The 67,310-nt window shown below is 43.2% G+C and overlaps 3 protein-coding genes across 3 annotated transcripts; 2 read left to right on the forward strand and 1 right to left on the reverse strand.

The window, feature by feature from the left end:
- Positions 1–14,160: 14,160 nt before the first annotated feature.
- Positions 14,161–17,805, forward strand: LOC101831352 (rhox homeobox family member 1-like). The gene is made up of 3 exons (XM_005083146.2): positions 14,161–14,525; positions 16,221–16,266; positions 17,573–17,805. The coding sequence occupies exons 1-3, from the start codon at positions 14,161–14,163 to the stop codon at positions 17,795–17,797; spliced, it is 636 nt and encodes a 211-aa protein (XP_005083203.1). The 3' UTR covers positions 17,798–17,805.
- An 11,948-nt stretch (positions 17,806–29,753) lies between these two features.
- Positions 29,754–55,182, reverse strand: LOC101831083 (paired mesoderm homeobox protein 2-like). Its single transcript, XM_005083145.2, has 4 exons — positions 55,051–55,182; positions 37,317–37,713; positions 36,741–36,786; positions 29,754–29,975 (listed from the first exon to the last, which is right to left on the reverse strand). The coding sequence occupies exons 2-4, from the start codon at positions 37,703–37,705 to the stop codon at positions 29,886–29,888; spliced, it is 525 nt and encodes a 174-aa protein (XP_005083202.1). The 5' UTR covers positions 37,706–37,713; positions 55,051–55,182; the 3' UTR covers positions 29,754–29,885.
- LOC101830816 (homeobox protein Rhox13-like) lies at positions 55,135–59,290 on the forward strand. The gene is made up of 3 exons (XM_005083144.2): positions 55,135–55,780; positions 56,386–56,431; positions 59,056–59,290. Exons 1-3 carry the CDS (start codon positions 55,338–55,340, stop codon positions 59,173–59,175), a joined length of 609 nt encoding a protein of 202 aa, XP_005083201.1. The 5' UTR covers positions 55,135–55,337; the 3' UTR covers positions 59,176–59,290.
- The last annotated feature ends 8,020 nt before the right edge of the window (positions 59,291–67,310 follow it).

Here is a 67,310-nt window from a genome sequence, read left to right on the forward strand (position 1 = left end):
ATCTTCCTTCTGCTGCAGCTTCCTAGGTGACTTTCACCATCCTGCCTTGTACTTTGAGAATCACTGATGTAGTGTATTTGGGCATAGCATCTCTTCCTCATGAAGAACATATTGGAGAGTAGGAGTATACATGAGGGTGAACTTGGCACAGGTAGCAATTGTAATAACAAGTGGTTTAAGGATAAAGCTTTGGACACAAAACTATACAACTGTTCAGAGTCAGCTGTGAAGAGATGAAAGGGTATATACTCAGAGTGTAGAGGAAATGGGAGAAGCTAGAGGGGGTGCAGGGAAACCTGGTTACTAGTGCCCAGGAAAGAGGATCCCAGAGTAAAAATGGAAATGTAGACATCTGTTTTATTTTCTGTAGCTTGTCAACAACTACCTGTTCTACAATGGGAATAAGAAGTCCATTTATAAGTTTTTAAATAAGACATAATTTAACTTATAAAATTCACTCCAAACATACATAAAATATGCAGGTGGTGTTACAGAATTCAAGATGGCCAGGGAAAGAAAACCAGACAAAACTTCTTTCAATTTTAAAGACTGAAAAAAATGGTCATCTGCGGTGGACTCATGACATAGAAACTCCACATTCCTACATCCTACTCAAAAGTTTCCCCAAATCCAAACAGATAAATAACCTTACCTTGCCTGTCACCAGTTGTTCATGCCCTGGCACTGGGCAAGGAAAAAAGCAAACAGCAACAACAACAAAACCAATTTTGGGCTGGAGAGATGGTTCCGCAGTTAAGCGCACTGGCTGCCCTTCTAGAAGACTAAGGTTCAATTCCCAGCACCTATAAAGCAGCTCACAACTGTCTGTAACTCCAATTCCAGGGAATCTAAGACCCTTACACAGGCATACATGCAAGCAAAACACCAATGCACATAAAATAAAAAATAAAAAGTAATCATCAAAAGAAGACTTAAAAAACGCTTACTTGTAGAAACCTTGCTACAACAGTCACCTTTGCCTGTCTGAGAGCTGCTGAAAAGGGGGCAGGGAGACGGGGATTGAAGTGTTGAGAGACACAAACCACAATTGTCTCAACTCTGGAGATGTTCCTGCTATGTGAAACATTAGCATGTTTTTGTTGTTTTTTGTTTTCTTTTTGTGTGTCTTCTGAGCAATCAGTGGTTAAGCAAGATTACAGAAGCAGAATGCATGTGTGGTTAATATTTTAAGATAACAATTATACAATAATTTCTCGAGTTCATCATATATTTTGGAGATCAGTCCTCTGTCAGACGTGGGGTTGGTGAAGATCTTTCCCCATTCTGTGAGTTGCTATTCTGTCTTATTGACTGTGTCCTTTACCTTACAGGAGCTTCTCAGTTTCAGTAGGTACATTTTATTAATTGTTGCTCTTAGTGTCTATGCTACTGGTGTTATATTGAGGAAGAGGTCTCCTGTGCCCATGCATTCAAGGCTACTTGTTCTTCTATCAGGTTCAGTGTAACTGGGTTTATGTTGAGGTCTGATCCATTTGGACTTGAGTTTTGTGCATGGGGATAGATATAGGTCTATTTGCAGTTTTCTACTTGTCAGCATCCAGTTATGCCAGCACCATTTGTTGAATATGCTTTCTTTTTTCTGTTGTATAATTTTGGCTTCCTTGTCAAAAATCAGGATGCATAATCATACCACAAGGACATTTGCTCAACTATGTTCATAGCAGCATTATTTGTAATAGCCAGAACCTGGAAGCAACCTAGATGTCCCTCAACCAAAGAATGGATAAAAAATGTGGTATAATTACACAATGGAGTATTACTCAGCAGTAAAACCTATGACATCTTTAAATTTACAGGCAAATAGATGGAATTAGGAAAAAAACATCCTGAGTGAGGTAACCCAGACAGAGAAAGACAAACATGGTATGTACTCACTCGAGGGTGGATGTTACACATAAAACAAAGCATAACCAGGCTACAATCCACAACCCCAGAGAAGCTACATAGAAAGGATGACCATAAGAGGAAAATACGAGGAGGGCCCCAGAAAGGAGAAATAGTTAAGATCTCCTGGGTAAACTGGGAGGGGATGGGAGATGGGAACATGAGGCCCAGTTGATCTTGATAGAGGGAACCATTATGGGGTTAGGGAGAAACATGGTGCTAGGAAAATGCCCAGGAATCCACAAGGATGGCCTAAGCAGTAGTGGAGAGTATGACTGAACTGGTCTTCCCCTATAATCAGATTAGTGACTACCCTGATGGTCATCATAGAACCTACATCCAGTAACTAATGGAACAGATGCAGTAATCCACAGCCAAGCACTGGCCTGCGCTCCTGGAGTTCAGTTGAAGAAAGGAAGGATTGATCATATGAGCAAGGGGTGTCAAGCCCATAATGGAGAAAACCACAGAGATGGCTCGGCTTGAGCTAGTGGGAACAGACAGCTGGGGAACCTGCATGGGACTGAGGTAGACCCTCTGAATGTAGGTGACAATTGCGTGGCTTGATCTATTGAGGGGAGCTGGCAGTGGGACCAGGACCTATCCCAGGTGCATGAACTGGCTTTTTGGAGCCCATTCCCTATGATAGGATACCTTGCTCAACCTTGATACAGGAGGGGAGAGGCTTGGTCCTGCCTCAGTTTGGTGTGCCAGACTTTGTTGACTCCCCAAGGGAGGTCTTACCCCCTCTGAGGACTGGATGGTGAAGGGGGCAGGAGAGGGGAAGGTGGGGAACTGGAGTTGGTATATGAAATAGAAAAATTGAAATAAAAAGTGTAAAAAAACCAGTTAAGTTGCAGAACTTAACCGTTTGCACACTGTAGTATACTTAATATACACCATGTCCCTATATACTTTGTATATGTGTAAGAGTCTTTTTTTATTTTTTTTAAAAATTTATTTTTAAATTTAAATTCAAATTAGAAACAAGGTTTCTTCACATGTCAATCTCATGTCCCTCTCCCTTTCCCCCCCTCCTCATACCCCCTCCTTTCCCCAGGGAGGGTGAGTTCTTCCATGGGGGTGTCCATAGTCTTTCATTTCATCCAGGACAGGGCCTAGACCCTCCCCCAAGAGTCCAGGGTGAGAGTGCATCTCTCATTGTTGGATGGAAGCCCAAAGTCCATTTGTATACCCTGGATGAATACTGATCTATTATCCAAGGCTCAATAGATTACCTAGGCCTCCTCACTGACACCCACTTTCAGGGGGTCTTGATCAGCCCCATGCTGGATTGCCAGGCATCAGCATGGGGTTCAAGAGTTAACCCTTGTCAGGTCAGCTGTTTCTGGTGGTTAAACCAGCACAGTCTTAATCCCTTTGGTCATCAGTCCTCCCTCTCTGTTACTGGCTTTCTTGAGTTCAGCTCAGTGCTTAGCTGTGGGAGTCTGCCTCTGCCTCCATCAGCCACTGAATGAAGTTTCTGTTTCCCTGACTCTCCGGCCATGGGATTGTAGGCTGGCACTCCCTAGATCTATGTCTAAAATCCATATATGAGAGAGTACATGCCATGTTTCTCTTTTTGTGACTGGGTTACCTCACTCAGGATGGTTTCTTCTAGTGTCATCCATTTGCCTGCGAATCTCAGGATTCCATTGTTTTTTTCTGCTGAATAGTACTCCATTGTGTAAATGTACCACATTTTGTCTATCCACTTTTCGGTTGAGGGTCATCTAGGTTGCTTCCAAGTTCTGGCTATTACAAATAATGCTGCTATGAACATAGTGGAACAGACATCCTTGTTGTATGAATGGGTCTTGTGGTAGGTTTATTCCCATTTTTCTGAGGAATCTCCACACTGATATCCAAAGTGGCTGAACAAGTTGGCACTCCCACCTTGTTGACACCCATATTCAGGGGATCTGGATCAGTCCCATGCTGGTCTCCCAGCCATCAGACAGGGGTCCAAGAGCTCCCCCTTTCTCAGGTCAGCTTTTTCTGTGGGTTTCACCAGCCTGACCCCTTTGCTCATCACTCCTCCCTCTCTGTCTCTGGGTTCCAGGAGTTCAGTTCAATGTTTAGCTGTGTCTGCCTCTGCTTCCATCAGTCACTGGTTCTAAGATGGCATATAAGGAAGTAATTTTGAGACTACTATGCCCCCTTTCCCTACTATTGATATTACAGGATAGTTTACACCTGTTAGTGTTAGTTTTCAATTATTTTAGGGTTGGGATTGGAAGGAGGTGTTCAGATTTGGGCATCTCTTTCAGATAAGTTTAGGATTTAGATGGGATAGATATGCTTAGTTTAGGATATAAGTAGATTATAACTTGCTTATCACCTTCCATGTATATATGTTACATATGTTTGAGCTTTGTATCAAGTTTAAATCTTTTATTTAGACTAAAAGGGAATTGTAGGGGTGAGCCCACAATACTGTTCAGGAGCGTGGACAGGGGTACGTGGGACAGGTGGGATATAAAAGGAAAGGAAAAGCAAAAGTTCTCTCTTGTAAGCTAGCCATGTTCCCAGAGCTCCTATCTACCTGTAAGTAACTTCTATATTCAATAAATATCTTAGACCTCTTTTTCAGACAAATAACGCTTCTATGAACATAGTTGGACAGATGTCCTTTTTGTATGAATGTGCGTATTTTGGGCATATGCCTGAGGGTGGAATTGCTGGATCTTGAGGTAGACTAATTCCCATTTTCCTAAGAAACAGCCATACTGATTTCCAAAGTGGTAGCACCAGTTTGCACTCCCACCAGTAATGAAGGAGTGTTCCCCTTTCTCCACATCCTCTCCAGGATAGACTGTCATTGGTGTTTTTTATTTTAACCATTCTGGCTGGTGTAAGATGGTATCTCAGACTTGTTTTGAGTTAAACACACAACAACTGTTGCTGCCAGTGCCCAGTGCTCATGCTCATGGCCTCCTGATTCTGCTCGCATCCCCTTCCCCCAAGACCATGTGGGCAATCAGGACTCTGGGACTGATCCATAGGTCCCAGGAGAGCCCCCTAGAATGTGAAGCAAGGGCAGTACTGCCCATGGATGCTGCTGAGCTTTCCCTTGTTCTGCCAGGAAGGGTGTGACCATTATGTGTTCCAGCCTCCCCCCACGTGCTCTGATCTGCCTTCTGCAGAAATTGGAGTAAAACATATCCTTTTCTGTGAAGGAAACACACAAGCAGTAAGTGGAAAACTCTGTATTTTTTGTTAGCGTAAGAGGAGAGAGATAGGGATCTCCTGGCCAGCATAGGTGTCAAAGTTCTGGCGACACCAGAAGAGTCCATCCCCGACTTGCTCCTGGAGAATGATGATGTTCTTGGACTCCACCAAAGCCTTCATGTCAGGGTTCTCTTTGGTAGAAGCGGAGTGCTTGCCTGTCTTTATTACCTTCTGATTCTTCCTCAGTTTAGCTCTCTTATTGTTAAACCAATCCTGAAGTCAGAAAGAGAGAGAGAGAGAGAGAGAGAGAGCTGCTAGACCACTGTTAACAGTTTCTAAAATAATAGTTTCTTAAATTTAGTTCAAATTGTTTTCTCTGGTAGGGGCTTCCTTTATCCTGGAGACACATTTTTTGAGTATATATTTCACTGTTTCAGAATCTCTGGCAAATCAAGGTTATGTCTAAGAATATTTACATATAAATTTTCTTTCTTTAGAGATATGAACATCAGTATTAAGAGAAATAAAGAATTTGTCTCCTACCCAACTGCTGGCTATCTTAGAATCTTTAATATGCAAACCCATTACTGTGAGCTATTGTGATGAAATAGGACTTTAAATATTTAAGGTAAAAAATTAGCCAATGGCACCTCATAGAATTTGAAAGTTCTGTATAGCAAGGGGATGATCAATTGAGTGAAGAGGAAGTCCACAATTGGAAAAGATCCTTCCCAGTTACATATCTGATAGAAAGTTAATATCCTGAATGTACAAATAACTTTCAAAACTAATCAAGAAAATAAACCCAATTAAAATTTGCTATGGATCTAAACATGGAATTATATAACAAAGAAATAAAAATTGCAAAGAAATATTACAAATGCATTCAGCAGCCTTAGGAATCAGAAAAATGCAAATTAATATTTTTTTTATTTCCTTAACATCTTGTTTAAAATATGTAAGCATAATGACCACCATGGCTAGATATCCTTAAAGATATCATAGTGGCACTTCTATCTTTGTGGTAACCAAAAGTTGTCTAATTACACTTAAGATCTGCTTAACAGGACAGAAGTCATATTTGGTGTTATAGATCCAGTCAACTATGTATCATTAGTGAGGTCACATCTCTTAGAGGAGAATGTACTATTGTCACTTTCCTAAACTAATGTAATTTCTAACTTCACTCCAAATACGTATGTTTATACCCACAGATAAGGGTAGATCTCACCCATCAACAAAGAAGCATCTTTTTGCATCAGAAGCTCATTATATAATGCCATAGTTCATCAAATTGCGCACAATAACTTATGTGGTGCCCAACCCCAACTTATACATTTACAACATTTCCTAAGTCACAGGAAACATGGAGGAATAAAGTGCAGACATGTTGTGATATCCAGAAGACCTAGAAGTCTGTTGTGATATTGTGTTTTCTAACTGTGAAAAGGAAACTATACACATGAAGTCTCAACAGCAATGCTCTCTTAACAAAATTTTAACAATTCCAACATCAAGTGACATCCAAACATAAATGGGTGAAATCTTTCCAGACTCCATTCCTAGATGAAGAGCTATAGCAATTATCAATTGCTGATGAATGGAGAAGTAGTCTTCCACAGAATTGAGGCCCTTAAATGGTTATCCAATACCAAATGGCCATCCCTAAATACATATACATACAAACAACAATAAACATACTCAGCAGGGCTATTTATATATTTATTTACATGTATGTAAACAATAATATTTTCAAAAAGGCATTATGAATATGAGAGAGAGTGGAGACATTAGATCGGTGAAAAGAAAGAGAAGGTAGAAACTGTAATAATTTTAATTAAATTTAATTTAAAAACTATGTAAACTACAACATGAAGCTCAAAATCTCTGCTCAAGGAACCATATTCATGCATATAGCTTTATGTGATCTTATGTTTCCCAAATTATCCCACCATCAAAAGCACTTTTACATAGTCCAAAGACTTGTACTAATATGACTAGGGGCATCCAAGAATTTCTTTAAGGCTTTATCTCCCCTGTATGGGTCTCCTGAGATATCAATATAGTTATATATCTGAAAGCAAAGATGGTTGGTGAGAGTAGGGTCCTAAAGGTCCTTGTATTGTTGAACAGCTCCTTTAGGGAATGTCAATGCCATTTCCATTGACTGTGCAAGACTAATTCCCCTTCACCAAAGGAACTAATAGAAGTTATGACCCAATGGGATTAACAGATATCTATAGAACATTCCATCCAAATAAAAAATAATATACCTGCTTCTCGGCGCCACGTTGAACCTTCTCAAAAATTGACCACATACTTGGCAACATATCAAACCTCAACAGGTACAAAAAATTGGAATAACTCCATGCACCTTAACAGATCACCATGCATAAAAATTAGAATTCAACAGCAACACAAATTGCAGAAACCCTACAAACTCATGGACATTGAATGATGCACAACTACACCATTCCTGGGTCAAGGAAGAAATAAAAAAGAAATTAAAGACTTCCTAGAATTCAATGAGAATGAAGACACAACATCCCCAAAGCTATAGGACACTTTGAAAGCAGTGTTACGAGGGAAGGTCATAGCACTAAGTGCCCACATGAAGAAACTGGAGAATAGTTACACTAGAGAATTAACAGCACAACTGAAAGCTCTAGAACACAAAGAAGCAAACTCACCCAGGAGGAGAAGATGCCAGGAAATAATCAAATTGAGGGCTGAAATCAATAAAGTAGAAACTAGGAAAACAATACAAAGAATCAATGTAACGAAGAGTTGGTTCTTTAAAAAAATCAACAAGAGAGACAAACCTTTATCTAAGCTTACGAAATGGCACAGTGTGAACATGCAAATTAACAAGATCAGAAATGAAAAGGGGGACATAACAATGGACACTGAGGAAATCCAGAAAATCATCAGGTCATACTTTGAAAACCTGTACTCCACAAAATTTGAAAATCTAAAGGAAATGGACAATTTTCTGGAAAGATATCACCTGCCTAAATTAAATCAAGAACAGATAAACAATTTAAATAGACCTATAGCCTGTAAGGAAATAGAAGCAGTCATCAAAAGTATCCCAACCAAAAAAAGTCCAGGTCCAGATGGCCTCAGTGCAGAATTCTACCAGAAATTCAAAGAACAGTTTATACCAATTCTTCTCAAAAAATTTCAAGCAATTGAAGCAGAAGGGTCTTTGTCAAACTCTATGAGGCTTCAATAACCTTGATACCCAAGCCACACAAAGACAAAACTAAGAAAGAGAACCTCAGACAAATATCCCTCATGAAAAAATATTCAATAAAATACTGGCAATTTGACTCGAAGAACACATCAAAACAAGTATTCACCACAATCAAGCAGGCTTCATTCCAGGGATGCAGGGATGGTTCAACATACGAAAATCCATCAATGTAATCCACCACATACACAAGCTGAGAAACAAAAATCACATGATCATCTCACTAGATGCTGAAAAAGCCTTCGACAAAATCCAACACCCCTTCATGATAAAGGTCTTGGAGAGATCCTGGATAACAGGAACATACCTCAACATAATAAAAGCTATATACAGCAAACCAACAGCCAACATAAACATAAATGTACAGAAACTCAATGCAATTCCTCTAAAATCAGGAACAAGACAAGGCTGTCCACTCTCTCCATATCTTTTCAATATTGTTCTTGAAGTTCTAGCTAGAGCAATAAGACAACAAAAGGAGATCAGGGGGATACAAATTGGAAAGGAAGAGGTCAAACTGTCACTATTTGCAGATGATATGATAGTTTACATAAATGACCCAAAGAACTCTACCAGAGAACTCTTACAGCTGATAAATACCTTCAACAATGTGGCAGGATACATGATCAACTCAAGAAAATCAGTAGCCCTACTATATACAGACAATAAAAGGGATGAGAAAGAAATCAGAGAAATATCGCTCTTTACAATAGCCACAAACAACATAAAATACCTTGAGGTAACTCTACCGAAACAAGTGAAAGACCTGTATCGCAAGAACTTTTAGTCTTTAAAGAAAGAAATTAAAGAAGACATCAGAAAATGGAAAGATCTCCCATGCACTTGGATAGGTAGGATCAACATAATAAAAATGGCAATCTTACAGAAAGCATTATACCGATTTAATGCAATCGCCATTAAAATCCCAGCACAATTCTTCACAGACCTTGAAAGAACAGTTCTCAACTTTATAAAGAAAAACAAGAGACCCAGGGTAGCCAAAACAATACTATTCAAACAAGGCAACATCCGGAGGTATCAACATCCCTGACTTCAAGCTCTATTACAGAGCTGTAGTCCTGAAAACAGCTTGGTATTGGCACAAAAATAGACAGGTAGACCAATGGAATCGAATTGAACACCCTGATATTAACCCTTACATGTATGAACATCTGATCTTCGACAAAGAAGCTAAAAGTATACAATGGAAAAAAGAAAGCATCTTCAACAAATGGTGCTGGCATAACTGGAGGCTGGCATGTAGAAGACTGCAGATAGATCCATGTCTATCGCCATGCACAAAACTTAAATCCAAATGGATCAAAGACCTCAACATAAATCCAGCCACACTGAAACACTTAGAAGAGAAAGTGGGAGGTACCCTTGAACGAATTGGTACAGGAGAATGCTTCCTGAACATAACACCAGTAGCACAGACAGTGAGGTCAACAATAAATACATGGGACCTCCTGAAACTGAAAAGCTTCTGTAAGGCAAAGGACACAGTCAGCAAGACAAAAAGGCAGCCCACAGAATGGGAAAAGATATTTGCTAACCCCACATATGACAGAGGGCTGATCTCTAAAATTTACAAAGAACTCAAGAAGCAAATGTTCAAAACACCAAAGGATCCAATCAAAAACTGGGGTACAGAACTAAATAGAGAATTCTCAGTAGAGGAGTCTAAAATGGCAGGGAGACACTTGAGAAAGTGCTCAACATCCTTAGCCATCCGGGAAATGCACATCAAAACAACTCTAAGATACCATCTCACTCCTGTCAGAATGGCTAAAATCAAAAACTCCATTGCTGGTGGGAGTGCCAACTGGTTCAGCCACTTTGGAAATCAGTGTGGAGATTCCTCAGAAAAATGGGAATAAACCTACCACAAGACCCAGCAACTCCACTCTTAGGCATATATCCAAAAGATGCCCATTCATACAACAAAGAGGTCTGTTCCACTATGTTCATAGCAGCTTTATTTGTAATTGCCAGAACGTGGAAGCAACCTAGATGTCCCTCACCCGAAGAGTGGATAGAGAAAATGTGGTACATCTACACAATGGAGTACTATTCAGCAGAAAAAAATAATGGAATCCTGAGATTTGCAGGCAAATGGATGACACTAGAAGAAACCATCCTGAGTGAGGTAACCCAGTCACAAAAAGAGAAACATGGCATGTACTCTCTCATATATGGATTTTAGACATAGATCTGGGGAGTGCCAGCCTACAATCCTATGGCCAGAGATACTGGGAAACAGAAACTTTATTTAGTGGCTGATCGAAGAAGAGGCAGACTCCCTTGGTTAAGTACTGAGCTGAACTCAAGAAAGCCAGTAACAGAGAGGGAGGACTGATGATCAAAGGGATTAAGACTGGGCTGGTTTAACCCCCAGAAACAGCTGACCAGACAAAGGTTAACTCTTGAATCCCAGGCATTAGCCTGGGAAGCCAGCATGGGACTGATCAAGACCCCCTGAATCTGGGTGTCAGTGAAGAGGCCTAGGGAATCTATTGAACCTTGGGCAGCAGATCAGTACCCATCCCAAGTATACACACGGACTTTGGACTCCAATAGAACAATGTGAGGTGCACTCTCACCCAGAACTCTTGGGAAAGGGTCTAGGCCCTGCCCTATATGAAATGACACACTATGGACACCCCCATGGAGGGCCTCACCCTCCCTGGAGAAATGAGAGGATAACGGGGGAGGGGAGGGGAGGGCACGGGAGGAAGGGAGGGAATGGGAGAGGGACCTGGAACTGACTTGTGAAGCAACCTTGATTCTTATCTAAATTTAAACTGGAAAATAAAATAAAAAAAAAGAAGTCAATTTGCATTGGGATTGCACTTTGTAAACAAATGGAATAGAGATGTTTTGACAGATCACTGAAAGAGAATTTATGTTTGATTTTTAACTTGCCCTTTCAATTGACCACCCCTGGGACATTTGCACTATGGAACAATATAATATAAATAAGCTGTTGGTGAAAAAATAATGGATTTTCATTGTTGGTTAATTGGGAGGAATTAAGATAAAAGAACATACTGCCTTTGCCACTCATAATAGGATTCTGACAGCAGACCACGTTTTTAAAGTATGGAGAAGTATTGGATCTGAAGATTGATTGCTGCAAAATAATTCTGGTCTCCTCTTTGGAATGTACTTTATGTATTCCCAAGTTTTTGATGACTCATTTTGACTCTCAGTTTCTAAACTATGTGTTTTGTTTTGTTTTGTTTTGTATATTTGAAACAGGGTTTCTCTGTAACTTTGGAGGTTGTCCTGGAACTCACTCTGTAGACCAGGCTGGCCTCAAACTCACAAAGATTGGCCTGCCTCTGCCTCCCCAGTGCAGGGATTAAAGGCGTGTGCCACCAATGCCCAGTTCTAAATTGTTTTTTCCCTCAATATATGTTTTTATTAAAATTAGAAACATGAATGCTTTACATGCCAATCCCAGCTCCCTTTCCCACCTCTCCTCCCTTGTCCCTCCACCTGTCCCCTTACCTCCCACCCCATCCCCATATCACTCTCCATGGAGGGTGAGGCCCTCCTTGGGGGAATCTCCAAAGTCTGTTACTTAATCCAGGGCAGGACCTGGCCCTTCTCCATGTGTCCAGGCTGAGAGAGCATCCCTTTATTTGTAATGGGCTCTCAAAGATCATTCATACACCATGGTAAACACTGATCTAAATTGCTTTTTAAACTGTCCAAGACTCCATCCATCCCCAATCCTCTCTATACTCTAGAAGAAGATTGCTACTGCATATAAATTGTTCTGCTGAACATTTTTGCAAGAACAATCATGCTTAGTTTTGAAGCAACTCTGTAAGGATGACTAGATTCATGCACAGAAAGGGTAATTTGTCTGGATCCTAGAAGTCACAAATGGCCTGGTCAGGTTTTGGACTCCATTGAATTCCTTCTTTTTCTTCATTCTTTTATTAGGCTAGTATCAACTTTGGATAATACAGTTCCCTATAATTCCATGTATTGGTCTTCTATAAATGTTCACAATGGTATTACTCTGCCTTTTTCTAATTCATAAAAACAACAAAGAACTCAATGTAAATAAATCTTCCCAAACCTTCACAGGAAAAAAAACTCCAGTGACAGTTTATGCTGGAGAGAATGTGGAGAAAGGGGAATACATCTCCACTGTTGGTGGGAGTGCCAACTCGTACAGCCACTTTGGAAATCAGTATGGAGATTCCTCGGGAAAATGGGAATCAGTCTACCACAAGACCCAGCAATTCTGCTCTTAGGCATATACCCAAAAGATGCACATTCATACAACAAGGACTTTTGTTTCACTATGTTCATAGCAGAATTATTTGTAATAGCCCGATCCTGGAAGCAACCTAGATGCCCCTCAACTGAAGAGTGGATAGAGAAAATGTGGTATATTTACACAATGGAATACTAGTCAGCAGAAAAAAATGGATTTTTGAAATTTGCAGTCAAATGGATGGCACTAGAACTCTAACTCCCTGTTCCCTTCAAGTCTGAGACTTATTAATATAAAATTGTAATTCATCCAGTCTCACAATAAAGGCTTTTTATATTCTTTGCTTTTTTGACAGTTTTAGGCCTGGTTTCTGGATGGAAGATGTTTGTCAAATTAGACTGCTTATGCAAATTTGGACCTAAAATTTTGTGCCATCGAGGGTAGACAGGCAGGAAACACTTGTATACAAATCTCATATACAAGTCAAATACTAATAATAAATCATAAAGAATTTTACTTTAAATGATTATCTATATAACTACAACAGGGCCCCAGACATTAGTAGGTCCCTAAACCTTAGCACAACTGACTCCATGATGGAAGTCCCATTTGGATGATAAAACTCAGCATGTAGGCAGTACCTCCTGCCAAATGAAAACAAACACCTAATCCATCAAAGTCCAAAGTTCTGCCAAAGTCTCTTACTGTACTAACCTTGCTTTTTTGGCATCTATAGTCCTGCTTCTGGCTAACTCTTCTTGTTAGCTGACATGGTTTTTGTGTTTAAAAGGTCAACCTGAGAAAGGTTTGGGGTTTGGGGTCCCAAACACTTGAACTCCTGACCAAGCAGTTTTTCTGGTGGATACTCCACAGCATGTACCTACATATATATGATTATACTATTTGTTAAAATGAAAAACAAGTCTTCATAGTTACATACATATGCTTATTTTTCTTTTTACCCAGAATTAAATCATGGCCTGATTTTATTTTGCAGGATGTAATGAACCAGCCAATATTTTTCAGAGTTGAGCATTAGTTTGATTTCATAATTTCCAACAATATGAATGGTGCTTCAAGTAATAGGTAGTACAAAAAGATGGTTTATTTAGGACCTTATAAGAAGAAATTGGAAATTATATCCTAATATGATAGTTTATTTTATTATCTTATTTTTATTGATATCTTGCTCCACCTCTAAATTGTCTTAAAATGCATTCTTAGACATCGTCAAGATCCTGTCTTAGACCCAAGGAAACCCCTCAGCTCAGAACCAACTACTGGTCTGTTTCTTGAACAAGTCTGAGAACTAGCATTTTGCTTCAAGCAGTTTTTTTGGGGAGGGGGCTACACTACTTATGGCAACTGTCATCATTCCATGGGGTGGATCAATGCACAAGTTCATGCCCATACTCCACCCCTTGTGTGCTTAAACTAGAGCCTCAACCAGGGTTGTGAGTTGAAAGCCAATAGCAGCGGAGGAGAGGCGAACGTGTGCGTGCTTAGAGGGCCGTGTGCAACGTGGCGTGGGGGGGGGGAGTAACGATTGCAGGCTGTGCAGAAGCCACAAGGGTGCGCCTTCTGAAGAGCTCGAGTCATGGCCCGCAAGTACTTCTACTTTGACTACGACTATTATGGAGTTAGTTTTTATGAGGAAGAAATAATGACCGAGCCCGAGGAAAGGTTGTGCTACTCAGCAAGCAGTGGCACTTTTGACCAAGGAGTCATAGAAGCCCTGAATAAGCTACGTTGTGAGAGCGACCAGAGCTCTGTAGGCAACCATAGCTACGAGGGCTGTGACACGAATAAGCATGAAGAGCTGGACATGGCCAGGAGCATGACCGTAGCCAGTGACCAGCCATCATTCAGGATTCCTCGGAAACCGTACAAATTCACGCCTGGACAGCTGTGGGAACTTCAGGCAGTTTTTGAAGAAACTCAGTACCCAGATGCTCTCAGACGGTATGTATCTGGTATGTCCTTCTGGACTTTGGGCTCCTTTTCCTCTCCCTTGGCCTCTCCTCACTCTTGTTAAGAGTTTTTAATGTCTTTGAAATTCAGCTATAGACTCACTCATAACTTTGTCACTGAGGTGCAAGCTCCTCAGCGAGTTTCCCGGGCACGGAGCCTCGATGGGCGCCATGGAAGTGCGCCCTCTGGCGAGTTCAGGACATGAGCTCACTCTGAGGAAGGAATAACTGCTGAACCTGAGCAAAGGGGTGGCCTACACGGCAGGCAGTGGCAGCTTTTGCAAAGGAGTCACAGGCTCCCCGCATGAGCTGCGTTGTGAGGGTCACCAGAGTCCTGTAGATGACCATGGCCTCTTTTTAGTTTTGTTATGAAATCTGGGTCTGAGTTTTGCAGGCAGGCCTTGAACTAGCTCTGTATCCCAGTCAGTCCGTGTATTTAATGATTCTCCTGCCTCAGCCTCTTCAGTAGCTGAGATTACTAGTTTGTGTCATCAGGGTTGACTTCCTTCCCCTCTCGGCCATGATACCAAAGTCTCTACCTTTCTATATAACGATGTTTAGGGGAGTTGTTTTCTAGAGATCCTGGCTGGGGGTTGTTTTCTCCATTCAGTAAAGACTTTAAAGGCAGGAACGATCCCAGGCATCAACAAGAACAAAAGAGAAGTAGGAAACACACACAGCAAGACATGCAGAAAGAGTATCCCCACAAAGTAGAAAGGGGAATCTGAAAATGAAATCTGGAGGGCTGGGCTTTTCAGCTGACCAATCCTCTAATAAACTGAAGCATGTTTAGGACAGGCCTTGAACATGCCTGACCAGGTTGGAGCAATCAGCCAAAGGCAGGAGAAAAGCCCACTAGGTAAGAAAGGTTAAGAAGAAGTGGGAAGTTTGCTTTTTTGTTAGCTTGGGGAGTCTTTCCCTACCTGTCTGCAGGTCAGGGATCTGTCTGACTCTTAGTCCCTCAAGAGAATGCCTCTTAGGTGCATCCTTGGTGTAAATCAGGTTTCCAAAATGCTCACTGAGTACTTCTTTCGTTCCTTTTGTTTAAAAAGTATAATTAGCTGTACCTAGTGGTACAGGTCTTAATCCCAGCCATACGGGAAGCAAATCAAGGAAGATAGGAACTTCCAGGTTTAGCAGATCTCAGGAGCATGCTCAAAGCTAGCATGAGAAGTTTAGTGAGACTTGAAAATAAGACTGAAAACATATAAATATAAAAACATGCAACTCGGTGGTAGACCCCTTGCATTGCATGTGGGGGACTGTAGGTCCAATTCCCAATGCTGTAAAAATGTGTATGGTCTGCATGCGGCATATTTAGATATTTATTTCTTCAAGAGTACATTAACAACTGCTGGACAGCACAGCACTTACAACAGCCTTTCATTTTCAGACAAGGAAACAATACACTTCTTTCCTCCCCTCATACAGTACATCCCTGCTACAGTTTTCCTTTCCTCCACTCCTCTCTGTCTTCCCCACAGCTCCCCCTCCCCCAGATGTACTGCTCCTCCATCTTCTAAATAACGCTCCTTCTAAGGATTATGGAAGAGTGTACTCGGAGAGGTGCGAGGGGAGATATCTCGCTGTCACTGTGTTAATGTGATTGTAACTATTTCTTTTATGAACTTGGAAGCCCTGTGTTTGGTGCATAAATGTCTAGTGTGCTTTTTCTCTCTCTCCACAGAAAAGAGCTGGCTGAGCTCATGAATGTGGATGAACAGAAAGTGAAGGTCAGTCAGCCTGCGGATTTACTTTACCAGGGTGCTGATCTCAGACTTGCCTCAGCACATGGGTGAACCTATCCTAGGCATGCACAATTGCTGTATTTGTTCCTTGTGTGTTTTATGCTGAGAAATAAGATGTGGACTATGAGACCTTGGCAAAGTGTTTCTACCCCATGACTGGCAGTTACATACATTCCAAAAGCAAAACAAAATAAGTAGCATCCCCCTCTCTCTTTCTCTCTCTCTCATATAATATATACTATGTGTGCAGAACATATATTTTGTACACACATATGTGTCACAAGGAATCAAATGTTAATTATAGCTCAAATACATATAACTAACATTTGATTCCTCATGAAACTCAAGAGTCCTTCACAGGGGTCTTCTGCTGGCCATCATTTTGAAACTCAGGGTGACTTGGAAATGAACATGTGGTGGCAGGCAGTAACTGGGTCACAAGAGATCACATATGCTCTTGGTAAAAGATTAAATTTGAAAGAAAAACTGTGAGTGAAATGGCATAATTGAGCCATAAAATAGACTTTCATAAACTAGGGCCTTTTCATATTAGGTGAGACCAATATGGAAAGAGAACTTAAAGTCCTAGAGGGTGAGTTTCTTCATCGCTTTTAGGAGGTTTTGAAGATGAGATCCAAACGGTAGCAGTTTTAAATTTAAGTTTCTGGCATCGCTACACTTGTGTCCAGGAAAAACATTTGCCACAAATTCCCTCTAGGGTGGAGGAGTCAGTTCTTGGCTACAACAGGAGTTCGTGACCACCCTGGGATGCATGGGACCATGTCTAATGAAAATTTTAAAAAGAATGACTGTAAGCCTATGCACAGAGAGCTTAGCCCATGGCTCTAATTGTGTAAAGTTGTGCAGAACTAAGGGTGTGATATTGTATGTTACATGATATTTTTCTTTGCTTTTCTGGTGGTGGAATACAAAGCAGGAATTAAAAAACTGTAGGCAGCCGGGCAGTGGTGGCACACACCTCTAATCCCAGCACTTGGGAGGCAGAGGCAGGTGGATCTCTGGGAGCTTGAGGCCAGCCTGAACTACAATGCAAGTTCCAGGACAGCCAGGACTGTCTTGAAAAACCAAAAAGAAAAAGAAATTGTAGGCAAGTCCATGACCATGCATGACTACTAGCTGCAGCCATGCAAAACATGTGAGCATTTAGAAACTGCATTGTGGGTTCAAAAGAGATTCCTGGAGGCAAATTGTACTCCTTGATGTGTTTTCCCACCAGAGCAGCAACTGCTATAAATATGCTAATGTCATCCCTCTCTCCCTCTGACTTCAGGATTGGTTTAACAATAAGAGAGCTAAACTGAGGAAGAATCAGAAGGTAATAAAGACAGGCAAGCACTCCGCTTCTACCAAAGAGAACCCTGACATGAAGGCTTTGGTGGAGTCCAAGAACATCATCATTCTCCAGGAGCAAGTCGGGGATGGGCTCTTCTGGTGTCGCCAGAACTTTGACACCTATGCTGGCCAGGAGATCCCTATCTCTCTCCTCTTACGCTAACAAAAAATACAGAGTTTTCCACTTACTGCTTGTGTGTTTCCTTCACGGAAAAGGATATGTTTTGCTCCAATTTCTACAGAAGGCAGATCAGAGCAGGTGGGGGGGAAGGGCTGGAACACATAGTGGTCACACCCTTCCTGGCAGAGCAAGGGAAGGCTCAGCAGCATCCATGGGCAGTACTGCCCTTGCTTCACATTCTGCTGCAGCCTCCTAGGGAGGATGTAGGGGGCTCTCCTGGGACCTATGGATCAGTCCCAGAGTCCTGATTGCCCACATGGTCTTGGGGGAAGGGGATGCGAGCAGAATCAGGAGGCCATGAGCATGAGCACTGGGCACTGGCAGCAACAGTTGTTGTGTGTGTCTAAGAAGCAAACATTAAGCACAAAACAGCAAATCTGTCCAGAGCACAATAAAGAACCGGAAACTGGGGGTGGGGCTTGGGAAGGGTTACTTTCTTTGCCACTGCTGTGGCCAGGAGGCTGTAAGGAACATGCACACGTACAATTTCTTCACATTTTTATCTTGCTATTCCTTGCCCCTACTTCATCAAATTCTCATTTCATCATTTTTCACAGAGAGAACTGTTCAGAAGTGACGTCACCTTGTCAAAACATTAGAAGCTGTTTTTAAGAACTCAGTGGTGTTGACATGCCATGGCTGGCTGATGTCCATGGGAGGCCTGCCTTTTTCTGAAGAGAGAGGAGGGGGAGAGGCTGGAGAGGGCCTGGGAAGAGAGGAAGGGAGGAGAAAAAAATGTGACTGGGCTGGGGAAAAATTACTTAACTTTTAAAAAAGAAAATAGAAAAAGAACTCCCTACTGTGGCCAGGGAGATTGCTCAGTGGGTAAAGGGACATGATGATATTCCTGAAGATCTGATTTCAATCCCTGGTTCCCACATGATGGAAGGAAAGAGCACACCTCCCAGATTTTCCTCTGACAGCCACATGTGTAGGTATTGTGCCATGCTCACACATATGCTTATGTAAGCACAATTCTAATAAGAAAATGTAGTTGAGAAGTAATCTGACAATTGACTATATCATATGTGTCAGGCCAGTAGTTGTCAACCTTCCTAAAGCTGCGACCCTTTAATACAGTTCCTCATATTCTGGTGACCTCACAACCATGGAATTATTTTGTTGCTACCATATAACTGTAATTTTGATACTATTATGAATTGTTATGTAAATATCTGTGTTTTCTGATGGTCTTAGTGAACCCCCGTGAAATGGTTTTCAGCCCCCACTGCTGTGTGCCCTCTCTAGCATCTCTATCCTTATTCACATTCCTGTGGGCCAACATGACAATCCTGAGGTGAACCATGAAAGGCAGGTGTAGGCAGATTGCTCTGTCCCTCCTGTCAACCCCCAAGTCATCACACGGAGACTGACTTTATTATGAAAGTTCGGCCGACAGCTTAGGCTTGTTTCTAACTAACTCTTATAACTTAAATGAGCCCATTTCTTTCAATCTATGTTCTTTTACACGACTAGCTTACCTTTACTTTGTAATACCCATACTGCTTCCTATGCATCTGGCTGGTGCCTGTCTGAATCTTTGCCCTTCTTCCCAGCATTCTCTATGCCCTGGAAATCCTGCCTGGCTATTGGCCATTTAACTTTTTAGTAAACCAATCAGTGTGACCCATATTCACCGAGTAAAGGAATATTCCACAACAGGCAGGGGCAGTTAGTTGTAAAGAAGTCCTTAAGTTTCCTCATATATAACAGTAGCAAACAGGGGTATGTATAAGCCTATGGACTTTTGAGGGGAGGGGATTATTTGGGAAGGAACATAAAACTACATCGAGGTAAAGATGTCATTAATGGTTCCTTGAGCAGATGTCCTGGATTTCATGTTGTAGCTTACACATCTTTTTAAATGATAATGGGGACTTGGGGAGATGGCTCGGTGGTTAAAGGGCACTTACTGCTCTTGCAGAGGGCACAGGCTTTTTTCCACCACCCACTTAGTGATTTACAACCATCCATAACTCCAGTTAAACTCCAGTCCCAAGGGATTTGACATCATCTTCTGATCTCCACAGACACCAGGCATGCACATGGCACGCACACCTACATGCAGGCAAAACACTCATACACATGAAATAAAGACAAATCTTTTAAAAGATACTGATGTTTATTTTATTGATTTTGAAACAAGTGTAGAGAAAAAATTGTAAATGAGCATAGCTTACTCCATATTGATAAAGGGAATCAGAAGTTCGGGAAAAGTGGAATGCTGGCATCGATTTATCCTAAAACTCAGACTTCTGCATAATGGGAAGGCCCTGGGCATTGTTCTTCAAGAACACTACAGCAAACAGACTCATGAACCAGCATGACTGAAGAGCTCTGTGAATGCTGTTCTCTGCATGTGACACTTCACAGTGGCAGTCAGAGGTCACAACTGAATAAATCAAGTCCACAAAGTCTATGTTGATCCAAGAGTAACATGGGCCAATTGGCAACACTGAACCTCCAAAGGCAGGTGAGTGATCAACAGAGACAAAGTAGTGATTCTAGCAGATGGATGGATGCATGTAGACTTAGCGTGTTGGCACACGCATCTGCTATTTACAGAAGTGAAACCCTTAGAAAGCTCACAAATTATCCTCGGTCTGTACCAGTAACAACTCTCTAGAGTCATAGGGTGTACATGGTGAATGGGCAAACGCCACTCTTGTCACATTGCCAAGGCTTAGTAGGGGACAGTGTGACATGCCTGGATGAAGCCCTGACTAGTATCATGTAGCCAGGCATAAGAACTATGCATTCATATCCTCATCTTATATATACGGAAAATAAAACAGAGAGGTCAAGTGACTTTTCCCAAAATCACACAGCAAGTGGAGAATGAAATACAACAGTCCTGGAAGAAACTCTGTATCAGTTGATCTGAGCAAGTGGAAGTTCACAGACCCCAGTCTGACAGTTGGGAAACCAGCATAGGACTGAACGAGGCCCCCTGAATGTAGGCATCAGTTGGGAGGCCTGGGCAGTCTATGGGCCTCTGGCAGTGAAAACAGTATTTATCCCTAGTGCATGAATGGGCTTTTTCGAGCCCGTTCCCTATGGAAGGATACTCTCTCAGCCTAGATTCAAGGGAGAGGGTCTATGCCCTGCCCCAAATGATGTGACAGACTTTGAAGACCCCCCATGGAAGGCCTCAACCTCCCTGGGGAGCAGAAAGAGGATGGGATGAGATGAGGAGTCGGTGGGAGGCGTGGGAGGATGGGAGGGAGAGGGAAGTGGGATTGATATGTAAAATCCGATTGTTTATAAGTTAAATTTTAAAAAAAGAAACTCTGTATCAAAAAATATGGACTATCAGAAGACACCAGGAAAACATGGTCCACTGACTCAACTGAGCAGTGCTCACACAGACTCACAGAGACAGCATGACAGGGACTGCAAGGGTCTGTACCCGGTGTCCTCTGTGTCAGCTTGGTGTTCTTGTGGGACTCCTAACAGTGGAAGCGAGCCTATTTCTGACTCTTTTCCTGCTCTTGGGACTCTTTCCTCTTGTCCAGCCTCCCTAGGAGGGCTTTTGACTTGTCTTATTGTATCTTTCTTTGGCCTGTCTGACTGTCCCATCGTGCAGGTCTGCTCTTTTCTGAAGAAGAAATGGAGCTGAGTGGATCTAGGGAGATGGCCAGTGGGATGGGGTAGGGAGTGGACGAAGGAGAAACCGGGGTCAGGATGTGTTGTTGCATGAGAGAGGAATCTATTTTCAATAAAACTATAAAAAGGATGTGGATTTTACCTGAAGAATGACACCTAAAGTTAGCCTTATTCTCCACATCCATTAAGCATACACATATATAAACTCACTGTGACGGCAGACATCCATGCACACGAACACACACCTACACATAAAAAATGACATTTCACATCCAATAGTGTCTTCAGTTTTTCAAGTTCGTTTACCTTAGATGCCTTCCAACGTTCCATCATTTTCTTTATAGTATTTATACTGGTATCTGATGAACGATTTGCCTGGGTGACTTTTGGGCTTCTCTTGTGTGAACGGAAATTCATGGAGAGCTCAGGGATTGAACAGAGGGGATGAGCCTTCCCAACAAAGGACTCCAGGAATTTTCTGTGTGTCCTTTCTTGCACACTCCCCCTACCTCCCTGGTGGACACTCTCCCGGAAGGATTTTGCTGCTGCGCCCCTCTTGCCCTGAAGCTTCAGTGGAGTTTTAAAAGACCAGATTCCTTTCTATTAATCAACAGAAAAGAAGTAGGAACAGGCAGGTGACACAGAAACTATGGGAACAATAGGATGCACAAGGAAAAGAGCAAGATTCCCCTGACATCATATGCCAGCCTACACCCTCCCGTTGCCACACCCCAGAACTGCAGCAGGAAGGCAGAAAGCTAGACTTTGAAGTTCAGCAACACTAGCTGCTTCTCTTCCTGCTCAGACTTCCCGTCTGTGAGGTCTGAAGGACTTTATGGGCTCAGAGTCACAAGAAGTGGGAAAAGGCACTGGACATTCGGAACCCACCCCAGCCCAGGTACAGCATCTCCATTTAGCTCTGCTCATCTGTAAGTACACTTCCTCACTGGCAGGCTCTGCTGGGGCCTGGGGAAGGAGTGATGGAGAGAGGCACCTGTTCTCTGATGGTGTAACTGAAAGAGGTCTCTGTTTTCAGTGTGGCTATGGGAACGTGCCATATGACTGGGGAGGGAAATTGATGATTAAAACAGGCAGTCTCTTAAGAATTGCTGTGCTTGTATTTGGCCCTTTGGACCTTGTTGTGCCCCTCTAGTCCTCCAGAGGGAGACATAAGCTGCTGGCTTGGTCGCCCAAGTCTGCTTCTGTGTGGTTCCCATGCAGTCAGCTGTCTGCCCCAGACCTTCCTTCAGAATTTCTCCAGGCTTTGGCACTTCGTCAGTCCCGCTTGGAACTTCTGCATAGGTACAGCAGGATACATGGGCCTGAAAGCATCAATCAACAGAAACCACATGGCAGTTTTAGGTTACCTGTTGTTCAGTGTCCATACTTGGGGACAACTGCTGCAGGAGGTGTTCTGGGTAACCTTAGGGTGAAGGAAACCAAGCAAACATGGACGGTGGGTCATGGAGGTGTTCAGGGAGAAACGATTTGGAGGAACTTCCACAGATGGGAGAGGATCTGCTGGTTACTTGACCCCTCCAGCAAAGACCCCTGAAGGACCAGGTTTGCCCAAGTACTGGTGGTAACTGAACCCTGTGCTTCCAGACATTTCATTTAAGTTATTTTTCCAAGATAACATTCCATGGACTCATATACATAAATGTAAGTGATGTGAAATGTCCCTCTATATGCTGTGAATATTCATTGCTTTTATTGGTTGATTAATAAAGCTGTTTGGCCTGTTGCCAGGCAGAATATAGCTAGGAGGGAAATCCAAACAAAGATGCAGAGAGAAGGAAGTCAGAGTCAGAGAGATGCCATATAGCCACTGAAGGAGTAACATGCCAGAGCATTACCAGTAAGCCATAGTCTCATGGCAATACACAGATTAATAGAAATGGGTTAATTTATAAGGGAGAGCTAGTCGGTAATATGTCTGAGCCATTGCCAAACAAGTATATTTAATATTAAGCCTCGGAGAGTTATTTCATAAGCGAATACGGGAACTGATGGGCAGGACAGAAAGAATGCAACTCCATGTAAGACTGAATTTCCTATTTGTTCTGAGTTGTATGCTGTCTTGAGAGGTAGTTTCCAGTCTGGGTTAGGATGTGACTTTGAATTTCCAGAAAACATTATTACTCTGCTTATCTCATAGTAGTTACAAGAAGGGGGAATACTAACGACTTCTTCCTGACCCCAAACTATCTGCTCTATTGCTGGATATTACTATTGCCACTTGTACAAAACTTGTTTCATCACAGCGTCACACACATTGACTTTACCATGTGAACATTAGAGAATGAAGTCATTCAAGAGATGTTAGTGGGGTGGACAAAGTCATGCCCACATTCCATTGTAAATGCTTATAAAACTGTATGCAGCGAAAAGCATTCAGGAGGGAAATTAATTTTTAAATGACACAGTCTGCGCCCTTTCTTAAGCCAGCTGATGCTTTAGAGTCCATTTGTGCTCTTGTGTCAATTTACTAAATGTCAGCATAGTAGACAGGAAAGGGTTCCAATACACAGAGAATCAAATACCTCCCTAGTAATTGGGCAGTTGTGTGCAGGATCAAGTTGCTGTACACAGGCTTCTAGATTTCCAAGTTCAAAACATTTTTGTGTTTCTTTTTCTGAGGAGGCTACTGAGGTGTTCTTTGAGCCAACTGACACAAATTAATTGTTCTAAAGGATCATTGCTGTGAGGGTCTGTGCTCCAGACATCATTCCATACCCTCTTTAGCCTTCTCCACCCTTGGATGGACAGTCCTCAGGAGGATTCCATATGCGACTTCTAGCTACAGATAGGAGAGAATTTTCCTATGATTTCAATTCGATGCTACGGAATGTTCTGGTTTCTGTACCCAGAGCAAGCAAGGCCTCTTTTCAAGGCTGCTAAACCCAATATGAGAATATTTTCTGAGGTGAAAAAATGGAATCTCTGTCCAGTCTGAGAACGTAACTTTTCTGTTCACTCCAGAACTTGCCATGTGCAACTGCCTGGAGCAGCAGAACCTATGTAAACAAAAACATCCACATCCAGCAGGGTTTTCCTGGGGGTTGGGGCCCAGTGTCAGACTCTAGGAATGGTGTAATAAAGCTGTGGGGAACTTTCTCCTAAGTCCGTTCATTGCCCACGAACCTCCTGAGGTCTCTGCAAAACAACAGATCACGGCAACCTCAGTGCACCACCTGATGTACCGGAAAGGGAAAAGTACGTAGGGCAGAAAAGGCTGTACGACAACACAGGTGTTTCTGCCTGTGTTTGGGTACTACCTGGGTGTATGATATATATGGAAAGTGCTCCATATGTATGTTTCTTCTGGAACCCTCTTGAATCACGGGTAAATATCCGTGGACTAATTCTAAAAGGGACAATTGTTCAAGGTCATTGTAAGTTAAATAACGACACATCAATTTTCCAATTTTAGTTTCACTAGAGAACCACTAAGGTATAATATAAAATAGAAGTAAACACTAAATGCATGGTGCTGAGACTGTATGTAGCTCAGGCTGACCTTGTACTCCAGACTGTCGGCCTCGGGCTCCCAAACGCTGGCACCACAGGCACGTGCCACTACAGACACAGGTTCCTGTTGATATGCATTCTCCATACATTATTAGAGGCATTTTTATGCTAAAAGAATTATTTGGGAGGCTGGAGAGATGGCCCTTTGGTAAAGAGTAGCAGCTGTCCATCAATAAGAGCTGAGTTCAGCCTTCATCTGGTGGCTCACAGAGGGATACACTGCCCCTTTCTGACTTCCACAGGTACCAGGCACGCACATGTTATACATACATAAATGCAGGCAAAATGTTCATACACATAAAATAAAATAAATGTGAAAGTAACATTTAGAAGAATTTCTTATTTGCAGCTAAAATTTACCTTGCCATGGCTTGTTCCTCCCACACGCCAACATTTCAAGAATGGGAAAATGCAGTTTTCCTATCCAGTAGATTTTTCCATTATTCTGCAGTTGTAGGCACATAAAGTGTCACCTGACAATGTTAAAGGCAAAGAAAAGTGTTCACTGAAATCAAAAGCAGAAAGAACGAGTGCATTGCCATCATGCTGAGAAGAAATAGCCAGGGTAGAAGTGGCATGTGTTTCCACAGCCAGAAGGGAGACAGGATGCCCTGGAGCTTTCCACGTCATGGAAACTTCTGGCAGAATTTTAACTGAAGAAGATCTGAAAATGGGTTACAGGAGGGAATGCAGAATTGGATAAACAAGTACCTAATCACAGGGAACCAGGCTGCCATGAGATGCTGATTGCTGATCTCGGCAGCCCTGACCTCACCAGTCAGGTATCTCATGAGCCGGTTTTCTTGAAATGCCCTCAAGCTACCTGCATGTGTTGTGTGACAAGACTTGTCCTGGAGAGATGAAACACTCATCTACTTTCCACAGATAGGGAGCACATGATAGACCAAAGTAAGGAGACCACCATAGTCCAACTTGGTAGACCAATGGATTTTACTGGGGTTACTTACATATGTGAGGGGTTACTTTCAGAAGCATAAATGACTCAAGGCAGCTGTATCACCAAAGCCCACCCCAGCCTGGGTGACAGACAGCTCACAAAACCTGGTACCTGAAGCACACTGTATAGCCTGCAGGCAGCTCCTCAGGTTGGGGGCATGTCCTTCCCAGGTGCCTCAGTTAGTTAAATGCTCTTTCAGGCAGCTTGGCTGGTCTCTGTTTCTTCCAGGCAGCTGGTCTTAGTCTTGTTTTCTTCTTTTGTCCTCTGAGAGTCTTCTTAGCAGCTCAGCTTTTCTTCTTCTGAGAGGGACTCTCAGCTTTCATTGTTTACTCTGGCAGAGAGGGGCCTAGTGACTCTGGTCAGTTTCAGGGAGTTCTTAAATTTATTTTGAGTTATCGCCTTGCTTAAGGGGCTCCCCCAAGCCTGCATGGTGGAATGTTACAATCTCAGCGGAGACTGTTACAAAACAGCATGCCATTAGGATGGTACAGAAAGAAGGTTGACTGAAGTGACAGTGTCACTGTAAAGCCTCCTGTCTTGGACCCCTGTGTTGGTGCGGCTCAGTAGTCAGGGTTTGGCAAGCCAGCTGGGTAAACAGAGGAAAGATTTCTCCTCACTTAATCTAGGAGAGTCACAGCTATTAATCCCAGCATGTGTTTGGCTGCTGTGTGGGCCTTGACAAAGCTGTGGGCTCAAGGCAAATTTAGCCCCCCCCACCCTGTGAATACCAGAAAGATAGATACTTTCAGTTGACACCTTCTTTAATGTGTGAAACCCTGCTTGCCCAATGACAATATTTCAACCTTCTTGCTGGGGCTAGCCAGTAAATGAGGACCTGGTACAAGCTAGGCAAACTCTATCATGCAGCACATGAATTGTAGTATGTAATGACATTATTAGCCATTACTATTTTATTATTATCATTAATTTATTGGGGCGACCCTTCCCAGTGTGGAGATAAGGGGACAACTTGCAGAGACTGGCTCTCTCCTTCTACCATGTAAATCCTGGGGGTGAATTTCATGGCAGTTGTCTTGGGGACAAGCACATTTACCCTCTGTGATAGTTTGCTTTCATTGTCAACTTGACACAACTTACATTCACTTGGGATGAGTCTCAATGATTGATAGATTATGTACACTGGTTGGCCAGTGAGAGATTATCTTAAGTTAGTTGTTATAGGAAGACCTAACCCACTTTTGGACGCATCATTCCCTAGCCAAGGGATCTTGAATTATACGCAAAGGAATAAATTTCCATAAGACAAAACAAGCAAGCGAGCATGAACGCATTCACTTCTCTCAACTCTTGACTGTGAAAGGTATGTGTCCAACTATTTTAAGTTCCTTCTGCCTTGAATTCCTTGCAGTCTGTCACCTGGAATTGTGAGCTAAAATAAAACCTTTTCCCATGAGTCACTTTTTGTCAGAGTATTTTGTCACAGCAACGAAAATGAAACACCATCCATGTTCCTATCCAGATACACATACCAAAAACATCTTACACTAGATATGTGCTGATGGTGGCCAGAACAGGAATGATCCTGGGACACAGAGAACCATGACTGATGATCTGTTGTCTGGAACTCTCAATCTGGACTTCCTTTTTGAAATTACGTGCATGAATCTGTGCATGTGTGCATGCAGGTGCCTGCATAGGCTAGAAGACGCTGTCGTACCCCCTAGAGCTGGAGTTCCAGGAGATTGCGAGACAACATAGGTGCTGGGAAATGAACCATGAAAGAGGATGACTGGGGCCGTAATTGAAGCACCATCTCTCTATGCCCCTATTCTGGATTTTGCGTGGCCGCAGGAGATGTGTGCTGGTTTTGAATGTTTTGTCGTGGGAATGGCAGTTGCTGGATAAGGAACACAGACTACAATGAGATTATCTTCCCACTTGTATGTTGGCTGCAAATGCTTCCCCCCTCTCCTGGCATGTGGAGTTGTGGGTGTTCACTCTGGCCCCACACCAGAACCTGGTTACTAGCAATGGCCCCTTCCTCATTGTCCTTTGATCTGTGCGGAGATCACAGAACATCTGTTGGGCTCTACACACCAGGCCCACTTTGTGTGGCCAGTCACTCTCCAATTATCAGGACTCGACTAAGCCTGTCTGCATTCCAAGGCAGTAGACCCTTGGGGTCTTTCTTGCTGTCTCCACTTCGTACACCTAACCTCTGCCTGCATAGGCATCTGTCTACCCCTTCCTTCTAGGTCCTGCTCATGGCCCTAAATCCAGCATCCTCCCTGGGGCTTACAACTCCAGCATCAGTGTTCCCAGCTATGCTTCGAGTAGAAGGATGTTGTCCTAATTTGAATTTCTATTGCTGTGACAAAACGCCATGACCAAAAGGAAGTTGGGGAGGGAAGAATTTATTAGGCTTACACTTCAGCACTGTTGTTCATCATTGAAGGAAGTCATGACAAGGACTCAAACAGGGCAGGAACCTGGAGGCAGGAGCTGATGCAGAGGTCGTGGAGGGGAGCTGCTTACTGGCTTGCTTCCCTTCGCTCACTCAGCCCGCCTTCTTATGGAACACAGGACCACCAGCCCAGGGACGGCACCACCCACCATGGGCTGGGCCATTGCCCATTGATCACTAATTAAGAAAATGCCTTACATCTGGATCTCATGGAGGTATTTCTTCAACTAGGGCTCCTTTCTTTCTATGATGACTCTAGCTTGTGTCAAGTTGGCATACAAAACGACCCAGTACACACATTATCTGGCCTCTAGACACCCTGCTGTGTGGATCCACATCCTCCATCTTTCTCTGATGCCTCTACCATCCACAAACTTCCATAATAGCTATATGCCCCTCCCCTGTCATATCAGACTTCCAGATGTGTATCCACTGAGTACATAGCCCTGTTTACACCGTCTCCTCTATTACATATTCCAGATACCCACTTACCTGTTTCCAAAAGAGGCCTTCAACACATGCTGCTGCACCCCTCTTTTTTAGAGTCTGTCATAGCTTACAAGTGTTGATAGCATCAAAATCAGCTCATGCCTTGGCCACATTCTTACAGGATCATAAGCTCTACCCCCCATGGCATACGCTACCATGCTAATGTCTCTTTGATGTGCCCTCCCTGCTGGAACTCAGGCATAAGTCTCTCTATACACTTTCCACACTGCCTTTCCTCCAATTAACCTTGGCAAAACACAGCCCATTGCTCTCTGCATGCCCTGAACCCCACATCCTATGTCTACCCCTAACCTGGCCTGCTGAGAATCCTTTGCATGTCTGGCCTGACCCAAGGGAACTGGGTTAATATGCCTCTTGTGCATCTTGTGCATAGGGATGAGGGAAGAGAGGAAGCCTCTTTCTAATCAGCATGGGACAGGCATTTGTGTTTCCTTTAAACAGTAGGACCTATGGCAGAATGACTCTTAGTACCATTGAAAGGAAGGACAGTGAACAGACCTGGGGGCAGCCTAGGTGATCGTTCATACTCCTCCTACCATAAATGCTCAGAATGTCCATTCTGTATATTTGCTGCGGGATAAGAGTGAACTCCTAAGTATTGGTGAAACTCAGCTCTCTTTGTGAACAGTCTTCTCACTGGGGACTCACTCTATTCCTGCTTATATGTATTTGCAACCACAGAGTCAAGGATTAAGGTGAAGATAGTACAATGTGACAACGGAGAAAAATACATGTCTGCATGAGGATCTTTGTGGCTCTGGAGAAACTTCTGTAATTTGTGGAGTAATAAAGGTGACTCAGAGTTTGTCACCTCTCTTTGTCCTTCTGCTTAAATATTTTCTCAATAATTGACATCCACAACTTACTATTCCCCAAAAAGGACATGAAACATATTGAATGGACATCTCTTTATTGATGAAGTGATAAGCTTTCATTACAGCCATTATAGGCTCTTAATGTGTCAGTGACATCACAATATCCTGTCTTCATCTGGCACCTGGACAGGGTGCTGCTCCAGGACTCCTCCGAAAGCTTTGCTGCTAGGTGTTCTGCCTATCAGCAGATTCACTCTGCAGCATTTGAGACTGCTGACTTTTCCTGTATTTGGCTCTTCTTCTCTTAAACCAACTCTGCAATAACACAGTGAAAGAGACGCTTTTAATATATGCAACAGTTTATATCACAACTAGAAAAAACACTGTGTAACTGTACATGCCAGTGAGGCTTTAGATTGAACAAAACGATTACATATATACATATATATGTAGGCTTTTCTTTAAAAAATCATTTCATACAATATATTTGATTGTTTTTCCCTCTCTGAACAATTCCCACATCCTCAATACCTCCTTACCCATTCAACTTCATTTTCTCTGTCTCAAAAAATAAGACAATAACAAAACAAAAACCAAAAATCCAAACAAAAGACAAAAAAATACCAAAATAAAACAAATGAAACAAAAAGCCTGCAGAAAACATAGTCAGCCAGAACTATTACTGGGTATGGGCCCTGGCCCAGAGTATGGTTGATATACCCAGTGATGCTCCATAAAAACACTGATGTTCCCTTTATCAGCAGGTATCAACTGCAAATATCTTCTTTTTTAGGTTAGGGGTGGGACTTTTTGTCCACATCCCTTTCTCGGTGCTGGAATTTTGTCTGGTTAGAACCCATGCAGGTCTTGTGCTTAAAAATGAGAAACTTAGGCTGGGCGTTGGTGGCACACACCTTTAATCCCAGCACTCGGGAGGCAGAGGCAGACAGATCTCTGTGAGTTCGAGGCCAGCCTGGTCTACAAGAGCTAGTTCCGAAACCCTGTCTCGAAAAACCATGTGAGAGAGAGAGAGAAGGAGGGAGGGAGGGAGGGAGGGAGAGATAGAGAGGTCCTAGCTACCTGATCTTAGCTTCTTAGCCTGCTTGTTCAGAACACACCACTCCAGCTAACCACTTAATTGACTTCTATTAAAACTGCTTGTTTCTAAGTGTTTACTCTGCAAATCCTCCTGCAGCTTCCAAGTGAGATGCCATGACATTTTCTACCTTTAAAACTCCATCTTCTGGACTCTCAGGGATATATATATCCCTGAATAGCTTGGATGTGATCCTGACCAACTGGAATACTTTCAATTGACTATAAACTGCTTGAGTGGTCATCTCTAGTGGGTTATAGGTAAAATTTTAGAGGTCCCACTGAGATCCCAGAGATCAGACCCAGACACTGAGAGCCTTGGGACCCCCAGGATCGCTGAAGAGTGCAGCTTGAGAGGACTCTTAGTGGACTTTCTGGGCCTGAGATGGTCCAAGATCCCAAGAAAATCCTAAGCCATCGCTGTTGAGCACTCTGGAGGCACCCAATATTGGTCACCACCCAAAAGAAAAACAAACAAAAGAGGTAAAACAAAAGTTATCTGGTGTGAACACCTCCAGAGGTAAGTTTGGTGTGTAAGAGGCACCATCTGGTTAGGACACAAGAAGTGAGGTCAGATGTGACCATAGATCCTGTGTCCAGGATCTGTGTGAGATGTTACTGCAGGTGTATGAAAGTGTGGTGTCCAACCGTTTCTTGTTTCTTTACTATGTCTCTCTCTGTATGACTGTGTCTCCCTGTGTGTCGGTTCTGTTGGTTGAAGAAACAGATCTAAAATGACAGGGGGAGTAAGTCATCCCAAGACCACAGCTTCAGCTGCCCCTAGGCAATGCACAATCCCCTGCAAGCTCACAGGCAATGCCAGGCAGCACTATGGTGCCCCTGCTTCTGGCAGCAACTGTGGTTGTGCCTCTTGGCAGCCAACTCCACTGCTGTTATAACTATGTGGATGCTTCCAAGCCATGGCTGTAATCACCAGTTTCCTTGTAATAACCAATGGTTTCCTGCAAGACCCCTTACCTCGGTTTAAGACCTGTGTCCTTTGTTGAAGAGCAGAATCCTTTGGGCCTAAGCGAGTTGCCCAAAGAAACCCCAAACCTCTGCCTGTTCCCACAGCCAGGAGAAGAAAATGATTCCTAGAGTCAGGTGCTGGTTGCACAGTGGAAGGAGGAAGCCAAAGGGACTCTAGCCAACTTGAGCATGGCAAGCATGACTCTGGCAGGCCATCCCTTTCTCCCCCACTCCCTCTACCTTGCTCAAATCTGTTAGAACGCATTCCTGAAGCCAGCCACCAACGTTTATGCCATTACCTGGCCACTTCCTTCTCCTGAGGCTTACTAGTAAGTTCCAGCTATCAAAGTATTGAAGTCCAACAATCAAAATGCCCTTATGGCTGCCCTAATTAACCTGTCCAATCAAAATTAAACACCTTATCCTAACAGAGTTTTCCCTTTATAAACTGACATTTGCTATGTCAGTCTCCTCTCTATTCAGAGGCAGTCTTTTGCCACCCCCATCCCTGACAAATATTCCTTCCCCCTCTCCCTTGTTCCCTACCCCTTCTCCCTTGTCCTCTATCTTCTGTCTTTGTCTTTTATTCCCTGCCCCTTGTCTCTCTGGGGCCAACAAATCTCCTTTGTGCTGAGAACTTGGTCTGGTGATCTTGAGCCAATACTGGTCTCTTCAGAAGTAATTTCCCAGTACAATGTGTGGAGAGTGGTGGCAGATATTTAGTAGGTTTCTACTTATGGAAATTGTTCAGAAAGTTTACAACAGCTGAAATTCAAGACAAAGACAAAGAGTGGAAGTAACTCTCCCATGCCCTTGGGGAAACAAACAAGAGAAAAAATTGGAGAAATAGACTGGGAGAAGGGGTTCAGGGATATGAATTAGACTGGATAGAAAAAGGCCTTCAGGGATTACAATTTTATACATTGCCTGACAAGGTACCTGCATCATGCCCTCAAATTACCTGGCTTGCTTGTACTAATGGTTAGACTCCTCTGACTCACCGGAAAGTCATATGAAAAAAATGGATGTATACTAGTCTATATTATCCTCTGGATATGTGCCTATAATGAAGAAGAATGGAGAGCTCATCGTAGCCTTGATTCGATGTTAATGAAGGTCAAAAGGGTCCCAATTCTGGTCCCAAGTAAGTAGGGGCAGGAATAGCTGATGCAAAGGCCATAGGTTGTTGGGGATGATCCCAACCAAGATTTAGGACCTAAGTTGAAGATATAGAAAGCTGGATATATTTCTAATTTCTTTTTTGGTATGGCTCTGTCCAGTTTTAGCAACCAAAGAGCTGCAAGAGTCAGGACCCTCGATGGGTAACTGTAGAGGACTCTGTGTCTTTCCACAGAGGCCGCTTATCTCCTATGCACAGGAAATAAGGCTATTAGGAGGTAATGGGCCAATGTGTGGGCCAAGTCTGACTTTCAGCAGGGTTCCTGGAAAATCTGCACCTGTTGCTCTATTGTAAGAGGGGGGGTGAGGATGAGGTTGTGGAAAGACACTGCCGGTGCCCTGGAGTACATGCATGGGCAATTGCTTTAAATACGTAGAGGAAAGAAGTACTGGGGGATGATGAATAAAAGAAAGTAGAGAGAGTAGGAGAGGGCAAAAGAATAGTTGATAGAGTGTGTGAGAGAACACAATACAGAAGAGTGGAGGAGAGAGAGAAAAGCTCAAAGAAAATAAAGAAAGAAAGAAGACACTGATCAGAATTTGGCATCAGTTTCTGTTGACTTGGCCCCTATGACTGACCAACTTCCTGTCAGCATTAGCTGGACTACTGGTTCTTGTCCCAAATGGGCTAATGGTGGAACTCTCCATCCTTAACTACACGGCCAACTGCATCCAACAGAGAATAACTCATTTAAGCTATTAAGCTACTGGTCCTTCAGAACAACTATACCCTCCTAGAACAGGGTGAGTCAATGATTTGATTCATGTCATTTGAAACAATGGGGAATGTGACAGGGCAAGACAATACAGAGGTTCCTCCATCTTGTATTCTTGTTGAAGCCTTTGATGGAGAATTCCCTGAAAAAATTACTCAGCTGTATTCAAGGGACGAAAGATCAAGGATGTTCTAGCAAATGGCCTGCTTGTATGGAACCCCCACCCCAGTTATCTGCTTACCCTAGCTTCTGTTAAACAGCCTGCTTCAAAGTGCTTACTTCTGCAAAGTTCCTCTGCAGCTACTGAGATGCTAGGACATGGTTTCTGCCTTTAAAAATCCCGTGTTCTGGACACTTGGGGCCACACCTAGGTGCCCAAATACCTGAGTGTGGTCCTAGTCAGCTGGAATAGAGACTTTCAGTTAACTATAAACTGTGTCTGAGTGGTCAGCTCTGGTAACAACTTGAGAACACTCAATCCTAAATGTCTTCATCAAGCTCATCCCCTCAAGGCTCAGGGATCTATGCAGAAGAGCAAGCAGAAAGATTGGAAGTTCCAGAAGTGCTGTATCACTCTAAGGAAACAAAAACCTATTTTCTGTACAAAAAGGTCAAAAATAAAAATGAAATGAACATATTTCAAAAATCACACTGTTTGCAGCCTATCTTGAAGACTTGTGATGCCTGTATAAACAGTTAAATCCTAACTTTCAATGGTGCCTCCTCACAAGAGGCCAATCTCAGGAAGGACAAAGGATGCTTCAAGATTTATCACTTAAGATAGTGTCAGAAAACAATCTCTTTCACTCTCAGTCTCCTCCTCCTCTTCCTCCTGGTCCTCTTTCTGTTCCTCACTCCCCCCCGTCCCGTTTTCCCTGCAGCTTCTTCTCCATCTGTCTCTCAGAAGCAGCCTTCTGTGTTTCTGAATCTCCACTGGCATTTTTTATCAAAATACATAATTCTTCCCTAATAAACAATTCTGCTCCCATGCTTTCAGCCCACCAGTCATGACTGGATGGCTTCTTACTTCTCTAACACCTGAAGGAGGTGGGGTGATTACAAGGAAGCACACTTGCCTAAAGAGAGTGCAGAGTTATATCCGATCCACATCTCAAACAAACAAAAGTCCCTCTCAGATTGCCTTGGAACAGCTAACGCTACTCCAAGGAAGGCCTGAACAGAGCTGTGAAATTGTCACCGACATAGTTACGGAAATGAGACCAATTCAGACAAATCATTCAGATATTTTGGGACTCCTCTGCTTCTATGGAGTTTAGGGAATGGGGAGACCATTGTCACCTATGGACTTCTGCCCTCCAATTCTTCCATATTCTCTTAGGTTTTCGGGGCTAGGGACAAAGACAGTCTTCTCAATAAAGCTGTAGCTTGAAGGTACTGATGCTCTACTTCCTGCTCAACATGAAGAGCATCCTTGGCCCTTTTATTCTACAAGGACATTCAAAGCCTTAAGGCAGAGCCCTAAGGTTGAACCTCCCCTCAGGAAGGTGATCTGCCACAATGTGGAGAACAGTTAACAAAACTGCCTCCTCCTAAATACACTGGCTAGCTATGGAAATACAGTCACAGTTACCTATTACACGTCGTCATCCTGTCGGGCTCCTAGTCACATTTGTGACTCCATGCACTTTCTTTCCCTGCCTGGCACCTTCTATTATGTGGATGTATAATCTAAAGAAGACCAACCAAGGGACCAGAAGCTCTGCTGAGGGGAACTCAGGGAAACTCAAGCCTACCATCATGATGCCTCCATGAACTCAAACAGAGCCCCAGTGGCTGACTCATGTGGGCTCACATTAGGTCAGAGTTCCCCATGTTTGACTCCTAAAGCCTATGCAAATCTCTTCAACATAGTCATGTAAACTAAAAGGAACCTTTTCAGCTTACAAGGTTTTCAACAGAAGACTCACTTGACCATGGCTTGGCACCCTTCACTTTTTCTATGGATGGTGTGTGCTGTGCATGTGAATCCATGTGCTTGCAGAGGACTGAGATCAGAGTCAAGCATCTTCCTAGCTTGCTCCCCACATGGTTTACGGTAGGAGGGTCTGGCCCTGAACCTACAATCAGCAGTTAAGCTAGTCTAGATCGCCCGAAGGATCCCCAGTCTCTGCCTCCTGAAGCTGAGATTATGACTGCAGGTGAGCTAAGCTCTTGGTCGGGTGCTGAGGATCCCAACTCAGGTTTCAGACTCATGTTGCAAGTGCCTAAACCACTGAGCCCTCTCCTCAGCCCACCTGCATTTGACTGCATCATTTCCCCTGACCACCTTCTCCTTATTAGATGAACTGAAATTAATTCACTGTTATTCTTTTTGTTTAATTTTGGCACAAAGTTCCAAAGGTATCAGCTCTAGCCCTATCCAAACACCAAAGTGACTCTTTTGGCAATGATTTTAGTTAGCCAAAACGCAATGTGGGGGAACATGAAAATTCAGCCTTGTCGCTGTCTGCATTACTTTCCACAAGCTTACAAAGGTGGAGGGCCAACCATGTGGACTTCTAAAGTGTCTTCTTGTGTGACTTCGCTAAACAAAACACAGGCTAGTTATTCAAAAACTGTGTTTCTTGGGGGGAATTTCTGCTTTGCCTCAATTAATTCATGCTTTTAAGTAAGTGTGTATTTGTTGCAACTGAACCTTTTGAGCCCTGCTGCTTACAACATCAATCAGAGTGTCCCCAAGGTCACTTAGAACCCTACTATGATCTTATACATAAGTGCCCTGAAATGACCTGAGTGTCAAGACTTCAGTATTAATCACTGCAGACATACAGTAAACATTTATGTCTTTCTATGCGCATGACATTACAGTATGCAAAGCTCTCTATACATCTGAGGTTCACATACTGATTATAAGTAGTCTGCTTTTTATTTTTTTTCAATTAGGAGATCATGCTGCCTCCAGCAATGGGAAAGGACCATAAACTGCTGGGTGCTCGTTCTACTTTCACCTCTGGAAAACTGCAAGACTCAACGCTTGCTGGCCATTATCAACCAGACAAGGACACCTCCCACCCATGATTCCTTTTCATAATGGCTCCAAGAAAACGGTCCATATCCTGAAGCAGAATGCCCTGCCCAAAGCCTTTTCAGATTTACTGACCCGTACTCTGGATTCTCCAAGGAACAAGCGCTTGGCAAGGTCCTTCCTGTGGAAATAAAATGAAAAAGTGGGGTTGTTAGAGGAATGCAGCATTTCAGCTTGGCAAGATGAAGAGACTTTTGGAGGTGAATCATAAACCAACACAAAAATATGTAAAGATGGTGAACTCTAAAGTATTAAAGTGGCTTTTCCTTAACTGTTTTACTACAATAAACACATTACTTAATTAACACAAGGGAGATATGCTTAGAAACAACTAGGTCTTGAGTTCAATTCCTATTACAAAAGGTAGGGGGATCATGAAGAAGAAGGAGGAGGAAAATAAACATAAACAAAGAGAAAACTGAAGGAAGGAATTGAGAGGCATCAACCAGTCTTTAGGATCAATCCATATCAACACTGCATGGATATACTGACTTTGACCTCACAAAATAAACTCCCCATACCCAGCAACAAAACAGGCAAAGGACTCCATGCTTAAGAGTTCAAAAGAGAGGGCCACAGTGTAGAGAACACACCTCCAAATCAGCTGCTGAAGGATGGGAGCTGGGATGGCTACTGAAACAAACTACATACCTTATGCTCTCATCAGGATACTTAGTTTTTTCAAAAACGTCTTCCAATTCACTAAGCTGCCTGGGTGTCAGACCAAACTGGATCCGTGGTCTTGTGCGCCGAAATTGTGGAATTCTGGCAGCAGCCATGTTCTCTTGCTCCTTCAGCTGTGGGGACCCAGATGCTTGGTGGCTCCCATGGCTCTCCTTTTTGATGTTACCACGAATGTATCTGAAGACTGAAGACTGCATCACATCATCCTTGTGGTCTAGGATGCCCTGGTTCTTTGGTTTGTCTGAACCATTTAGAAAAACTTTACCAGAGCCGCCACTTTCTGCTGTTGCAGTGCCCTCTTCTTCAAAATCAAGGCTCACTTCGATCTCATTTTCTTCCAGCTTGCAGAGAGCCATGGTGGAACCTAAAAGAGAGTAGCATCATCTCCACAAATGTTTTGTGAATGGAAATGGTATTGCAGCAGCATCTAGGCTTTTAGCAAGTTTCCCATCTGTCCTCCTTCCATCCCACAATCCCTAAAGGAGATGTGTGCCCAATGGAAATGGCTCTAGGGAGCATGTGCAGAATGTACACAACTTGGAATCCAACCAAGACCATAAAATCCTTGAGAGGAAGGAACTGGAGGGGCAAGCAAACTGTTGCAGGTGCACAAGTACGGATGAGGACAATAATTTACACTGAGCACATGGCACTTGAGTGAACTTCTGGAGAACTTCTAGCCTCTCTATCTCACTGGGGTGCACATTGCAAGAACTGGGAATTAAGTGGACATGGTTATCTCAGTTTGTGTTTGTTACAAATTTCTGTGAGGAGACTGGACACACAGCCAATCACTGTCCTCCACCAGCAGCATGTTTGTGGTGACAGTTTTGTGCTTCTCTGGTGAATGACAACTGTAAAAAACTTGATGTCACCATTGAAAAATTAGAATACTCCAGATTGTTGATAATTAATAATCATCAGAGTCTCTGTATAAGGTCATGTCCAGTGCTTCTCATGTCTGCAAATGCTGACATCGCATGGATAACTGCCCTTTTTGTAGTATCAATAAATCACTTAAGGTTGAGAGTACACTGGAACATTACATGGGCTGATTAAGAATCATATATGCATCAAGGAAACAAAAATCAAAGAATTTTGGACCCAGTTCTTTTCAAAGAGTTAATAGTCTCGAAGAAGTGTTTTTGGTGAGCTGAGATGTTGGAAAATATCAAGAGGATCTAAATAAGAAAAGGTAATCCTTCACCCAGCAACTGATGGAAACAGATGCGGAGACCCACAGCCAAACATTTGATGGACCCCAAATCCTGTGGAAGAAGTGGAGGAAGGATTATGGGAGACAGAGGAGGCAAGGACACCGCAAGAAAGCCTACATAATCACCTAACCTGGGCTTATAGGGGCTCACAGAAACTGAGCTGCCAACCAGAGAGCTTCCATGGGACTGAACTAATCGCTCTGCAATACAGTTGTGTAGCTGAGGCTTCTGGTGGAAATTCTAACAGTAGAAGCAAGAGCTATCTCTGACTCTGGGACCTGATTTTGCAAAAGTTTCTTCCTACTAGATTGCCTTGTCCAGTTTTAATAGGAGAGGAGGGGCCTAGTCTTAACTGCCAATTGATATGCCATGGCTGGCTGATATACATGGGAAGACTACCCCTTTCTAAAGAAAAGGAGGAGGAGTGGATGGGAGAAGAGGGAAGGTTGGTGGGAGGGTCTGGGAGGAGAGGAGGAAGGGAGGGAGGGGAAATGTGATTAGGGTTGGGAAAATAATTAGTAAAAAACCTGGAGTTTGACATTCCTTTTAAAAATGAATATTGAGACATAATCCAATTGAGGGCTGAAATCAATAAAGTAGAAACACAGAAAATAATACAAAGAATCAATGCAACAAAAAGTTGGTTCTTTGAGAAAATCAACAGGATAGACAAACCTTTATCCAAAGTAACCAAAAGGCAGAGAGAACATGCAAATTAATGAAATCAGAAATAAAAAGGGGGACAAGAAAAACGATACTGAGAAATATCTTGGGGTAACGCGAAACAAACAAGTGAAAGACCTGTATAGCAAGAACTTTGAGTCTTTAAAGAAAGAAATTAAGGAAGACACCAGGAAATGGAAAGATCTCCCATGTTCTTGGATTGGTAGGATCAACATAGTAAAAATGGCAATCTTGCCAAAAGCAATCTGCAGATTCAATACAATCCCCATCAAAATACTGGCACAATTCTTCACAGACCTTGAAAGAACAATAATCAATTTTGTATGGAAAAACAAAAGACCCAGGATAGCCAAAACAACCCTGTTCAACAAGGCAACGTCTGGAGGCATCACCATCCCTGACTTCAAGCTCTATTATAGAGCTATAGTCCTGAAAACAGCTTGGTATTGGCACAAAAAATACACAGGTAGACCAATGGAATCAAATTGAACACCCCAATATTAACCCATACACGTATGAACACCTCATCTTTGACAAAGAAGTTAAAATCATAAAATGGAAAAAAGAAAGTATCTTCAACAAATGGTGCTGGCATAACTGGATGTTGGCATGTAGAAGACTGCAGATAGATCCATGTCTACCGCCATGCACAAAGCATAAGTCCAAGTGTATCAAAGACCTCAACATAAATCCAGCCACACTGAAACTCTTAGAAGAGAAATTGGGAAGTACCCTTGAACGAATTGGTACAGGAGACCGCTTCCTGTACATAACACCAGTAGTACAGACAGTGAGGTCGACAATAAATTCATGGGACCTCCTGAAATTGAGAAGCTACTGTAAGGCAAAGGACACAGTCAACAAGACAAAATGGCAGCCCACAGAATGGGAAAAGATATTCACTAATCCCATATCTGACAGAGTTGTTGATCTCCAAAATTTACAAAGAGCTCAAGAAGCAAGTCTCCAAAACACCAAAGGATCCAATTAAAAAGTGGGGTACAAAACTTAACAGAGAATTCTCAGTAGCGGAGTCTAAAATGGCTGAGAGACACTTAAGAAGAGACATATCATAATAGAGGGAGTCATTATAGGTTTGAGGAAAGATCTGGCACCAGTGAGATTTCCAGAGATATACAAGGATGACACCAACTGGCAAACTAAGTAATAGTGGAGAGACTACCTTAAATGCCCCTCCCTGATAATAAGTCTGATGACTACCTTATATGCTATCCTAGAACCTTCATCCAGTGACTGAAGGAAGCAGAGGCAGACACCCACAGCTACACACTGAACTGAACTCTTGGAACCCAGTGACAGAGAGGGAGAAGTGATGAGCAAAGGGGTTAAGACTGAGCTAGTGAAACCCACAGAAACAGCTGACCTGAACAAGGGGGTGCTCTTGGACCCCAGACTGATGACTAAGAGGCCAGCATGGGACTGACCCAGACCTCCTGAATGTGGGTGTCAGTGAGGAGGCCTAGGCAATCTATGGGGCCTTGGATAGTACATTAGTATTTATCCCTGGCATGCAAATGAATTTTGGGTGCCCATCCCACAATGAACCATGCTCTCTCTATCTGGACTCTTGGGGGAGGGCCTAGGACCTGCCCTGAATTAAATGACAGACTCTGGAGATCCACCATGGAGGGCATCACCCTCCTTGGGGGAAAGAGTGGGGTTTGAGTGGGGGGCTGTGGGAAAAAGGGGGAGGAGGGGAGGGAGCTGGGATTGACATGTGAAACAAGCTTGTTTTTAATTTAAATAAAAAATTAAAAAGTGGGGTACAGAACTAAATAGAGAATTCTCAGTAGAGGAATGTAAAATGGCTGACAGACACTTAAGAAAATGCTCAACATCCCTACCATCATGGAAATGCAAATCCAAACAAGTCCGAGATACCATCTTACACCTGTCAGAATGGCTAAAATCAAAAACACCAATGACAGTTTATGCTGGAAAGGATGTGGAGAAAGGGGAACACTCCTCCACTGCTGGTGGGAGTGCCAACTCGTACAGCCACTTTGGAAATCAGTATGACAGTTCCTCAGGAAAATGGGAATGAGTCTACCTCAAGATCTAGGAATTTCACTCTTAGGCACATACCCAAAGGATGCACATTCATACAACAAGGGCATCTGTTCAACTATGTTCACAGCATCATTATTTGTAATAGCCAGAACCTGGAAGCAACCTAGATGCCCCTCAACCGAAGAGTGGACAGAGAAAATGTGGTACCTTTACACAATGAAGTACTACTAAGAGAAAAACAAAACAAAACAATGGACTCTTGAAATTCGAATGCAAATAGATGGCACTAGAAGAAACTATCCATACTGAGTTAACCCAGTGACAAAAAGAAAACATGGTATATACTCATTCATATATGGATTTTAGACATAGAGCAAAGGATTACCAGCCTACAATCCACACCTCCAGAGAAGCTAGGAAGTGAAGAGGACCCTAAGAGAGACATGCATATTCCCCCAGAGAAGGAGAAAGGGATAAGATCTTCAGAGCAAATCGGGAGCATGGGGGGAGGGGAGAGGGATTTAGGAGAAAGAGAAGGGGAGAAGAGGAGGGAAGAGAAGGACATGAGGGAGCAGGAAGATTGAGTCAGGGGAAGAATAGAGGAGAGCAAGAAAATAGATACCATAATAGAGGGAGCCATTTTAGGTTTAAAGAGAAATCTGGCAATAGGGAAATGTCCACCTGAGGATGATCCCACCTAAGAATCTAAGCAATAGTGGAAAGGCTACCTTAAATGCCTTTCCCCTATAATGAGATTGATGACTATCTTATATGCCATCCTAGAGCCTTCATCCAGTAGCTGATAGAAGCAGAAGCAGATACCCACAGCTAAACACTGAGCCGAACTCCTGGAATCCAGTTGTAGAGAGGGAGGAGCGATGAGCAAAGGGGTCAAGACCAGACTGGAGAAACTCACAGAAACAGCTGACCTGAACAAGGGGGAACTCATGGACCCCAGATGGGAAACCAGCACAGGACTGACCCAGACCCCCTGAACATAGATGTCTGTTAGGAGACCTGGGCAGTCTATGGGACCCCTGGTAGTGAATCAGTATTTATCTCTAGTGTACACATGGACTTTTGGAGCCCACTCCTCATAGAGGCATACTCTCTCAGCCTAGACACAGGGGGGAGGGCCTAGACCCTGCTCCAAATGATGTGAGAGACTTTGAAGATCCCCCATGCAAGGCCTCTCCCTCCCTGGGGAGCAGAAAGGGAATGGGATAGGGAGTCGGTGGGGTCAGGAGAGTACAGGAGGAAAAGGGAACTGGGATTGACATGTAAAACAAGCTTGTTTCTAATTTCAATTAAAAATAAAACAGAAACATTGATATTGAAGTAATTAATTAAAGTTACAGATTAAAACACATCAAAATGTAACCCCCTTTTAAAAGACCATTATTTGTTTGTGTGCACATTCCTGCGGGTGCCTACAAGAGCACTGGATCCCCTGAAGTACAAATTGGAGATGGGTGGTTGTGAGGCATCTGAGATGAATGCGGGGAACTGAACTCTGAAAGAACAACACGTGCTCTTAACAGTGGAGCCCTCTCCCCAGTTCCAAATGCCAACTTTTCCTTTCTGCCTTTCAATTGTGGAATCCCAGAGCTTTGTGATATTAGGGCAGTTAGTAAGATTCCTAAGAAAGTTGCAGTGCAAATATTTTGAGGTACAAATGTGAAAATCAATATCCTAAAATACAAAAGCCTCGTGAAATACCCATAGAGTTAGTAGCTAAGTGAATTAGGATTCTTTTTAATTGTTGATTTTATTTGTTATGTGTGTATGGACCTGTATCATATTACACGTTTGGATGGCAGAAGACAACTTGGGAGAATCCGTTCTCTCTTTCCCCCATGTGCACCCAGGGATCAGGCTCAGGTCAATCAGACTTGGCAACAAGGGCCTTTACCCACTGAGACATTACAGAAGACCCCCCCACACACACAGGTTCATTTTTATGTACAAGGGGTGTGGTACAGGCAGAGAGTTCCATAAGAGTATTCCTGCTCAAATTTTTCAAACAACATTTAGAATACCTTACTGGACATTGAGCCCTACATACATAAATCAGCAGTATCCCCCTCCCCCCAGAACTCTTGACCCAAGTATAGCCCATCAAATCCCCCTATATCAGTAGGAAGGGCAGAATATCCCTTCTGAAGAGAATGCTATTTTTTCTCAAGTTGTATTACCCTCTGTTTAACGTATTGTGTTTTGTATAAAGATTAGTTCTTTGGCTGTTTGCAGGTTTGGGTAGTATAGATAAAGAAGCAGAGCCTCTGAGACCTCATCCTTCTAATGTGCGAAGCTGAGGTCCTCATGGCGATGCTGAACACAGAAAAGCCCCTAATATTTGCATCTTGTGAGCAGCAGGACAGGACACAGTCACTTTCCCTTTTCACTCGCTGCTAGCAATCCTTGGGTTCTAACCTCGAGAAGGAAGAGAGGAGGCAGAGAAGTAAGACCACGCATGAAAGGAATGGAAAGGACAGGCTGCTGTGAATCCAGGAGGTGACTGGTAGCGGGAGGTGGCCGTGGGTGCCCAGGTCCAAAGCCTGAGCTTTGTATCTTAGGACCCTCGATGACGGTGTCTAAGTCTCAGTTATATTAGCCTCCTGTCTTGCCGCCTTGCCTGCTCTGCGTGCCTCCTAGGAACATTTTACACTCCGTCGCTGGTGTGAGACACACTTATTCTAGAGAAACAACATGTTTACTCACCACAGAAAGGGATCCCACCACAGGCAGAAGTAACAAGTATACCAGGTCCCAACTTGGTGAACAACTGGATTTTACCAGAGTTACTTACAGGAATATGGGTGAGGGGTTGCTTGCAGGAGCAGAAATGACTCAAAGTCAGAGTAAGCCTCCCTCAGTATGAATGATGGCTCACAAAATCTGGAAACCCGAAGCACGCTATGCAGCCTGAAGGCATAACAACAGGTTGCAGTCTTTCCAGGTGGCTCAGTTAGTCTGCGCCTCTTCCAGGTGGCTCAACTGGTCTTAGCTCCTTCTAAGCAGTTCTGCTGGTCTCTTCCAGGCTGCTCCACTGGTCTGAGGGTGACTCTCAGCAGCCTTCGCTACTTAGGTAGTCTTGGGGAGGGCGGAGCCACTGAATACAGTCAATTTTGGGGACTTCCTGGGGCTATTTTGAGATGTTTACTCCTTCTTAAGGAGCTTTTCTGTGTGATTGGATGTTCCAATCCAGGAGGAAACTGCTATACAACCGCAGCAAAAAGAAATGTACACTTGAGCCTGTCATGCTCCTTATTACATCCTCCCAAAGAAATTAATATGGCATCATAACTTTCAGATACCGAGTAGTATAGTATAGTAGGCCACAAAAGAAACCCTATCATCTAAAAATAAATAAATAAATAAAATACAAATAAGGAAACCCTATCATCTTCTTTAAACATATGTGTTTCAGCCACATTTTCGATATATCACAGATTGTTGTTGTTCCCGGGCAACAGATCAGGTCATATTTATAAAACAAGGCAGTTGAGGGGCCAGAGGAATGGCAAATGGGTAGGGGTACACTCATCCAGGTTCAGAGCAGAACCCCAGGCCACAGAACACCCAAGCTTGTGGAGAGGACATGCAACAGAAAGTAGCAGACTACATCACAGCTCAGAACACATGTGCACTTGGTGCCTCAGAGTGCATGTGCTGGTACTTTGCTGAATACAGCAAATGCTGGCCAAGGACTTGGAATTGCCCAAAGGGCTGTGTTTTAGGAATTTACTGACAGAATTGTGGTATATACAGAGTGACTGCAATGCCACTGAGTCTATCTGACTTGGCTTAGAGGGAGCAGCCCTCTGTAAGATTCTAAACCAGTGGTTCTCAACCTTCCTAAAACTTCAACCCTTTAATATAGTTTTTCATGTTGTAGTGACCCCACCACCATAAAATTATTTCATTGCTACTTCACAACTGTAGTTCTGTTATCATTATGAATCATAATGTAAATATCTGACATGTAGGCTATCTGATAAGCAACCCCAAGTGGATCACAACCCACAGGTTACGAACCACTGTTCTAAACAAAGGTGGCTTTTATCAAAGTCCACTGTACCTGGTTTACCTCAAGCTAACTTCTAGGAAGTCGGGTGCGTTTCTGGCACCTATGACACCACAGTTGACTAGAAAGTTCTACATCCCTAATCAAATACCTATTTGTACTCATGGAGCATTCAAAACAAATTTTAGGAACCAGAAGTACAATTTTTGTTTTGGAAGGAACTAGTGGCCTTTTGAGTACTGCCAATGGTCTCCAGTTCAAATGTTTTCTAATACCCATCTAGTTACCTACCCTTCCAGTTCTCATTTCGAGATACAGTGAAAAAGAATACTTGAGATAAACATATTTTCCTTTCCTTCTTTCTGTGAGATGTGTGACTATTTAATTTATTTATGTGCCCATTTATTTCTAAGTCAATTTAAATGGAAATCCCTTCAGAGAGTGGGCATTCATTAAGACCATGCAACCAGATATAGGATATATCTAGTATGTATTATATATGTACTCATACACAAACACAAAATTGGAGATACAGATCTTATAGTTTTCATTATAAATGTTAAATCATACATAAATAACTAACACAAAAGCCAATGGTACATTAGCACTTTTATACACATACATACAATGAATATTTGTGGAGAAACCCATTCAGATTGCCTTGAATCCTCGTACGGAGTTTTCTGTAATCGGTAGACTGTATATTAGGTGAGGGATCAAGGGGCCATATTTGAATGTCTCCAAAGCTCACCTGAGGGTATGAAGTACTCCATATCTGGTCAGTGGGCTTTCTTTCATGAGAGGTTCATGCCAGTGGTGTTGACAACTCTGAATCCCTTCAGGGAACAGAGGGTCTACATGGCCAGTGAGTAGAAAGCATAGGGTCTGATGTGGGAAGGGAATAATATGGCATGGTATGATGGATGGAGAAGGGAAGGATTTACAAGACACACATTAAAGGGTTCAAGGCCAGAGGAAAAAAGAATTGAAGATGACTAGAGGGGGGAGGATGACAGAAACAGAGGACAGAACCTGGTATATCCAATGAGGTGACTTCTGCATACCAAAAACTACAATCAATGTTCAAATCACCTTCATCAGAATTCTGCCAGAAAGTATTTCAGAGCCAGCAGGGATTCAAGAACAGGGTTCTCTTCAGATGAGACCTCTCATACGATGTCATATAACAGAAAGACTCCTTTGTCACTAAGGAATCCCTTCCAAGCCCACGAAATCTGGCAAAAATGCCCACACAAGGTAAAGCTAAAAGGAAAAAGTCTTTGTGCCTAGAGGGAGTCTTTTGAAATAAGCTTAGGGCTCTAACCCATCCTTAGAGAAACAAACTCAGAGTAGGCTCAAATCTCAGGAGTTAAGTCCATCCTAACCAACTTTATAGAAGCTGCCTGAAGCAATGCTTCTGGAATATGATTCATAAGTAGATGTCAAGTATATAGGTCAGGAGTAAAGGCTCAACATTCAAGTATGAATAACTGGGATCCCAGATGAGAGGTCCAGGAGCTCAAGGATATCAAAGTTACAGTATCACAACTATGAAAGGAAAACATTTACTGAACTCTTCAACAGTAGAAAGGGAGGTTGATTCGGGGGAACTTCAAGACAAAGGAAAGGAGCTGAGTACAGGTTCAGGTGTGGACCAAAGTCAAGACAGCCTGTAGCCAAGTCTCCTCTTTGGCCTAAATGCAGAGCTTTCAGGTCTGTGGCCCCAACTGTGTAGCAGAAAGATAAATTTAGCTACTTCTTCTGTGATGCCATGCATTTAGGGCCATAACTGAGGTCACTGTCACTAAAATGAAGTTTGATTGGGACTATTGAGACCGCTTAGTGGTTAAGAGCACTTGGTGCTCTTGGCAGAGGACCTGGGTTCAGTTATCATTAGCCACATGGTTCCCCATAACCCATTTCCAGGGTATCTGATGTCCTCTTTTGACCCCCACAGACACCATAAAGGTACACAGTGCACATACATACATGCAGGCAAACCAGTCATCCACACAAACTAAAATAATGAATCTTAAAATAAGTGGCAGCCTGGTAATACGGGAATTCACAGCTTAAGAGCAGGGAGTAGAGTGGTAGATGGAAACCTACTCACAGAAATCCTCTCTAGTAAGGCAGAATTCTTGCTGAACAAAGATAATAAGACTTTGCCTAAGTCAGAACAGGGTGTCCAGACTTCTTCAGGGCGTGTGCAAGGATGAGGATGCAGAGCAGAGTCAGGAGTGCTAGGCGGTGCGGGACAGTGCAACTGACTGAGTGTGAGCTTTGCTAAACCTGGCCGAGGCAGACACAAAGTCGCAAGTGCAGAGTCCAGGCCCAGTCTCAAAGAGCCCAGGAGAGATTGGATGTCAGGCTCCTCCCCCTCCGTGACCTCAGGATAGACAACAGGGGAACGAAAGTCCACTATGCAGCGAAAATAGAGGAAAATTCCAGGAAATCTGAGGTGCTAACCATGCAGGGGAACCAGGACACTTAGTGAAGCGAAAGAAGAAGCTGAGAATGTAAAAGAATAGTATTAGGAAAGGGCTGCACCCTGGAAGGAAGTCATGGAAGGGGGCACAAGGCAGGCAGGAAGGGAAGTGACAAGACTCAAAAGCATGGTGTCAGAAGCATGAAATGAGCCAAGGAGTGTGGAGCATTGAACATAGTGCTTAACCCACAATCACATAGGGGCTGGTAATACCTGGGGAAATATTCTCTCAGCTCTGGAATCACAAGGTGAAGGCATGGAAGTCAAAGGGCTTCTGGGCTGACACCAGGCTACATGTGCTCCTGGCTGCTTCCACACTCCCACTATGTTCCACTGCTACAGCTACCATGACAGGGATCTCTGTTCCTGACAGTGGTTTGCACTCATCCTCACCCCAGGCATCCAACTCACAGTTCAGAATACATGCAATCGCGTGAGGAAATGAACACACACACACACACACACACACACACACACACACACACACACGGGGGCACTTATTGGAGTCCTGGGGCGGGTGACGAGAAGCCAGAGGCTGCAGACTCAGAACCAAGAAAAGGACATTTTGGCTATGTCCAGAGAAATGTAATATCTGGGAGTTCACTGGGGCACCTGTTATCATCATAGCTATAACCACGAAGTATTTCCATGTACTCTTTTATGCTCAGACTGACTGACATCCAATACTAACTGTCACTTAACCTGAGCTGACTCCATGGCCTGAATGTGGTGATGAAAGCATTTGCCTTGGCAAGTCATGTGCTTTGGCCCTAAGCAATCCTTATGTGTGTCTAGGGGTTTAGGCCTCAGTAGGATCTGATCCTCTTAACATGCCTACTTCTGGTGACAGCATGTCTGCTACAGATTCCAAGTATGTTTACTATCACTTAGATGAAGGTATTGCCTTTCTATGATGAGGATTTCATGTTTACATGGATGAGAAAGAAATCCTTCATAAAGTAACAATGACATTCAGCAAAGACTAATTGGGGATGTGCTTTCAGAAGAGGGGTTCCATGTTACTGACCACCTATTTGCCTTGGTGGGATGTATATCGGGGAAAAAGCTATTTTCCTTGAATTCCCAAGAGGATTTTGATGTATAAATGGAAACAGAGATTTCCTACTATCCACTGAGGAAAATGTGGGACTATCCCTTAACCCTTCATATCCAGAACCTAAAAGATCAGCATGGGTGACACACTAATAAGCACTGTATTTTCTTATAGTAATGTTCATATAAGGCCTCAGATACATTCTGAGAAATGAATTCCCAAGCAATTTAATCATCATGTGTACATCACAGAATACCTATGATATAGCTTACCACGCACCTTTAGGCTTTGTGGTATACACTGTGGAACACACAGTCCATCATTGACAAACATGTTATGGGGCATGTTACAATAACTTGTACCCTGGTCTCTAATCATCCCAACTGCATCAGAATTTTAATTGTAATTCTAATTTTCATATATAAACTGAAGTCCAATATTTCATATTTATATAAAATGTTGGGCATGGTGTCACATGCTTATTACCCCATTATTAAGAAGGCAAATGCAGCCGGGCGTTGGAGGCACATGCCTTTAATCCAAGCACTTGGGAGGCAGAGGCAGGCAGATCTCTGTGAGTTCAAGGCCAGCCTGGTCTACAGAGCGAATTCCAGGACAGCCTCTGAAACGATACAGAGAAACCCTGTCTGGAAAAACCAAAAAAGAGGCAAATGCAGTAACATCACCACATATTTAAGGCTATCCTCATCAACATAGCTAATTGCGAGCAAGAAAGGACTCCCCAAACAAACAAATGTAATTTAAAAATCATATCCATGTGTAATATAAATGAACACAACACAAATAAGCTTTAGACTTGACTGCTGTGCTGGCTAGTTTTGCCTCAACTTGACACAAGCTAAAGTCATTCTGGAAGAGAACACTTCAACTGAGAAAGTGTCCCCACCAGCTTAGCCTATAGTGCGTTTTCTTTCTTTTTTAGCAAAATAAAATGCAATAAGATAGAAATAAAAACCATCATATCGAAGTTGGACAAGGAAAACTAGCAGAGTGAAAAGAGCCCAAGAATCAAAGACCCATTTGCTCACACACTCAGGAACCCCATACAAACACTAACCTAAAAGCCATAATTTATATGCAGAGGGATAGTGGAGAGCCGTGAAGGCCCTGTGTGTGCTGCTACAGTCTCTGAGAGCTCATATGCACTTTGCTAATGTTGACTCACAGGGACTTCTGGTGTCCTCCAATCTCATTGGCTCTTACACTCTCTCCGCCTCCTCTTCCATGGGGATCCCTGAGCTCTGAAGTGAGGGATTTGATGGAGACATCCCATTTACAGCTGAATATGAGATGTAGCGGCTTTATTCTTCTTTTAAATTTAAATTAAAAACAATGTTATTTTACATACCAATGCCAGTTCCCTCTCCGTCCCTTGAATTACCAAGGCTATTTACAAAAATACAGAATTCAATGGCTTCTATGCTGACAAAAGCTCTGGAAGTACTATCCTAGTGCTGAGATTGTCACTCAGTTGAGGTACTCTGATCTGGAGCCATGTCTGCAACTCTGAAGTGTGTGTGTGTGAACTCCAGTGTGGAGCTTAATGCATCCAACAATACCCACACTGTGTGAGCTCTGGAATACCCAATAGCATATGACCCAAGCTGTGTTCCATTAGGACACTTCTGGTTGCTGGCTGACTCCAAAAACTCAGAGCTGGGTTCCTGCTATGGACCTGGATGAGTTTGAACTTTTCCTCTGCCTCATCCCTCTACCTGGCGGCCGTGCCAGGAAATCATCTCTTTGACATACTTGTTACAGTTGCTTTGCTGGCCTGCTACATTTTTATTATACACATGAAAATGATGATGCCAAATTCATTTACAAATATTAAGTGCTTCTACTGGGCACAACCCAAGAACAAACATCATAGAGTATAATAAAGTTCACAGCAGGGTTGAATTCATAAGCTGTTCAATGGAAGATGATCCTAGGAAGAAAAAGGTGCTAGCCAGAAGACAGAAAGCTAATACGAAATCTAACTTGGGTGGTGAGTTATTAGGCATTGTGGAAGGAAAAAAAAGGTTTGGGATGTGTGTTTTTCAGGGGAAGTAGACTGTTGTTACTGGCACACTGGTTTTGTGAAGCTGAAGTAAAAGGTCAAACTCTGCAAGTAACTCAATGAGCCCTGTCCTGTGCCATTGACATTATCCCCATTTCATGGTTAAGGAAGCTACAAATGAGACATTTCTTTCAGGGTCCCAAGATATACGGAGCTCAGGCTTTGGGAATTAGTCTCCTACTAGATAAAGCTGACACTGGCCATTCCTTTTTTTTTCTTAAGCCGCTTCATTCTTTGTGTTTTGCTCTCTTCCTCCTCTGAAGTTATAATCCAGAGGTCTCCTAGAAAGTGCACAGTAGTCAGTGAGAGGGGAAACTGTCCTCTGAGGCCTGAGCACACATGTCAAGTGCCATAAAGACCCCAGCTTCCTGCACTAGCATGCTGCAGACTCCGGGTCTCTGACTTTTTCTCTACACTGCCAAAACCATGGACAGCCAAGTAATCAACACAGAATGAATTATAAGACAGATGACACCTTTTCAGAAAAACAATCGGTGTCTGAGTTAATCACTGTCAGAAGTGGGGAAAGGTCACACTACCCCTCTTCCTGACAGATTCCCTCGGGTTTTCCCTGATCCTGGAACTATGAGGGGTCAGAATTAAAGATTTGGTAGATTTTTTTAGATTTATTTAGGTGTATGTATGAGTTCATGCGTATAGATTTGTGCATGCGTGTGGGTGTCTTCAGAGTCCAGACAAGGGCATTGGATGCCCTGGAGCTGGAGTTACAGGTGGTTGTGACATGGCTGATGTGGGTTCTGGGAGCCAAACTCTGGTACTCTGCTAGAGTACCAAGTGCTCTTAATCACCGAACCATCTATCTGTCCAGTCCCCCATTGTTTGTTCTTTAAGCAAAATTTTTGTGTAAGCTATTTAAAGACTTCCATCTTTTACTTATACAAAAGAAAGATTTTAAAAAAAATTAAATGATTTCCTATTCTGGAACTGTAAACAGATTTATCCATTCATTATATACATATGTATATAATGAATGGATATATGTTTATAGTGTGAACATATATGAATCCTGACTGTCAAAACTTTCGGGAGCAGGGAAAAACCCTCGGAATCTGCCAGGAAGAGGGATACTACTTCCTATGGTGGCTAACACAGGCACCTATTATTTTTCTGAAAAGGCGTCATATGCCATATGCCAGATATTGTTGTAAACACTGCCTGAATATGTACGTATTTACCTTCACTCAAACAGGAGAGTAAGAGTCTGCATCAACATCCTCAGTGGTAAGAACTGAGGTAAATCATTGTGGAAATCAGTATGGAGATTTCTCAGAAAATTAGGGATCAACCTACCTCAAGACACTACAATACCACTGTTGGGCATATACCCGAAAGATGCACATTCACACCACAAAGGGCATCTGTTCCACTATGTTCATAGCAGCATTATTTGTAATAGCCAGAACCTGGAAGCAACCTAGATGCCCCTCAACTGAAGAGTGGATGGAGAAAATGAGGTACATTTACACAAAGGAGTATTACTCAGTGGGAAAAAAAGCCAATGGAATCTTGAAATTCGCAGGTAAATGGTTGGTACTAGAAGAAAACATCCTGAATGAGGTAACCCAGTCACAAAAAGAGAAACATGGCATATATTCTCCCATATATGGATTTTAGACATGGATCAGGGGAGTGCCAGCCTACAATCCCACTGTCAGAGAGTCTGGGAAACAAGGAGGACCCTAAGAGAGATATGCATGGCCCTCTGGAGAAGGAGAATGAGGCAAGATCTCCAGAACAGATTGGGAGCATGGAGGGAGGGGAGATGGAGCTAAGAGAAAGAGAAGGGGAAAAGAGGAGGGGGGAGGAAGGTTGAGTCAGGGGAAGAATAGAGGAGCACAAGAAAAGAGATACCAAAATAAACCATTTTAGGTTTAAAGAGAAATCTGGCACTAGGGAAATATCCAGAGATCTACAAGGATGACCCCCAACTAAGAATATAAACAATAGTGGAGAGGCTACCTTAAACACCCTTCCTCCATAACGAGATTGATGACTACCTTATATGCCATCCTAGAGCCTTCATCCTGTAGCTGATGGAAGCAAAAGCAGACACCCACAGCTAAACACTGAGCTGAATTCCTAGAATCCAATTGTATTTAGGGAGGAGCAATGAGCAAAGGAGTCAAGACCAGGCTTGAGAAACCCACAAAAACAGCTGAGCTGAACAAGAGGGAGCTCATGGACCCCAGACTAATAGCTGGGAAACCAACATAGGACTGAACCAGGCCCCCTGAACGTGGGTGTCAGTTAGGAGGCCTGGACAGTCTATGGGGCCTCTGGAAGTGGATCAATATTTATCATTAGTATACTAATGAACTTTGGGAGCCCATTCCACATAGAAGGATACTCTCTCAGCCTAGACACACGGGAGAGGGTCTAGGCCCTGCTCCAAATAATGCATCAGACTTTGAAGATTCCCCAATGCAAGGCCTCTCCCTCCCTGGGAAGCAGAAAGGAGATGGGATAGGGAGTTAGTGGGGTCAGGGGAGGAGAGGAGGCAAAGGGAACTGGGATTGACATGTAAAACAAGATTGTTTCTAATTTAAATAAAAATAAAACTAGGGACAACAAACATATGAGGCCACTGGCAATGGGTCCAAGACCTAACACTAATACACAAACTAAGTTAGTGGAGCCCATTCTATATGGAGAAATACCATGCCCAACATAGACACAGGGGTGTGGGTTGGAGAGGTGCCTTGGTCCTTCCTCAATTAGATGATGGGACAGACTTAGTAGACTTCCTATGGGAGGCCTTACCCTCTCCGTGGAGCAGAAGGGAGGAGAGGGAATTTGAGGGAGTAGGAAGAAAGGATGAAGGGGGAACTGGGATTGGAATATAAAAAATAAATTAATAAAAAAGAGAAAAAAAAGAGCCGGATGTTGGTGGTGCACGCTTTTATTCCCAGTACTCGGGAGGCAGAGACAGGTGGATCTCTGTGAGTTTGAGGCCAGTCTGGTCTACAGAGCGAGTTCCAGGACAGCCTGTGAAACAATACAGAGAAACCCTGTCTCGAAAAACCAAGAGAGAGAGAGAGAGAGAGAGAGAGAGAGAGAGAGAGAGAGAGAGAGAGAGAGAGAGAGAGAGAGAGAGAGAGAGAGAGAGAGAGAGAGAGAGAGAGAGAGAGAGAGAGAGAGAGAGAGAGAGGGAGAGAGAGAGGGAGAGAGAGAGGGAGAGAGAGAGAGAGGGAGAGAGAGGGAGAGAGAGAGAGAGGGAGAGAGAGAGAGACAGAGAGAGAGACAGAGAGAGAGGAAGAAGAAGAACTAGAGCAAATATTATTTTTATTTTTTATTTTTTTTATTTTTTTATTTTTTGGTTTTTCGAGACAGGGTTTCTCTGTGGCTTTGGAGGCTGTCCTGGAACTCGCTCTGTAGACCAGGCTGGCCTCGAACTCACAGAGATCCGCCTGCCTCTGCCTCCCGAATGCTGGGATTAAAGGCGTGCGCCACCAACGCCCGGCTTAGAGCAAATATTAATTGTGGAATTTAGCAGAGATTATAAAAAATCTGAGGTAATTATTTCTTAAGCAGACCATTTTTCTATTTTGCAGAGCGAGTGTCTTTTGTTTGTTTTTCAACAGTGTCATTTAATTAGAATTCTATTCAAACCCAATCCTAAGATCTTGAAGTTTCACTTGAAGAACAATGACTAGCCAGCATTTAATGTATTCACAGGGACTCGAACTAGCGGCCACTAAACTGATCGTGTCCACTCAGTTCTCAGCCCCTTTCCTGATCAGCCAGTGGTAGGTGGAGGGTGAGGTGCAGAGAAATTTTTTACATATTCACACAAGGATCCTGTGATCAGCATGTGTTCTGGCTTTTCTCTTACACCCTATTCCCACACAATTCGTCCGCCAGGTGCATGTCTGCAACCTAGGAGCGACAGGCAGCACTGGCATGCACACATGTGCGCGCGCGGTTGCGCACGTGTTCACGCGCGTGCACGCGCGAAAACTAAAATTCATTCTGGATGCAAGTTCCAGAAGCAAGGTATAACTCCCCTCTTCCCTCTCACGCCCCCATTCCCAATGTCTCCCACTTACTCCTCTTCTGAACCACACCCATCATTGTGAGAGTAACAAACACCACCTACCTCACAAAGTGGGCTGCAAGCCGAATGTGGCTACTCTCAGGGGGAAAAGCCCATAACTCTCCTGTGGAGGCAAGCGGAGAGCGTGGGTGGGGGGGGGCGTGGGGAGCACGCTATTGGACGTCGAACGTAGGGCACATGTGGAGCATGCGCAGTAGCGCGCGCTGCCAGCATTCTGTAGTTAGGTCCGTTGTTGGCTCGTTGTCAGTACTGGACGCTGACCTGTAGGCCTCGACGTCCGTCATTACTGGGCCCCTAGTTCTAGCTCTAGGCGCGGCCCAGTTCTAGTCATGGCCCGCAAGGTCTATTTTGACCACAACTACTTTATTTTATCTGACTATGATGGAGATGAAAGAAATGAGGGTGATGAGGCTGGGGCTGGGGCCTCGGGCGCTGCGGCGGGAGTCGGTTACGGTGGAGCTGCCGCACGCCATCAGGGCCTGGAGAGTGATAGCGACATTTATGACAGTAACGAGTCTGTCAGCAGCAGCAGCGAGGAGGAAGACTCGTCGTCTTCGAGTTCTACTTCGGAGTCTGAGCAGGCAGAGGCACCTGCCCCGGTGCAGGAGGCTCCTCGGAATCCGATTCCGATTCCCATGGGGCCGCCTTCCCGCCGCCGACGTCGTCGCCTCCGCCGCCGTCGTGAGCAGACACCATTCCATTTCACACCTCATCAGATTGAGGCCATGGAAAACCTGTTCGGCCAATCCAAGTACCCTGAAGTACATGCCAGGTATGTGCCTTATAGCACGAGCTAACCCCAACTGCCCTGGGCTTCGGCTAGTGCTCTTCCAGGCCCTGTTTTCCCTATCACTACCCCCTCAGCCATGCTGGTCTTCTCCTTTGGGGTGGGGACGAGTACGGGAGGGTGACTTATGTGGGGGTCAAGGTCAGTATTAGCCTGTTGTGTTGAGGTGACACAGTGTGCGTACTCAACACTGCCGGCTTAATTTCCGTAAAATATAGACAGATGAGTATCGCGAGGGAAAATATCTTAATAGCACAAACTTCACCGGTGTTAAGGATTTAGACTTTGTTGGATGACCCCCTCACAAGAAGCCTCGTCACCTTTTCAGGGACTGTGTACCTATCCATCAACTCTCTTGGGTTTCCCTTCCCGGTCCCTCCCCACCACCCCGCCACCCCCGCCCACGCTGTTTTTTAAATTAGTGTGTTAAAAATATTCATCTCTTGTTTAGAAACTTTTTATGGAGTGAAACCACTTTGGAAATAAGACTAGTTCTGAGACTGAAAGTTAAATGGGGAGTGTGAGGGAGGGTACTGATATTTTAAAAGAGCACGCTGAACATTCAAACATTCATGGGTTTCTTTCCACAGGGAAGAACTTGCAAGGACTCTGAATGTGCCTGAAGACAAAGTGAAGGTAAGTAAATCTGAACAAAGCGGTTGAACAGTCAATCTGCAGCCTTCATCGGCGCTTTTTTTTTTTTTTTTTGGTTTTTTGGGGTTTTTTTTTTGTTTGTTTGTTTGTTTGCTTGCTTGCTTTTTTGAGACAGGATTTCTGAAGTCAATCTGCAGCCTTCATCGGCTCTTCTTTTTGTTTTTTGTTTTTTGATTTTTCTTTTGAGACAGGCTTTCTGAAATCAATCTACAGCCTTCATCGGCTCTTCTTTTTGTTTTTTTTTTATTTTATTTTATTTTTTTTTTGAGACAGGCTTTCTGAAGTCAATCTACAGCCTTCATCGGCTCTTCTTTTTGTTTTTTGTTTTTTGATTTTTCTTTTGAGACAGGCTTTCTGAAATCAATCTACAGCCTTCATCGGCTCTTCTTTTTGGTTTTTTTTTGGTTTTTTTTTATTTTTTTTTGAGACAGGCTTTCTGAAGTCAATCTACAGCCTTCATCGGCTCTTCTTTTTGTTTTTTGTTTTTTGATTTTTCTTTTGAGACAGGCTTTCTGAAATCAATCTACAGCCTTCATCGGCTCTTCTTTTTGGTTTATTTTTATTTTATTTTATTTTTTTTTAGACAGGCTTTCTGAAGTCAATCTACAGCCTTCATCGGCTCTTCTTTTTGTTTTTTGTTTTTTGATTTTTCTTTTGAGACAGGCTTTCTGAAATCAATCTACAGCCTTCATCGGCTCTTCTTTTTGTTTTTTTTTTTGGTTTTTTTTTATTTTTTTTTGAGACAGGCTTTCTGAAATCAATCTACAGCCTTCATCGGCTCTTCTTTTTGTTTTTTGTTTTTTGATTTTTTTTGAGACAGGCTTTCTGAAATCAATCTACAGCCTTCATCAGCTCTTCTTTTTGTTTGTTTTTTGTTTTTGATTTTTTTTTTTGGAGACAGGCTTTCTGAAATCAATCTACAGCGTTCATTGGCTCTTCTTTTTGTTTTTTGTTTTTTGATTTTTTTTTTGAGACAGGCTTTCTGAAATCAATCTACAGCCTTCATCGGCTCTTCTTTTTGTTTTTTGTTTTTTGATTTTTTTTGAGCTTTCTGAAATCAATCTACAGCCTTCATCGGCTCTTCTTTTTGTTTTTTGTTTTTTGATTTTTTTTTTTTTGAGACAGGCTTTCTGAAATCAATCTACAGCCTTCATCGGCTCTTCTTTTTGTTTTTTGTTTTTTGATTTTTTTTGAGCTTTCTGAAATCAATCTACAGCCTTCATCGGCTCTTCTTTTTGTTTTTTGTTTTTTGATTTTTTTTTTTTGAGACAGGCTTTCTGAAATCAATCTACAGCCTTCATCGGCTCTACTTTTTGTTTTTTGTTTTTCCAGACAGGCTTTCTGAAGTCAATCTGCAGCCTTTTTTTGTTTTTTGTTTTTGTTTTGTTTTTTTTTTGAGACAGGATTTCTCTGTGTAGCTTTGGAGGCTGTCCTGGCACTCGCACTGTAGACCAGGCTGGCCTCGAATTCACAGAGATCTGCCTGCCTCTGCCTCCCAAGTACTAGAGTTAAAGGTGTGTGCTACTGTGCCTGGCTTTCATTTTCTTTTTTTATGTTGGGCAACCTTCATGTGTTGGTCATTGTGATGCCATTCTTCACGCTCAGCTGGCTAGAGACTTAAACTAGACTACTAGCTGCAGTAAATACTCCTTGCCCTTTCCTTAACTCTTTAATTGTCCCTGTCTTTCTATTTTTGTGTCTGGAATATCAGAGTTAAAAGTGCTAAACTTCATAAGGGAAAAAAGGTCATATCTTGATACGATAATAATAGATAGTGGCATCCCTTAATTTTATCTTTTCTTGCATTCTGTGTTGTGTCTAACCAAACACATTGCCAAAAGAGTTATTTTAGGGGTTGGGAGGAGGCAGGGATTGGTAGGTCTGGAAGAACTGTCTAAAACTTAAAACAAAAAGATTAGTATGGAACTAATTTCAGCTAACTTACTAAGGAGGAAACCTTTGTTTGAGTTCATGGAGGCATCATGATGGTAGGCTTGAGTTCCCCTCAGCCAGGCTTCTGGTCCTTTGGTTGGTCTTCTTTAGACTATACATCCACATAATAAAAGGTGCTAGGCAGGGAAAGAAAGTGCATGGAGTTACAAATGTGCAGTTTGAGGATTTCTCCTAGTGAATGGCCTAGGAGCCATTCAGTAGGAGCCTGAGAGGATGGTGACGTCTAACAGGTAACTGTGACTGTATTTCCATAGCGAAGTAATATTTAGGAAGAACTGATCCCTGAATATTTTTCCCACACTGTTGTGGACCATCTTACTCTTTGCCTTTTGAAGAAGGGTAAGCTTTGGATGTCCTGGTGAAACAGCAGGACCTAGTGTCCTCTGCTGAACAGAATTCTAGAAATATAGCTGAAGTGGAGACAGCATTCTTTGTCCTGATCCTGGAGAACTTTGTATAACATGAAAGGATATACTGTTCAGATTTTTCATGGGTGGAAGTTACCCTTTCCGCTGAACTCCTGGGACTGGCCAAGGTTTCAGTGTCCTGTGTATTATTTAGGTTAAGTTAGTCAACTTTCATGGACCTTATCTAGACCTTCTCTGGGGGTGGAAGCCAATGCTAAAACCAATCCTGTCTTCCTCTGATTTTAGATGTGGTTCATAAATCGAAGAGCCAAGGAGAGGAGGATTCAGCGACGTGTATATTTAGAAAACTTGCCACCTGGTGCTGAAGACTTCATTTTTATCGCGGATGTGGAGGAGCCTTCTTAAAGCACCATCCATTGTTCCAGAGCTAAAGGGCAAATCGGCGATCCATGTGCCCAATGTCAAGCTTAACTAAAATTTATGATTCATGTTAACAATAAAAAATTGAATGTCCAAATTACTTAATTTTATATCCTTTGTAGTATTTTGTAGGATATAAATGTACACTGTTTGGGAAATTCCCTTTAAACAGAATGACAAGTTCTGGTTTCATGGGGTGACATTTCTAATTCATGGGTATTGCTTACAAACATGAGTATTCTCTATACATGGTAATTGTGAGACAGTGTGTCACTTATGCCTTCTTGATTAAGGCTCATGTGATCCTTTGATCAAGGGATTCAGTAATAATCCTGCAAACATGGAATGTAAGGAGAAGGTGGGCACAGAAAGTATTGATAGTGATGATTACTTTTTATTTGGATGGTCATACCAATTCTTTTCTTGTTTTAATGAAAATAGATTTTTTTGTCACATAATATATCCTTATTATAGTTTTCCTTCGCCCTACTTCTCCCAGTTCCTCCTCACTTACCCTCCCATCTGGATACATCCCCTTTCTGTCTCACATTAAACAAAAAAGCTCAGGCATGTGGAAGCCAGCCACAGGCCAGCCTGGGTCCTCAAGGCTGGAGCTGGCTGAAATCATTCATGGACAGGAGGGTATCATGATGAGCAAATGTGTGGTGGAGAAACGGGAGAGACAGAGAAGCAGAATGGTTCAGATGCTGTGGAGAGAGGCAGAATAGAAGAAGCAAAGGTGGGAAGAAGCAGGCTGATGTGAGTGGCCTGCTGACCACCCAGGGCCATTGTGACACCTGAGCCCGGGCTGCTGCCAAAGGCCATGTCTAGGCCCATGTTCCTGCTGTAGATGGGGTCTGTTGACATCCCTGACCCATGTTGCTACCAAAAGGCCACAGGATGCCCAGGGTCTGGGCTGCCATCTGTGGGCATATAGGCATCGGAGAACCAGGATACCTGAGGGGCTATACTAATCTGAGTGGCCTATGCTGCCACTAGGTGCCATTGTGACATCAGGGACTGAACTGCAGCTGAGCACCATGTCTTGGTCTATGGCCTGAACTGCAACCAGGGTCTGTATGGTGATGTCCATGGCTCCTGTTACCATCGAAAGCCATGTGTGTGCCAGGGATCTGGGCTGTCACCTGGGGCCATGTTGGTGTCCCTGGGCCATCCTGCTGCTGGGGCCATGCCAACCTGAGTGGCTTGTGCTGCCACCTGGGGTCTCAGTGACATCCAGTCCTGTCTGCTGCCAAGGACCATGTCTGGGTCTGTGTCCTACTGCAGCTGTGTCCTACTGCAGCTGTGTCCTACTGCAGCTGTGTTGAAGTTCGTGTCCTGTGTTGCCACCAAAGGTCATATGGATGCCCAGGGTCTGAACTCCAACCTGTAGCTTTGTTGGTGCCCAAGCCTCCAGAGCCATGCTGATCTGAGTAGCCTGTGCTACCACCTGGGACCTTGGTGTCATCTGGGCCCAAGTAGCTGCTGAGGGCCATGTCTGGGTCCACATTCCTATGGCATCCAGGATCTAAGTTCATGTCCATGCCTTCAGTTACCACCAAGGGCCATGAAGATGCCCAGGGTCTGTCCCACCACCTGAGACCATACTGGTGTCCCAGGGCCATGCTGCTGCTGCAGCCATACTGACCTGGGTGGCCTGTGCCACCACCTGGGACTATGGTGACATCAGGGCCCAGACTACAGCCTAGTTCCATCTCTGGGTCCATGACCAGAGTCTGAGTTGATGTCCATGGCATCTGTTGCCACCAAGGTTCGTTCAGATGCCCGTGGTCTGGTTAGCTGCCTCAAACCATGTTGGTGTCTGAGAACCACGCTGCCACTAGAACCACACTGATCTGGGTGACCTGAGGGGCCATAGGGGCCATGGTGACATCTGGGTCCAAAATACTGCAGAAAGCCATGTCTGGATCCATGGTCCTGCTGCAGCTGTGTGGGTGGCACTATCATAGGTGGACATGCATGATGAATTCCAGGGCTGCGATGGGCCTGCCCTGCCCTTCATTGGCCCTGGGAAAGCTGACCCTGTTCCTCACTAAATAAGAGAGTTGGCCCTGACCCTCACAGGAGAGCTGGCCCCAATGACTGGGGCACGGAGAACTGGCTCTTTGCACTCAGGAGAGATGGCCCCACCCCTCAACACAGGCATGGGAGAGTTGGCCTTGATGGCATGAGCACAGGAGAGCTGGCTCCACCCTTCAACTGAGGGGGGCATGGCTCCATTATCTGGGACTGACCGGCTCAACTACTACCCAGGCCCATATCCAGGCCTTGGGTTGGCCCACCTTAACATCTACCACATCTAGGACCTGCTGGAGCATGGGAAGAGACTGGTTCTGCAGGATCTCCATGACTCAGGGCAGCCATGCAATATCAGAGAGGAATTTCCGTGAGGATCCAGTGATGATGGTATACCAGAAACCCAAAGCCTTGAACCAGATCAATGGCTCATTGCGGTGAACATTTTTGGGTGGGGCTGATTGATAAAAAAAGGTATACTGAGAGACATACTGCAGCTCCCAATGCCACTAAAGTTAATGACGAGTTGTTGGGCAGGCAGGAAAGACAGAGGAGTGAAGTGGAGTTTTTAGTTTGGTTGGTTTGGTTTGGTATTTTTTTTATTTTCCTTTTGGGGGAGGGACACTTCACAGGTGAAATGGGGGTATGGAGGAACTGGGAAATGAGCAGAATTGGGATGCATGATGTGAAATTCCCCAAGAATCTATAAATTGTGTGTGTGTGTGTGTGTGTGTGTGTGTGTGTGTGTGTGTGTGTGTGTACATACAGGCTCCTAAGGGGTAATAATAAATTAAAATATAATAAGTAAAACAAAAACTAACTAAATTTTGTGAGTCTTGGGTGGCTCAGAGAGTCCCTGCGACCATAAATAAATTTTAATAAGAGGAGGCTTTATAGCTGGGCATTGGTGACGCACGCCTTTAATCCCAGCACTTGGGAGGCAGAGGCAGGTGGATCTCTGTGAGTTCAAGGCCAACCTGGTCTACAGAACCAGTTCCAGGACAGCCTCCAAAACAATACAGAGAAACCCTGTCTCACGAAAACTAAAAACAAAAAAGAGGAGGCTTTATTAAATAAATACTGACGCTGGATGATCATGACACCAAGACTGCAATTGAGAGTGTTCCCAAGATACAGCCCCTGGCTGTATTAATCCAAGGCTTATAAAGTCAAAACCTCAACATTGCAACGTATTCTGTCTATATGTAGGCAGGTTCTCATTTTAACATATATGTCTTGCAGTTGGTCCCAGTCATTAAGCAGAGTAAGCAAGTTGGATTACAAAAGCAGAAGCACTACTCCTATAGCCTATTGTCTTCCTAGAAAAGCAAAGTTTTACAAGATCAGCCAATTCAAGAATAGTCTTTGATGCCTGGAAAAAATGAGGGGGCGGGTGCTGCTAGAGTACAGCCGATACAAGCGAGGGGCTTACATGTTAGAGGCATTCTTGTTGTTTTTTTGGTCTCAAGCACAGTTTAAACTTTAAATGTAATGTTAACCTTCACAAAACCAAACAGGAGGGCAAAAACCCAAGAGAAGGTACAAGAGTCAGTGACCCATTTTTTCATGCTCTCGGGAATCTCATAAACACACTCAACTGGAAGCAATAACATATATGCAGAAGACCCGGTGCAGACCTTTGTGGACCCTGTGCTTGCTGCCTTAGTGTCTGAGTTTATATGAGCTTTGCACATGTTAATTTAGGTCTCCTTGGTTTCTTGGTGTCCTCTATCCCTCTGGATCTTACAATCGTTCCACCCTGTCTTTAGTATGAAAGAAAAGGTGTCCAGGAGGGAAATTAACTTTTAGAATACATGATTTGGGTCCTTTCACACACACAGTAGAGCCTAAAAGATTCCTTTTCCCTTGTGGTCCATCTGTCAAACAGTTACCAGTGTAATTGACAAGAAAACACAAAAAGCATCTAGAACACATGGAGCACAAAACTCCTCCTTAACAACTGCTATTGCTCACAGGGTCAAGTTTCTGGCTTTTGGAACTTAGGGCTTTACCTAAGATTTTTGGAGTATGTGTTTAACTTGAGAGGTTACTACAATGTTCTTTGAACAAACTGGCATGGGCTAAGGGGTGTGGTAGGTGTGTGCTGCTTGGCTCTATTCTATATTCTATTGCTCCTTTTTACATTTTCCTCTCTCCAATTGGGGATGGATACCCTCAGCAGACTCTTTTTCTGCGATAATTGTGCTGTTCTCCATGAAAAAGGTTCTAGGATATTCTGGTCCCTGGGCTTGTAACAGGCCGTTTAAAAGTGCTGCTGATTCCTATGCTGTGAGAAAAAGAGTGTTCTATCTAGTCTGGGATGGCTTCATTTCTTTTGATGTCAGGATCTGCCATGTGTAACCAGCAAAAGCTAGGGAAACATCTAGAAAGCTCTTTTAGACTCTGAGGTGCTTTAGGGATCAGAGCATGGTTGCAGGTGCTGATGAGGCCTGTAAAGAACAAATGTCCTCATTTTCCAGTTCCCCATGGGCAAAGTCATATCTTAGCTGATCAATAGAGCACTTCCTTCCTACTCCGGGTCTGATAGACATGAAAAGGCAGGGACATGGGGTGGGCTATAGCTGTATGACATCAGAAAGATGTCTCACTGTGTTTTGGGGACTGTGGGTGAGGGAGAGGGGAGTGCGGTCTACTTATTGTACAGGAAGGACTCACTACACTTTTACAAGGAAAAATGTAAACAGAATAAGAAGAAAAAGGGCTGCTGTTTAATCTAGTTCCAAAATGATGATGTATTTATTTCATGCTTTTAAAGATTTTTTTTAATTTTTATTTTTAAATTTAAATTAGAAACAAGGTTGCTTCACAAGTCAGTTCCAGGTCCCTCTCCCTTTCCCTCCCCTCCTCCCGTGCCCTCCCACCAACCCCTCCAATGTCGCCTCACTTCCCCAGGGAGGGTGAGGCCCTGCATGGGGGTGTCCATAGTCTGTAATTTCATCCAGGGCAGGGCCTAGACCCTCCCCCAAGAGTTCAGGGTGAGAGTGAACCTCACATTGTTCTATGGGAGTCCAAAGTCCGTGTGTATACTTGGGATGGGTACTGATCTACTACCCAAGGCTCAATAGATTACCTAGGCCTCCTCACTGACACCCACATTCAGGGGGTCTTGATCAGTCCCATGATGGATTCCCAGGCATCAGTCTGGGATTTAAGAGCTAACCCTTGTCAGGTCAGCTGTTTCTGGGGGTTCAACCAGCCCAGTCTTAACCCCTTTGCTCATCAGTCCTCCTTCTCTGTCACTGGGTTCCTTGAGTTCAGCTCAGTGTTTAGCTGTGGGAGTCTGCCTCTGCTTCCATCAGCCATTGGATGAAGGTTTTATTCCCGAGACTCTTTGGCCATGGGATTATAGGCTGGCACTCCCCAGATCTATATCTAAAATCCATATATGAGAGAGTACATGCCATGTTTGTCTTTTTGTGACTGGGTTACCTCACTCAGGATGGTTTCTTCTAGTACCATCCATTTGCCTGCGAATTTCAGGATTCCATTGTTTTTTTTTTCTGCTGAATAGTACTCCACGGGGTAAATGTACCACATTTTCTCTATCCACTCTTCAGTTGAGGGGCATCTAGGTTATTTCCAAGTTCTGGCTATTACAAATAATGCTGTTATGAACATAGTGGAATAGATGTCCTTGTTGTAAGAATGTGCATCTTTTGGATATATGCATAAGAGTGTAATTGCTGGGCCTTGTGGTAGGCTTATTCCCATTTTCCTAAGGAATCTCTATACTGATTTACAAAGTGGCTGTATGAGTTGGCACTCCCACCAGCAGTGGAGGAGTTTTATCCTTTCTCCATAACCTCTCCAGCATAAGCTATCCTTGGTGTTTTTGATTTTAGCCATTCTAACAGGAGAAAGATGGTATCTCAGAGTTGTTTTGATTTGCATTTCCCTGATGGCTAGGGATGTTGAGCACTTTCTCAAGTGTCTCTCTGCCATTTTAGACTCCTCTATTGAGAATTCTCTATTTAGTTCTGTACCCCACTTTTTAATTGGATTCTTTGGTGTTTTGGAGGCTTGCTTCTTGAGTTCTTTGTAAATTTTGAAGATCAGCCCTCTGTCAGATGTGGGATTAGTGAATATCTTTTCCCATTCTGTGGGCTGCCTTTTTGTCTTGCTGACTGTGTCCTTTGCCTTACAGAAGCTTCTCAATTTCAGGAGGTCCCATGAATTTATTGTCGACCTCACTGTCTGTACTACTGGTGTTATGTACAGGAAGCGGTCTCCTGTACCAATTCATTCAAGGGTACCACCCACTTTCTCTTCTAAGTATTTCAGTGTGACTGGATTTATGTTGAGGTCTTTGATCCATTTGGACTTAAGTTTTGTGCATGGCGATAGACATGGAACTATTTGCATTCTTCTACATGCCAGCATCCAGTTATGCCAGCACCATTTGTTCAAGATGCTTTCTTTTTTCCATTGTATATTTTTAGCTTCTTTTTCGAAGATCAGATGTTCATACATGTAAGGGTTGATATCAGGGTGTTCAATTCGATTCCATTGGTTTACCTGTCTATTTTTGTGCCAATACCAAGTTGTTTTCAGGACTACAGCTCTGTAATAGAGCTTGAAGTCAGGGATGGTGATGCCTCCAGATGTTGCTTTGTTGAATAAGGTTGTTCTGGTTATTCTGTGTCTTTTGTTTTTCCATACAAGATTGATTATTGTTCTTTCAAGGTCTGTGAAGAATTGTGCTGGGATTTCAATGGGGATTACATTGAATCTGTAGATTGCTTTTGGCAGGATTGCCATTTTTACTACATTGATCCTACCTATCCAAGAGCATGGGAGATCGTTCCATTTTCTGATGTTTTCTTTAATTTCTTTCTTTAAAGACTCAAAGTTCTCGCATTACAGGTCTTTCACTTGTTTTGTTAGCGTTATCCCAAGGTATTTTATGATGTTTGTGGCAATTGTAAAGGGTGATGTTTCTCTGATTTCTTTCTCAGCCCTTTTGTGGTCTGTATATAGAAGGGCTACTGATTTTCTTGAGTTGATCATGTATCCTGCCACTTTGCTGAAAGTGTTTATCAAGTTCCCTGGTACAGTTTTTTGGGTCACTTATGTAAACTATCATATCATCTGCAAATAGTGACAGTTTGACCTCTTCCTTTCCAATTTGTATCCCCTTGACCTCCTTTTGTTGTCATATTACTGTAGCTAGAACTTCAAGTACAATATTGAAAAGGTATGGAGAGAGTGGACAGCCTTGTCTTGTTCCTGATTTTAGTGGAATCGCCTTGAGTTTTTGTCCATTTAGTTTGATGTTGGCTGTTGGTTTGCTGTATATAGCTTTCATTATGTTGAGGTATGTTCCTGTTATCCCAGATCTCTCCAAGACCTTTATCATGAAGGGGTATTAGATTTTGTCAAAGGCTTTTTCAGCATCTAGTGAGACGATTATGTGATTTTTGTTTCTCAACTTGTTTATATAGTGGATTACATTGCTGGATTTTCGTATGTTGAACCATCTATGCATCTCTGGGATGAAACCTACATGATTGTGGTGAATGCTTGTTTTGATGTGTTCTTGGATCAAATTTGCCAGTATTTTATTGAATATTTTTGCATCAATGTTCATGAGGGATATTGGTCTGACGTTCTCTTTCTTAGTTATGTCATTGCGTGCCTTGGGTATCAAGGTTATTGAAGCCTCGTAGAAAGAGTTTGGCAAAGACCCTTCTGCTTCTATTGCGTGGAATACTTTGAGAACAATTTATATAAGCTGTTCTTTGAATTTCTGATAGAATTCTGCACTGAGGCCATCTGGACATGGACTTTTTTTGGTTGGAAGACTTTTGATGACTGCTTCTATTTCCATAGGGGTTATAGGTCTATTTAAATTGCTTATCTGATCTTGATTTCATTTAGCAAGTGACAGCTATCCAGAAAATTGTCCATTTCCTTTAAATTTCTGAATTTTGTGGCATACAGGGTTTCAAAGTATGACCCTATGATTCTCTGAATTTCCTCAGAGTCCGTTGTTATGTCCCCCTTTTTGTTTCTGATTTTGTTAATTTGCATATTCACACTTGGCCATTTTGTAAGTTTGGAAA

The sequence above is a fragment of the Mesocricetus auratus genome, unplaced genomic scaffold (genome assembly GCF_017639785.1).
Source record: "Mesocricetus auratus isolate SY011 unplaced genomic scaffold, BCM_Maur_2.0 Super-Scaffold_100003, whole genome shotgun sequence".
NCBI lineage: Eukaryota > Metazoa > Chordata > Mammalia > Rodentia > Cricetidae > Mesocricetus > Mesocricetus auratus.

What these genes read in the sequence shown, in the direction of transcription:
- LOC101831352 (XM_005083146.2), top strand. Translation starts at nt 14,161, where the DNA reads ATGGCCCGCAAGTACTTCTACTTTGACTACGACTATTATGGAGTTAGT. An exon ending in TACCCAGATGCTCTCAGACG is followed by an intron (nt 14,526 to 16,220) that starts GTATGTATCTGG and finishes CTCTCTCCACAG; the next exon opens with AAAAGAGCTGGCTGAGCTCA. An exon ending in TGGATGAACAGAAAGTGAAG is followed by an intron (nt 16,267 to 17,572) that starts GTCAGTCAGCCT and finishes CTCTGACTTCAG; the next exon opens with GATTGGTTTAACAATAAGAG.
- LOC101831083 (XM_005083145.2), bottom strand. Translation starts at nt 37,705, where the DNA reads ATGGCTCTCTGCAAGCTGGAAGAAAATGAGATCGAAGTGAGCCTTGAT. An exon ending in TATCCTGATGAGAGCATAAG is followed by an intron (nt 36,787 to 37,316) that starts GTATGTAGTTTG and finishes TTATTTCCACAG; the next exon opens with GAAGGACCTTGCCAAGCGCT. An exon ending in TTGGAGAATCCAGAGTACGG is followed by an intron (nt 29,976 to 36,740) that starts GTCAGTAAATCT and finishes GTGTTATTGCAG; the next exon opens with AGTTGGTTTAAGAGAAGAAG.
- LOC101830816 (XM_005083144.2), top strand. Translation starts at nt 55,338, where the DNA reads ATGGCCCGCAAGGTCTATTTTGACCACAACTACTTTATTTTATCTGAC. An exon ending in TACCCTGAAGTACATGCCAG is followed by an intron (nt 55,781 to 56,385) that starts GTATGTGCCTTA and finishes TTCTTTCCACAG; the next exon opens with GGAAGAACTTGCAAGGACTC. An exon ending in TGCCTGAAGACAAAGTGAAG is followed by an intron (nt 56,432 to 59,055) that starts GTAAGTAAATCT and finishes CTCTGATTTTAG; the next exon opens with ATGTGGTTCATAAATCGAAG.